The following is a 72,089-nucleotide window of genomic DNA, read 5'->3' on the forward strand; positions in this document are numbered from 1 at the left end:
CTTTATCAGGGACATCCTGGCTAAGGGAGGGAAGACTGCAGCAACAACCCACTGAGCTCCATCACGTCAGATGATGGCATCCATTCAGAAGGTGGATGAACTTCACTGCTGGTCACTCAGTCAATCCCAAGGGGCCTCGGAGATGGGTGGCTTCCAGCAACACAGCCTGAGGATGAAGGAGGCCAGTGTTTCCTGCAGATGAGAATGGCAGGGGGTCCAGGTTTGACTCCATCCCGAGGCAAGGAGGTCTCTGCAGCTGTGCCAAGGCTGTGGGGTGCTGCTTCCCAAGGCCTGATGGCCAGATGGGCATGAAGGCTCGTGGACATGGATGCAGAGCCCTCTGTTTCCAGAGGGTCCAGTATGTGGTCAGCAATCACTGCCCTGATGCTGTACAGAACACAGTGAAAAGGGGCAGGTTTGTTTTTTACATCAGAAGCCCATGGACTACTTATGGCCACCATATGCAATCCAGATACTTCAGGAGGCATGGGAAGAGGTTGCTAAAGCATCCACAGTGTGTTCTCTGAGGGAATTCATAGGAGCACCTGTTAATTTAGATTCGGACAGATTCCAGACTTGTTGGAGGAGGCTTCATTCAAGGTGGGTCAGTTAGCCAATGACAGACAGCATCAGTGAGATTAAGTAAGATTTGTAAATAAGAAATATGTTGTCACCTGAACCCCAAGTAAAGAATTAAAGGGCTGGGAACAGTGGCTGACACCTGTAATCCCAGAACTTTGGGAGGCCGAGGTAAGAGGATCGCTTCAGCCCAGGAGTTTGAGACCAGTCTGGGTAACATAGTGAGACCTTTTCTCTACAAAAAAATAAACAAAATTAGCTGAGTGTGGTGGCACACACCTGCAGTCCTAGCTACTTGGAAGGCCGAGATGGGAGAATTGCTAGAGCTCAGGAGGTCGAGGCTGCAGTGAGCTGAAATCGTGCCACTTCATACCAGCCTGGGTGACAGAGCAAGACTGTGCCTCCAAAAAACAAAACATAAATTAAAGAATGTTGGGCTTGTATTAACATTGTGGATGCTGAGAGGATCAATAACTATTTCTTGAAAGTGTCAGGAATAGAGCAGCCCCATGTTTACCAAGGAATTTTCAGGAATTGAAGCAAAGGGCAGGGCCTTGCACTGCTGTGTTGGGGAAAGATCCATTCCCTTTGTGTAAGCCTCCTTGTATCTGTGTGTCCTTATTGCGTAAAATGAATTTTCTCTGAGAATGATGTCATCAGTATAATGTCACACTTGTGCTCCTGTAGAAAGCTGGTTGCAGTGAGATCTTGTCTGTGAAGATTGCATGCAATAACAAGGCTGCCGAGGCACTCGGTGGGTTGCCTGGTCCCTTCAGAGATGAAGGCAGGCTATGACTGAGACTCTGTTAAAATAGGCACAAAAAGAACATGGTAGCCAAATCTGTAACAGCAAAATATTTATCAGTTGCATGAATATATATAGGTTTATTGTAAGGAATTGGCTCATGTGGTTATGAAGGCTAAGAAGTCCCAGGACCTCCATTCAGCAAGCTGGAGACCCAGGACTGCCAATGTTGGAGTTCCAGTCCAAGCCTAAAGTCCTGAGAACCAGGAAAGCTGATGGCGTAAGTTACAGTCCACGTCTGACTTCAAAGGCGAGAGAAGATCTACATTTCAGCTCTGAAATCATCAGAGAGTGAATTCTCTCTTCCTCTACCCTTGTGTTTTATTTGGGTTTTAATGGATTGGATGAGGCCCACTCACACTGGGGTGGGCAAGCACTTTACTAAGTCTACATATTCAAATGTTCGTCTCATCAAGGAACACCCTCACAGACACATCCAGAGTGTTTAACCAAATATCTAGGCAACCCAACTTGGCAAATAAAGTTAACGATCATAAGGCGAAAGATATATACGATCTGAAGACAAATCAGGGATGCAGGATGGTTAAATATCTGCAAGTCAATAAATGTGATACACCATATAAACAGAATTAAAAACAAAAATCACATGATCATCTCAATACATGCAGAAAAAGGATTTGACAAAATCCAGCATCCCTTTGTGCCTAAAACCCTCAGCAAAATTGACATAGAAAAAACATTTGACAAAATCCAGAATCCCTTTGTGATTAAAACCCTCAGCAAAATCAACATCGAAGGGACATACCTTAAGGTAATAAAAGCCATATATGACAAACACAGCCAACATTATATGGAATGGGGAAAAGTTGAAAGCATTCCCCCTGAGAACTGGAACAAGACAATGATGCCAACTTTCACCACTTCTATTCAACACAGTATAGAAGTCCTCGCCAGAACAATCAGATAAGAGAAATAAAGGGCATCCAAATCGGTAAAGAGGAAATCGAACTGTCACTCTTTGCTGATGACATGATTGTATACCTAAAAAACCCTAAAGACTCATCCCAAAAGCTACTAGAACTGGTAAATGAATTCAGCAAAGTTTCAGGATACAAAATTAATGTACACAAGTCAGTGGCTCTGCTATACAGTAATAGTGAACGAGCTGAGAATTATATAAAAAACTCGCCCCCTTTTACAATAGCTGCAATAAAAACCTTAGGAATATTATAATTCCTATAATTATAATAGTATATTCCTATAATTGTCAATTGCATGCAATCTTTGCAGACAAAATCTTAATTATATCTGGAATACTTAACCAAAGAGACAAAAGACCTCTACAAGGAAAACTATAAAACACTGCTGTTAGAAATCATAGATACAAACAAATGGAAACATATCCCATGCTCACGGATGGGTAAAATCAATATTGTGAAAATACCATACTGCCAAAAGCAATCTACAAACTCAATGCAATCCCCATTAAAGTACCAACATCAGTCTTCACAGAACTACAAAAATTCACATGGAACTAAAAAAGATATAGAAGGGACATACCTTAAGGTAATAAAAGCCTAGAACCAAAAAAGAGTCTGTATAGCCAAAACAAGACTAAGCAAAAAGAACAAATCTAGAAGCCAACTTCAAACTATACTAGAAGGCCATAGTCACCAAAACAGCATGTTACTGGTATAAATATAGCCATATAGATCAATGGAACATAATAGAGAACCCAGAAATAAAGCCAAATACTTACAGTCATCTAATCTTCAACAAAACAAACAAAAACATAAAGCAGAGAAAGAATACCCTATTCAACAAATAGTGCTGAGATAAATGGCAAGCCACACATAGAAGAATGAAAGTGGATGCTCATTTCTCACCCTATTCAAAAATCAACTCAAGATGGATCAAGGACTTAAATCTAATATCTGAAACCATAAAAATTCTAGAAGACAACATAGGAAAAAGCCTTCTAGACATTGGCTTAGGCAAAGACTTCATGATCAATAACCCAAAAAGCAAAAGTAACTAAAACAAAGATAAATAGATGAGACTTAATTAAACTCAAAGGCTTCTGCGCAGTAAGAGAAATAATCAGCAGAGTAAACAGATAACCTACAGAGTGGGAGAAAATCTTCGCAATCTGTACTTCTGATTAAAGGACTAATACCCAGAATCTGCAAGGAACTCAAACAAACCAGCAAGAAAAACATCCCATCAAAAAGTGGGCTAAGGACATGAACAGACAATTCTCAAAAGAAGATAAGCAACTGGCCAACAAACACATGAAAAAATGCTCAACATAACTAATTATCTGGGAAATGCAAATCAAAACCACAATACAATATGATACCCCGTCACTCCTGCAAGAATGGTCATAATCAAAAAATCAAAAACTAATAGATGTTGGCATGGATGTGGTAAAAAGGGAACACTTTTACACTTTTTGGAGGGAATGTAAGCTAGTACAGCAGCTATGGAAAACAGTGAGGAGATTTCCAAAGAACTAAAAGCAGATCTATCATTTGATCCAGTAATCCCACTCCTGGGTATCTACTCAGAGGAAAATAAGTCATTATATGAAAAAGATACTTGCACACACATGTTTATAGCAGCACAATATGCAATTGGAAGAATTTGAAACCAGCCTAAATGCCCATCAATCAGTAAGTGGATAAATAAAATGTGGTATAAATATTTACCACATGGAATACTACTCAGCCATAAGATGGAATGAAATAATGCATTCATAACAACCTGGATGAAACTGGACACCATTATTCTAAGTGAAGCAACTTAGGAATGGAAAACCAAACATTGTATGTTCTCATTCATAAGTGAGAGCTAAGCTATGAGGATGCAAAGGCATAAGAATGATACAATGGTCTTCGAGGATTAAGGGAAAGGCTGGGAGTGGTGGGGTGGGTGCGGTGAGGGATAAAACACTACACAACGGGTACAGTGTACACTGCTTGGGTGATGCGTGCACCACAAATCTCAGAAATCGCCACTAAAGAACTTATTCCTGTAACCAAACACCACCTGTTTCCCAAAAACCTGTTGAAATTAAAAAAAAAAACCCATCATATTCCCCAAAAACCTATTGAAATAAAAAAAAATTATCCACAATATTAGGCATTGGGTACGAGGGCCTTAATGGTTGGGAGCACTGCAGTCACATTACAGCAATCCACTGTGAAACACCATTTATTATTTGCAGGTTTAAGAACAGGCCAAATTCTACTGTTAAACGTTGAAGCAATGAGAATTATCACCCCTTCACTAATTAATTAGGTCTTATATAATAAGTTTTATTTATCTGAAGTCATGTTGTAATTTATCTTGGACCATATTTGCTAATTTATCAAGATGGGGAGGCTGGACACGATGGTCCACACCTGTAATCCCAGCACTTTGGTAGGCCGAGGCAGGAGGATTGCTTGAGGCCAGAAGTTAGAGACCAGCCTAAGCAACATAGCAAGACTCCACTTCTATAATTTTTTTTAATTGGCTGTGTTGGTGCATGCCTGTAATCCCAGCTACTTGGAAGGCTAAAATGGGAGGATTGCTTGAGCCCAGGAGTTCAAGGCAGCAGTGAGCTATGATTGTGCCACCACACTTCATTCAGCCGGGGTAATGGAGCAAAACCTCATCTCTAAAAAAATGAAAAATTAAAAATAAATCAAATTTAAAAAAAAAACAGGAGAGGGAGTTCTGTAAGGTTACATTTGGTGAAGTCAATGTGTAAGTGCAAATGATTTAATATCAATTTGTTACTCATTAGGTCAGAGCATCCAGGTCCCCTATGGACAAAGGCTTCTACGACTACGGGAAATTTAGTCAAGGTAAAAAATGTGAGGCATAATTATGTGTCCTCTATTCTATGTGCAGTTACTCTGCTAGGATTAGGGGATGCAATGTTTAAATTTAGTGAAATCTCAGGTATAACAAAGTTTGAGCTCCAGTATTGATTAAGTTTGTGAAGGTATGCCAATTGGTAGATTTCAGCAGATGTTAAAATTGATTCAGAATATATGCTGGAGAGTTACAAATACCAATCAGCACACTTTTATCTTTGGACTGTATAAATTGTTTTAGAAAATAGTACATTTCCAATTAGGTCAGATGATAAACTTCCGTTTTAATTTAAATTTTGTTTTTCTGCATATCCAAGTTCCTTCCCTTCCTTCCTTCCTTCCTTCTTTGCATCTTTCCTTCCTTCCTTCCTGCCTTCCTTCTCCTTCCCTTTCCTTCCTTCCTTTCTTCCTTCCCTCCTTCCTTCCCTCTCTCCTTCCTTCCCTCTCTCCTTCCTTCCCTCCCTCCTTCCTTCCCTCTCTCCTTCCTTCCTTCCCTCCCTCCTTCCTTCCCTCTCTTCCTTCTTTCCTTCCTTCCTGCCCTCCTTTCCTCTCTCCTTCCTTCATTCCTTCCTTCCCTCTCTCCTTCCTTGCTTCCTTCCATCCCTACCTCCCTCCCTACTTCCTTCCTTCCCTCTCTCCTTCCTTCCCTCCTTCCTTCCTTCCCTTTCCTTCATTTTTTTGCCGCTGGATATAGGGAAGGTTGTTCTCTTTCCCACTCATATTTATAATTTCTTTCTTTGAAACAGCCCCAAATCAGTGTCTTCAGAGTTAAGGTCCTCCTTGTGAGCAGATTGTGTGGTTTAACAACCCTAGACGTAAGTCAGGTTTGGATTTATCCCTTCTCTGTGCCTCAGGGGTTCCGCAGGTGTCTTTTCCTATAACCCTGGGAATTAGATCTTTGTTGCGGCAGAACCATAAGTCACAGAGCGATGCAGCACAACCAGCCCAAAATTCAGGGGTCAGTGGATTGAAATCATCTGCTACGGCTCCATCTGGTTCTTCCAGGACTTCTCTCCCCTCCTTTTTTTCCTTTTAGGGTGTTGAAACTTTAGTGGTATATACATTGCCTCATAATCAGTCAAAACTCCCTTTATCCCACATCATGGATTAAAGAAAACATTGCCAGGAGCCCTTCACTCTTCTAGAAGGACTTAATTTGATAGTTCCTTTTTCCATGGTTTAGAATAAAAGAGGTAATAACTAAAAATATCTCCCTCATAATAGGCTCTACAGCAAATTCTACTTTAAAGGCTGTTGTTCGTGTGTTTAACTGTGGCTGCCCTTAATGTTTTTATCATCCACAGACAATTGTTGTCTCATTTTGGTCCTCTTTAAATGATGGTTTTATAATCAGCTATAAAATTTAATAGATGCCCTTAAATGCAGGATTCTGATTAATGACGCTGGAGATTGTGATATTAGAATAGAGGGAAAACTTTCAAATGGAAGAGTGAATGGTGTTTGGTCTACTTTGGACTGTATTTTTATAAATATGTTATTAGTATGTGTTCCAAAATTATTGGAAACTTCTATAGAAATGTAATCCCCAGTGTTGGAGATGGGGCCTGCTGGGAGGTGGCTGGTCCATGGGAGCAGTTTCCAGTGGTTCCCAGTGTCGGAGAAGGGGCCTGCTGGAAGGTGGCTGGTCCATGGGAGCAGTTTCTAATGGATAAGCATAATCCCCTAATGCTGCTCTTGTGATAGTGTTCCCATGAGATCTTGTTGTTTAAAGTGTGTAGGACCTTCCCCCTCTCTCTCTTCCTCCTGCTCTTGCTTTCCCTTCCACCATGATTGTTAAGTTTCCTGAGGCCTCCCCAGAAGCTGAGCAGATGTCAGCATCATGCTTGCTGTACAGGCTGTGGAACTGTGAGCCAATTTTCAGTACTCTTCTGTTTTCTTTTTATTTTTTTAAATTTTATTTTAAGTTCCAGGATACATGTGCAGGTGATGCAGGTTTGTTACGTAGGTAAAAGTGCACTATGATGATTTGCTGTACCTATCAACCCACCGCCTAGGTGCCTAGGTATTAAGCCCCACATGCGTTAGCTATTTATCCTGATGCTCTCCCTCCCCTTCCCCACTGACAGGCCCCAGTGTGTGTTCTTCCCCTCTCTGTGTCCAGGTGTTCTCATTATTCAGCTCCCACTTATGAGTGAGAACATGTGTTTGGTCTTCTGTTCCTGTATTAGTTTGCTGAAGATGATGGCTTCCAGATTCATTCATGACCCTGCAAAAGGCATGATCTCATTCCTTTTTATGGCTGCACAGTATTGCGTGGCGTGTATGTACCACATTTTCTTTATCCAGTCTATCACTGATGGGCATTTGGATTGATTCCGTGTTTTTCCTAACGGGAATAGTGCCGCTATAAACATACGCGTGCATGCATCTTTATAATAGAATGATTTCTAGTCCTTTGGCTATATACCCAGTAATGGGATTTCTGGGTCAAATGGTATTTCTGGTTCTAGATCCTTGCAGAATTGCCAAACTGTCCTCCACGATGATTGAACTAATTAATATTCCTACCAACAGTGTAAAAGTGTTTATTTCTCCACAGCCTTGCCAGCATCTATTGTTTCTTGACTTTTTATTTTTTTTATTATAGTGTAAGTTTTAGGGTACATGTGCAAAACGTGCAGGTTTATTACATATGTATACATGTGCCATGCTGGTGTCCTGCACCCATTAACTTGTCATTTAGCATTAGGTATATCTCCTAATGCTATCCCTCCCCCCTTCCCCCACCCCACAACAGTCCCCAGAGAGTGATGTTCCCCTTCCTTTGTCTATGTGTTGTCATTGTTCAATTCCCACCTATGAGTGACAAAATGCGGTGTTTGGTTTTTTGTCCTTGTGATGGTTTGCTGACAATGATGGTTTCCAGCTTCATCCATGTCCCTACAAAGGACAGGAACTCATCATTTTTTATGGCTGCATAGTATTCCATGGTGTATATATGCCACATTTTCTTAATCCAGTCTATCATTGTTGGACATTTGTGTTGGTTCCAAGTCTTTGCTATTGTGAATAGTGCACAATAAACATACGTGTGCATGTGTCTTTATAGCAGCATGATTTATAGTCCTTTGGGTATATACCCAGTAATGGGATGGCTGGATCAAATGTTATTTCTAGTTCTAGATCCCTGACGAATCACCACACTGACTTCCACAATGGTTGAACTAGTTTACAGTCCCACCAACAGAGTAAAAGTGTTTGTATTTCTCCACATCCTCTCCAGCACCTGTTGTTTCCTGACTTTTTAATGACCGTCATTTTAACCAGTGTGAGATGATATCTCATTTTGGTTTTGATTTGCATTTCTCTGATGGCCAGTGATGATGAGCATTTTTTCATGTGTCTTTTGGCTGCATAAATGTCTTCTTTTGAGAAGTGTCTGTTCATATCCTTTGCCCACTTTTTGATTTTTTTTTTGTTTTGCATTTTTTTTTTGTCAATTTGTTTGAGTTCATTGTAGATTCTGGATATTAGCCCTTTGTCAGATGAGTAGGTTGCAAAAATTTTCTCCCATTCTGCAGGTTGCCTGTTCACTCTGATGGTAGTTTCTTTTGCTATGCAGAAGCTCTTTAGTTTAATTAGATCCCATTTGTCATTTTTGGCTTTTTTTGCCATTGCTTTTGGTGTTTTAGACATGAAGTCCTTGCCCATGCCTATGTCCTGAATGGTATTGCCTAGGTTTTCTTCTAGGGTTTTTATGGTTTTAGGTCTAACATGTAAGTCTTTAATCCATCTTGAATTAATTTTTGTATAAGGTGGAAGGAAGGGATCCAGGTTCAGCTTTCTACATATGGCTAGCCAGTTTTCCCAGGACCATTTATGAAATAGGGAATCCTTTCCCCATTGCTTGTTTTTGTCATGTTTGTCAAAGATCAGATGGTTGTAGGTAAGTGGCATTATTTCTGAGGGCTCTGTTCTCTTCCACTGATCTATGTCTCTGTTTTGGTACCAGTACCATGCTGTTTTGGTTACTGTAGCCTTGTAGTATAGTTTGAAGTCAGGCAGTGTGATGCCTCCGGCTTTGTTCTTTTGGCTTAGGATTGACTTGGTGATGCGGGATATTTTTTGGTTCCACATGACCTTTAAACTAGTTTTTTCCAATTCTGTGAAGAAAGTCATTGGTATCTTGATGGGGATGGCATTGAATCTATAAATTACCTTGGGCAGTATGGCGATTTTCATGATATTGATTCTTCCTACCCATGAGCAAGGAATGTTCTTCCATTTGTTTGTATCCTTTTTTATTTCATTGAGCAATGGTTTGTAGTTCTCCTTGAAGAGGTCCTTCACATCCCTTGTGAGTTGGATTCCTAGGTATTTTATTCTCTTTGAAGCAATTGTGAATGGGAGTTCCCTCATGATTTGGCTCTCTGTTTGTCTGTTATTGGTGTATAAGAATGCTTGTGATTTTTGTACACTGATTTTGTATCCTGAGACTTTGCTGAAGTTGCTTATCAGCTTAAGGAGATTTTGGGCTGAGACAATGGGGCTTTCTAGATATACAATCATGTCATCTGCAAACAGGGACAATTTGACTTCCTCTTTTCCTAATTGAATACCTTTTATTCCCTTCTTCCTGATTGCCCTGGCCAGAACTTCCAACACTATGTTGAATAGGAGTGGTGAGAGAGGGAATCCGTGTCTTGTACCAGTTTTCAAGGGGAATGCTTCCAGTTTTTGTCTATTCAGTATGATACTGGCTGTGGGTTTGTCATAGATAGCTCTTATTATTATGAGATATGTCCTATCAATACCTAATTTATTGAGAGTTTTTAGCATGAAGTGTTGTTGAATTTTGTCCAAGGCCTTTTCTGCATCTGTTGAGATAATCATGTGGTTTTTGTCTTTGGCTCTGTTTATATGCTGGATTACATTTATTGATTTGTGTACATTGAACCAGCCTTGCATCTCAGTGATGAAGCCCACTTGATCATGGTGGATAAGCTTTTTGATGTGCTGCTGGATTTGGTTTGCCAGTATTTTATTGAGGATTTTTGCATCAATGTTCATCAAGGATATTGGTCTAAAATCCTCTTTTTTAGTTGTGTCTTTGCCAGGCTTTGTTATCAGGATGATGCTGGCCTCATAAAATGAGTTAGGGAGGATTCCCTCTTTTTCTATTGAATGGAATAGTTTCAGAAGGAATGGTACCATCTCCTCCTTGTACCTCTGGTAGAATTCGGCTGTGAACCCATCTGGTCCTGGACTTTTTTTGGATGGTAAGCTATTGATTATTGCCACAATTTCAGCTCCTGTTATTGGTCTATTCAGAGATTCAACTTCTTCCTGGTTTAGTCTTGGGAGAGTGTATGTGTCGAGGAATTTATCCATTTCTTCTAGATTATCTAGTTTATTTGCCTAGAGGTGTTTGTAGTATTCTCTGATGGTAGTTTGTATTTCTGTGGGATCGGTGGTGATATCCCCTTTATCATTTTTTATTGCACCTATTTGATTCTTCTCTCTTTTCTTCTTTATTAGTCTTGCTAGTGGTCTATCGATTTTGTTGATCTTTTCAAAAAACCAGCTCCTGGATTCATTAATTTTTTGAAGGGTTTTTTGTATCTCTATTTCCTTCAGTTCTTCTCTGATATTAGTTATTTCTTGCCTTCTGCTAGCTTTTGAATAGGTTTGCTCTTGCTTTTCTAGTTCTTTTAATTGTGATGTTAGGTTGTCAATTTTGGATCTTTCTTGCTTTCTCTTGTGGGCATTTAGTGCTATAAATTTCCCTCTACACACTGCTTTGAATGTGTCCCAGAGATTGTTATGTTGTGTATTTATTTTTTTTAAGGCAGAGTCTTGCTCTGTCGCCCAGGCTGGAGTACAGTTGCTCGATCTCAGTTCACTGCACCCTCCACCTCCCAGGTTCAAGCGATTTTCCTGCCTCGCCTCCTGATTAGCTGGGATTACAGGCTCCTGCCACCACACCCAGATAATTTTTGTATTTTTAGTAGAGATGAGGTTTCACCATGTGGGCCAGGCTTGTCTCAAACTCCTGACCTCATGTGATCCACCCGCCTCAGCCTCCCAAAGTGCTGGGATTACAGGTGTGAGCCACCGTGCCCTGCCTGTTTCTTGTATTTGATGATGAAAGTCTGTTATTGACAGTAAGAGGATGGGGGCTCAGGTTAACAACAGGGTGTTAGAAAAGCAGCAGTAAAATTTTGGTTCTCAAAACATTTGATGTCTTATTCCTTTTTTTGAACATGGGTTTTGCTAAAAAAAAAAGGCCAGGCATTTTGAAACTTGATTTTATTGTCATGTTCTCATTTTGAAATTCATCTTATTGTTTGTACGAATTGGCAGCCGTATGTGGGAAATTTCAGTTTTGCATATTTTCAGATTATTTTCATTTTTACATCAGAGATTTTGAACAGATGCTATACAAAAGTATTCATGTATTTATTCAACAAAATTTAGTGCTGGTTATGTTGCAAGCTCTTAGTGAACTTCATGCTGTACGTGCCTCAGATACTTTTGTGAATGTAATGGCAACATCAAAAACTTTGCCCTTATGCACCTTATAAAACTTTAATTTCAAGGCATGTTGATGAGTGAGCATCTGCTATAACATACTTTCATTGTCATTTAATTAACCATTATTTGGGTATACCTTATATTAAAACTGATTATTAAAAAACTGGAAAATATTTAACACATCTTCATCTTGCCTTTTTCCTTAACATATGTAGATCAAGGGAGTCACTGAGAATCAATTTTAGGGATAGTTATAAAAATCTTAACTTTGCAATATAACTTTGTCCTCAATGTAATAAGTGGAAAAAATAATTTACGTTTCAAAGGCTTTAATCTTTGTATTTTTTTGAAAAGGAGCCTTCACCGAGATTCTTTAAAAATTCTTGCTCTGTCCTACAGTAGAGACTGATAGACTCATGGATATGGTCCTCTAATGGATCTGTACCGCCTCAGTTCTCTGATCGTCGCCCTCCTGTGGTGAAAATTAAAGCTTATTTTCATTTCATGTTTAGGATGTAGTATGTTCTTTTTGGAAAAAATGATGTTTCTTGAGAAATAAGTGCCTTCAGTATCACTGTGTGTCACTTAATAAATATGACTAGTATCTACTTTTACCAATTGCTGCAATTTGATCCTTAAAGAGCCATCTTTAAATTATACTTTTTCTTTGGTTAAAGAAATTATAATAGACATTAATTATTTTTACATAATTTTCTTATGTGGACAGCCATTCTTAGAACTAAAACTTTCAGATGTTTATATTACAAGTACAATTATTATTTATTATTATTAATGTCAGTAGCCAAATGTAATCAACTGTCTTCCTTTTACTTCCTTTTTTGAATCAAAATATTACACTTATACAAGCAAGAGCAACAGCTCTATATCTGCATCACTGCAGTGCCTAGAAGATACAACAGCACAATTTACAAATCCAAATTTCCAGGAAGTCTCTGCACATACCTCTAGTACAAAAGATGCTTCAGAGACTAGAGGGTCAGAGGGCAGAGAGGAAATATTCAACTCCCAGTTCAGGTCAAAAGGGAAGAAAGACTGGTGTTGAAAGAAATCCAAGAATGACTGTATCTGCAACTCGCTCCTTTCTGTAAAGTATTCATGGTGTTTTACTTAAAATATTTGCTCTTATGATGGTCAATAATATTAATATTTATGTTTTGTAAAAGAATTTATTCTTTACTTATAATTAATGGATCATTCTAAGTTATTATATGTTTAGTAGCTATAGGAAGATGATGTGAAAGATTTGTTGCCTGTTAAATGTTTCTGGGATCTTTGCTTTATTTTTATATTATGATATGTGCTTCCAAAGTTGAGCTGTAATTTTATTGTTTATACGAACGTAGAATAAAGCTTAAGTATGGGGAGAAAAATAAAAGCTAGAGTTTTCCTTTCAGCTATAGAACAGTCATTTATTTCTATAAATGTTCTTTATGCAGCTTTCCTAGTTCCACATTTAAAAAGATAAATATGGGGATCTACACAGGTCTCAGTAAATAATAGTTCTTGATTAATAATGCATTTATTATAAAGCTTCAAGTTTAAAGTAGAATTTTGCTCAGCCTACATATCTTTTATGGTCAGGCTGCTCTAATTATGTAATACCCAGTTAAATTTCAATTTCAGATAAATAAGGAATAATATTTTAGTATAAGCATATCCCAAATATTGTATGGGATATACTTACACTGAAAAAAGTATTTGTTTATCTGAAATTTCAAATTAACTGGGCATGCTATATTTTCTGTGGCAACCTGTTTTATAGAGAACAGAGTAAGTCAGCTGAATTTTAGAATACTTAACCCTAACCTGGTGTTCTAGGTCTTTCCTTTTTGTAATTATTATTATTATTTGGAGTCAGGGTCGTGCTCCATCACCCAGGCTGGAGTGCAGTGGCTCAATCACAGTGCCCTGCAGCCTTGAACTTCTGGGCTCAAGTGATTCTGGCATCTCTGCCTTTGCCTCCCAAGTAGCTAGTACCACAGGTACGTGGGCCCAGCTAATTCTTTTTTTTCTCATAGAGACAGGGTCTCTTGCTGGTCTGGAACTCCTGGGTTCAAGCAATCCTTCCACCTCTGCCTTTACTTCCCAAATAGCTGAGACCACAGGCACACGCCACCACCATACCCAGCTTATTTTTTATCAGGTTGGTGCAAGAGTAATTGCGGGTTTTGCCATTGAAAGTAATGGCAAAACCAGCAATTACTTTTTGCACCACCCTAATAATTTTTTGTGGAGACAGGGTCTTGCCCTGTTGTCTAGGCTGGTTTCCAGCTCCTGGGCTCAAGTGACTCTCCTGCCTTGGCCTCTAAATGTTCTGAGATTACAGATGGAAGCCACTGCACCAAGCTACTTTGTATAATTTTTAACATAAACATAAATATTTTGAGAAATAGAAATGTTAAAACCATTGGAGGAAAATATATTGTAAAGTATACAATAGAAAAAAAATCAAACAAAATACAACAAATACAACAAAAAATTATCAAAATATTCAGAGGAACAAAACAAAATCTAGTTTTACGATCTTCAGAATTCAATCCCATTATATCAAACATATAAAGAAACATATTCAAAGAAAAAGGCAATCAATAGAGACTAACCTCGAGATGACCCAGATGTTGGAATTAGTGTAGATTTTTAAAGTAGTTAGTTATTGTAATTCTTACTAAAATCAAAATCCCAAAAACCCTTAAAATAAATGGATAGGAAATCACAGCAGAGAAGAAGAAACTACAATAATAACAGGCTCAAGTGGAAATTATAGAAGTGAGAAAGTTTTCAAAATTAAAAAATAGTAATCAGTTGTGTTCAGGAGCAGCTTGGAGGTGGAAAAGAGTCAATGAACCTTAAAATACAATTGAAATGATTCAATCTGAAAAATGTGGGCAGTCATAGGTTGGGGTGAGGGAGCTTTTCCTTTGATTAATGCTTTTAGGTAATATTGGTTTTGATAAGATTACTAGACTGATCCTTCAGGGGCATGCTAAGCCAGAGTTTATCTTGGTTTCAGTAGTGCTTTAAACAAACTCATATCCTTGTGTACAAGATGGAAGAAGAGTGGACCAGATGACAATATTTAGATGCAGTCATTCTTAACCTCCGTTGCTCTCCCAGTGGTCTAGCTGGGGTTTGTATAAAGTGGAATGGGAGGAATAGGGAAGGAGCCCACACCTACCCTCTCCCCTTGTCCACTTGTCCTGCTTCACTAGTGGATAAAGTCCATGGAAACAGGCAAGTTATTTTAAATCTGTATCTTCTGTTGTCAAGATCTGTAATCAGTTCTGCTCGCTGGACTGGGGACAGGAACCAAGGGAACATGAGGGTGAACGGGTTGACATGGAGTCCAGGAACACACTGTGCCTACATGCAGAATGTTTGTGCCAGGAAAGCCAGTCAGCAGGCAGATTGTCTCAGATACCAAGCTAGTGTTGTGAAGCAAGATTCAGTCTCTTGAAGGCGTGTTCCTCATTCTGTGGTTTGTATCACTTGCTCAGAATGACCTGGAGTACTTGTTAAAATGCAAATTTTGAGCCCAATCCTAGACCTCCTAAGCCTGCATCTCTACGGATGGGTCTCAGTAGTCGATATTGGAAATGTGCAGGCTCCTAGGAGATGCTTATGCATATAGATTTGAACTGTTGTGTTTAAGGGTTAGGGAGCTGGCAAATGCAAGGAATAGACCAAGCCCTTGGGTGGGAAGGCTCCACAACCTTGACACTGTTAGCATTCTGGGCGGAACAGGATTCTGCCGCATGCTTTGCAGCATCCCTAGCCTCTACTCTCTAACACCGTATTCCAGTTGTGAAAACCAAAAATGTCCCCTCGGAGGCAAAATAGTCACCAGTTGGGAACCGGAACCACTGCTTTGTGGGATCAGAGTGGTTACTTTGTTCCCAATCCAAGGATCAGAACACACGATGAGAGAAAGTCCAGCTATTGGAACTGGAGTGCCAAGTTGAAGCTAGACCTACGACAAAAGCTCCAAAAGCTCCTTTATAGGGCTGATCCCATGCCTCAGCTACCTAGCTTGTACAGATGCCATGTAACTCTAGATTTGGTGACAGAAGGAATTTAAGGCTAGAACTAGATAGGGTCTTTCAAGTTAGGCCAGCACACAACGTGGACTTTTGACATCATCCAGATGCTTGAACCAACCTCAGTCCTGAGGCAGAATTTCCCGTAGCATCTGATACACAGCCTGGATTTGGAGCCCTCAATGGGATTAGATGCCACGGGAATATTGTGTTTAGGAACTCTGAAAGAGACAGGCTTCAACAAAGCAGACCTAAGCAACACGTAGCGTCTGAACTTCTTTATCAGCTTCCATTCCAGCCCACGAAGACAAAAGCATCACATACATACCCACTGTGGCAAACCTGTCCTCAGTAGGGAGTTTCCCCAGTACTACTCTCCCCTCTGTTCTGAGCCTACTTGCTCCTTTGTAATGTTTCCACTTTCTGTCCCACTCCCTAATAGATGATTTGTCCTCTCTGTCCAGCCCCCTAGTTCTGATATTTGGATTGTCTGTGATCTGGGTAGTACTTAGGAGGTAGAATCAAAGCCTTGTTGATTGGATTGGGAGTTTCTAACTTCCTATGAAAGGCACTGATTAAGCATCTATTGTTTAAAGTAAAGTAAGATTATGATCCATTAAGAAAGATTCCACAAGTAGCGCAGGAAGAATTGGTTTCTAGTACACTTCATGCTTCAGGACAGGAAATCCAGAAAAAAATTCTGTGGTACGTTAAATATGTACTGTAAGTTTCATTTCCATGTGAAAAACTGTAGTTAGCTAAAAAGTACATCCATGAAGAATCCTGATTAAACTTGTTTAATCCTTGTTATACTAGCTACTAGCTAAACAATAATTTCACAACTACTCAAGAACTCTGTAAAAGCATTTCCTCTGAATATTTTATTCAGAAAAAAAACACAAAAAGATAAGACAGAAACAAAAATCCCAGTCATCTGCAGTATCTGTTGGCTTTCAATTTGGTTCTCTTGTTTAAATAAAGAAAAATAGTAAAATTAATCTATGTAAAACATGCCATATATATTCAACTGCTACTAAATATAAAAAGCTTTAAAACTGTGTGTTCAGTTTTGGTTATTGTATTACCACAACACTTATATTAAAACATGTATACTTTTAAATTTGGCTTCCATAAAAAATGGATTCTAATCTTATAAAAGTTATTTCCTAATATTCAATAAATGTTGCCTAAGGGCTTTTCAATCCAAATAGCAATTTTAATTATTCTGGAATTTAAGGGTGCTCTAAATTTCCATTTAACAGGGTGAGAATGCTGTATTATTACAAGTGAAAAAAGTTACAGGACATAGAGCTTATTCCGTTTTAGAGTCCATATCCTGATCATATTTTATATCCTCTTCTTGATTTCTTACAACTAGATACATATTCATTTGCTCAGCTGGAAAAAAGTCTTAACATTATTTACTGACTTTAGGTATGAACTCTACCAGCTAGTTAACAGGAAATATGTAATTAAACATTGCCTTTATCAAGTAATGTAAAAAAAGGGTAAGAGTAACTTTGCAACATAGGACTTGAATGAGCAGCTGGTGATTATCAAAATCTGGCACTTAATTGATTTATACTTGTACACTGACAGCTAAACGTCTTTACCTGTTTTTCTATGTTGTAAATCTAGGACATCACTTATCTACATAGGAAGAGTAATAAATATTAATAATGTGCTATGATAAACATCCTGCAGTCTTCCAAATCTTACAATAAAACTGCTTCAATTTCACTTATTTAGCTTTTATACTTAGTTTTTTAGTTGATCTATGCTTATTTTAAGGAACCTGAACTACTCTAACAGAATCCACATAATTTTTTTATTAGTCAAACTGCTTCTTTCTAACTCTGGTTCTAATAGTTATAAAAAGATAGTGATAAACTTATGAAGTAGATACAGTCAAACCTGAATTTCTTAAAGTATATACTTAGAATCGGTTATAATTTTTAGATATTCTTTCTTGACAGTCTTTTCCCAAACTCATGATGTCCTCTCTAGGTAATATTGCCACACTCATAAATTATAAATAAAGACAAAAATGTGAAAACTACAGTAATTTAAGAGAATATAGGTTTTCTACATGTCATTTGTATTGGCTACTGAAAATAGTGAAAATAAGTAAATAGCTACCTGTCCAGAAGCGTTTCATGCAAAAATCCATCTTTCTGAGCCTTTTTAAGAATTTTACTGTATTCTTTACTTATTTTAAGTTTGTGGTCTTGGAAGCTCTGAAATTTCTTTCTGCAAAGAAAATGTCTTCATTGAAAAATACCTCAAACTCTGATTGTACATATTTACTATTAAATTTATAAATACTGTTAATTTCTTTTTCACTTATTAAAAAAGTCTAATTGTAGGCCAGGTGCAGTGGCTCACACCTGCAATCCCAGCACTTTGGGAGGCCAAGGCAGGCAGATCATTCGAGGTCAGGAGTTCGAGAACAGCCTGGCCAACATGGTGAAACCCCGTCTCTACTAAAAATACGAAAATTGGCCGAGGGCAGTGGCTTGTGCCTGTAGTCCCAGCTACTCGGGAGGCTGAGGCAGGAGAATCACATGAACCTGGGAGGCAGAGGTTGCGATGAGCCAAGATCGTGGCACTGCACTCCAGTCTGGGGAACAGAGCGAGACTCCGTCTTGGGGGAGAAAAAAAAGTCTAATTGTATTTTTTTAATAAGCTGGAGCTTTTGAACAAGATGAACTTTGTGACCTCTCAAGAGGAGGGCCACTCATTGACTGGGTAGCACAAGACCCCACTTCTATTAGGGCATGCTGGCTGGAGTCCCCTGTTTCCTGGCCAGAGAACAGCCTTTGACTGGCATCATGCCCATTCTATGAATGAATAGAGAGGGTGACTAACCCGACTGAGTAGCTTTGGGAGCTGGTAGGATGATTAGGAAAACTGAACCCTCAAGAAAAGAAAAGAATTTAGCTCAGTGCTCTGTCCTAGAGGCTACATCGTGTTGCCTCTTCTTGTCCATCAGTTTTTATTTTTTCAGACAGGATCTTGCTCTGTCACCCAGGCTGGAATGCAGTGGTGATCAGAGCTCACTGCAGCCTTGAACTCCTGGGCTCAAACAATCCTCTTGTCTCAGCCTCCCAAGTAGCTGGGCCTACAGACATGCACCACCATCCCCAGCTAATTAGGTAATTTATTTTGAAAGCACTTTGAGAAGCACTTCACTGTCAAATCTGTAGGTCTAAAAGGAAAAGCATACACACACGTAATTGACTTCACATTGTTTTATATTTCCTTTGTCTTCTTCTGGAATGTCATCTTTTTTCTTGGTTTCTCTTTCAGCACAGGATCTAATCTAGATATTGGAAAGGAGAATCCAATGGGTTATATGTTTATCTTCCACCTTCCCCACTTTACGTATCACATAAGAATATTCGAGATGATTTCTTATGCAGAAGAAAAAATTAACTGAGCAACTATATTCAGAAAAAGACAGGTTCTGGCTATGCGTTTTTAATTCATATATATAATCTATATGAGTAAGTGCTATCACATGCTTCCTCCGCAGCCCTTGTGTCAGAAACACTACAGACAAAATTATTTCAGAAACATTTTACACATCAGATCCTGCTAGGCAATAAAGAAATCATTCATTTAATTTTGTCCTCCAAGTGAATACACTAGGATCAAATTATCCCTAGTAGACAAGTGTTCATTTGATCAGACTGAAAGCTTAATAGCTATTTTACATTGCACAGACTATTATCAAAGTATTAAAACTTTTAACATTACACAACTTGTTTTTAATTAATTGGAACCCACCTCTTTTACTGGCTTCTTATATTCTCCTAAGTTTGGACAGATGTTTACTATCACATGTCATAAGTTAATTGATCTGCATTCAACAAATAGGATCGCCCACAGAACAGGCAATTGGCAATGGTAAGGACTCATGTCTCCTAAATGATCTCTGTGGCCAGAGTCCAGTTCCAGGGCTGCTTAGAAAGTGATGACAAATAACGTGTTTGTGCCAATGACATCTTTGTGACAGTTTTGATTAGAGGGGTCCCAGACCTGAAAACGTTCCCTGCTAGGGCCTGTAACACAATGCTACCTTTAGTAAGAGGGATCTGTGTTCTGGTAGATAAGGCAAGGTCATAAAGGTGAAGGGCTAACAGAGATTAGGAGAGCCTGCAATTAAATGGTATGATAAGAGTCCTAAATAATCACTGTTCAGAGCTTCCAAGTACTTGACTAACCAAAGAGACCCAGAAAACTTTGTATTTCATCTGAAAATTGCTTTAAATTGTGAAAAACACAATCTTTGTGTAAGTATCTTTGTATCTTTGTATAAGTGCAAAGCACTGCACATATACTTGTAATTGTTGCCTTCAATAACACTTTTGTGATGATATCCAGATGAAAAACAATTTACACATGATACAATAAAATATAAATAAATAAAATTAAATGTAATCACAAACCCATCTGCATTTCCTCAATGACCTGTTTCCTGAGAAGCAATGTGCTATGAAATACTGAGAGCGGCCTCTGGAGTCAGCTGGGCCTGGGTACACATCCTGTCTTACCACACCTTGAAATCACTGTGATTTCCATGAACTGACTGACAAAAACCACGAGGATGTAAGGAGGGTCAGAGGCTGTCTTCCTGTCTGTAAGGCTGAGCTCACAGCCACCTCACAGGAGCATTATGGAAATTCAAGACTACAACGCATGTGCCGGATGCATGCAACGAAAAAATATAACATTTCACTTCTCTAACTGTAAGAAAAACCTACATTTTAGATTGAAATTGTTTGAGCTTCAGATTTGAAATTATCTGAAATCAAGACTATTCTAAAAAGAAAATCAAACATATGACCGGAAATCTAACATGAAGCATGTACAGAGAATTGATAGATGCTTTTAAATTACACTGGTAGTAGAGAAAAATGTAACATTAATTTTTATGCTCTAATTATAAGAACGAAGGGCATTTTAGAAAAGGCATTTGCCCCCTCTCTTAGAGCCTTCCACTCTGGCCCCCACAATGCCTTACAGAGCAAACCTGGGTCAGACTGGATGAAACCTGTGATTCCCAACAGAGACAAACAAAGCAAGGTTCAGGATGCTCAGTACTGCGATGGAATGCCAAGACACAGAAAAGCCATGTGTCAAGAAGGGGGGAGTTATTCTTTAGACACATCCTGGTATATGTTTATCATTAAAGAACAGTGGCTTTTGTAAGTCTAAAAAATTAAGCCTTAAATGTTTTCATCACATTCCAGTTAACTACCTGATTAATCTAGGATATATTAACAGTATTATTTAGAATTTCACCTTGAAATGAAGATGTCTGTATAACATTTACAATGATGTAAAACAAAGAGTAGAATTACGGAGGCCACAGTCTACTGGTGCAATAGCTAATGCGTCTGACTATGGATGAGGGAATTTAGCCTGGAATAAGGAACTTTTATTTCCAGCTTAGTGATGCACACAAATTTTAAAAATAAAATAAAATCATGTTTTATGTGATTCATGTTTCTCCTAATGCAAAGAAGATGGGTACTATTAATAAAAATATTTTTAAAATGTTAGGGCTAAGGCCCCAGAAGTTCTGCTATGATTTTTTATGTTTCATAGAGTGATTATCATCACAGAAGCTCAAGCATTACATAAATACAAACGTGTATACCCCGACCTGGTAATTCTGCTTCTGGAAATTTATCTTCAAGTCCACCCGCACATCTACAAATTGATGCATATTCAATATTATGTACTTCAGCACTGTTTATAAGAGCAAAAGACTGGAAAACAGCCTAAATTTCCATCTACAACAGACTAAATAAAGGTACATCCCTAAAATGGAATATTATGTAGGTGTTAAAAAAGAGAAAGAGAGAAAGAGAGGAAAAGCAAGAAAAAGAGAAAACTTTCTACATTCAAACTAATAGTAGAAAACTCTCCAAGATACAATTTTAAGGAAAAAAAATCAAAGTCGAGAAGACTATAGAGGAGGCTGCCTTTAGTGTAAAACAGTTGAAAATTATAAATATATTCGTATGTTTATAAAGAAATTTTAGGAGGCTATAAAAAAACAAAGGGAAAGAGGAAAAGGAGGTGGGAAACAGGTGAGTAAGATGCATGGCAGGCATATGTCTTCAACTTCATATGCTTTTATTTAAAAATGTTGGACCACGTGTACACGTTATCTATTTTAAAAATTAGATTTTAAAGTACAAGCAAGAAAACAAGAAAATGAAAGCTTAAAAAGAGCATGTGGAACTACCAGAAAAAGATACTAATCCATGGAGATAATGGCAAGGTAGCTCCTAGATGCACTGATTTCTCTACCACATTGTATAAACAAGCCATCAACTATGGGATTTATAATTAAAAATGACTCTATTTGAAACACCACATTATAAAAAGCCATTAACAAATCTTTAAAGTGACTGTAAATGATGACTAAACATTTTAAAGAGATACAGTCACATCGCGTGTGTGAATGCAGTCATCTGTATAAAATGTCATCATTACCTTGATCATTTCTTCTTCTCCTGCTGTTTTACTTTTTGCTTCTATGTCCCCTGCTTCACTGCATCTAATAAAGCAGCTATTTGAGGCCGACAAAGCCATTTTCCCCTAAGTGAAACAAAATAACAAAATAGCCATGAGGATTCTTCTTGTAGAAGAAACATTAAGTGTTTACACTGAATTAATTTTTCCTCCCTGATTTAAAAATCACAGAAAAGAACTTAGAGAAAAACCTGAAAAATATAATACAAGAACATATAGAAAAGGAAACCAAAATCACCTTTCATTTTACTATTCAGAGATTACCACAATAAATATTTGTAGCGTATCTTCCTAGTAGGACTATTCTAATTAGATGAGGTAGGATTTCTTCCTTTCTAAAAGACCTACTGAAGATAAAACTGATTTAGTTCTGTTTGAAAAATTAACTTTAAAGAGGAGAACATAATTATGAATGCATACTTTATACAAATATTAGCATTTTAAGTAAAATTTATTTTCTTCACAATTAGAAAACATGAAAAGGTATATACAATGCCTTTGGTGTTTTTAATTTAAGAATCAATGTCTGAGGGACTTTCGTGTGTGAAAATAAATATTCATATACATTTTTAGTTGTTTAATGTTTGATGTATTACACTGCTTTCTATTAAACAAAACTTTAAAAACTGATTTTCTTGTGTATCTAAATCTGGGTTATAAATTTGGTTAGCTTAACTCCCGTAACAAATATAACGTTTATTTATAACTTGTAATTGGTTGATTCTTTTGGAAAACTTGGAATACCATAACATTTAGACAAAATATTTATAAATACAATGATTACAAAATATGTTAACCTTATATCACATCCAGTTAAAAACGTGCTGACAACATCGATTTAATTTCTTAGTCAAGTCACAAGGGCTGGGTGGTCTCTCATCTGGATGGCTCCGGGTAAGCCCTGGAACATGGTGGTGGGGTCCAAGGCGATTTAAACCTGTGTCACAGATTATTCAGCTGAGTCCTTTTTGCAAGAGAATTTTAAGACCCTCTTTCATTTAAATTTAAATTTTTGAAACTTAGTGTCCTTCCTAAAAATAAAATGAAATGAACTTTCCTAAAGTGTTGTATTATTAGTACTATCTAAGTCATCATCCTGGCCTTATGAAATATTGGCATTTTCTACTGGTGTAACTTTTATTAGAAGCATCTCATCGTAACTAGTAGGATCATCTCAAAGGGGTTGCAACACATTAGCAGGTAGTGAAATCAATGTAGTTTTTCCTGAATGGTATTGGGTGGGTGGGGGGGGGAAAGGAAAACACACAGACACACAGAGGAAGGGTAAAAGAGAATAAGAAATGTCAAAGTGCATAACACATGGATAAGTAAGTATTGTTAAGTACAACTCTTGCTTCAGTTATACATATGTGTGTGCTGGGCTGCAATGTAAAAATCCATTTCTCAATGGATTGGGTCAAAATACTTTTCAAGTCACTGACTTAAGATTTTATCCTAGGGGATGAGGAAATTAGTCTAAGTGATTACCTCTTTCTGGTGGGATGTTTGTTTAATCTGTCATCTTAGAAAACACTGCTGAGTCCCTATTTTCAGTTCATTATTGTATACTACCAAAGCTGCTACTCAAAGGCTGAGCTTATCTTCTATTTGCTTTTTCTGCGTGGTGCCCACTGGTCCTTACTGTTTTTGATATAGTTATCTACTTTTTAAAGACAGTTTAGCACTCACATATTTTTGTTCAATCTTTACTTCTCACACAGAAAAAGGAAATTATGTATTCTGTATCAACAAACATTTAACAAAACATCCATATACTACAACTACTTACTAAAATTAAGAATTAGTATACTATCTTTTTTCTTATAGTAAATCTTTTCATACACTATTTTAAGCTTATGAACTGAAAGTCTTTTAGAGATAATTTACTTCAATGAACTATTATTATTTATATTTTATATGCAAATTGTCACAACTTGGTCTTAGCTAGCTCCACTGTTCGCTTACAGTCTGCAATGTTTCTGAAAGCATCCATGATTTCTGCTACAAAGAAGATACTTAGGAACTATTCTGTTTTCCTACTCTGTGACCTAAAATTGACTGGTTCTTCAATGGAAATGAGATCCATATCTAGGCACTAAGGGTATACAGAAATAATTGTGGGCAAAACTACTAATGCTATTTTTGTTGCACTATATTTTGAGACCTCTTTAAGGCTCTATGTTCTTACCGATTTATTGCTATTTAATGTATTATACTATTGCATCCTACTTTTTCTTTTTAAATATGTTATGATTGACTGTTACAGACTTTCTGTTAAATTGACAGGGAGTTTTTATAAACAATAACAGCACTTACATTTTTAAGGACTGGTTCCCATTGTTCTCTTGGTCCAATTGCATCTGAAAGCCCAACAACAAGTTCACCTGAATTTATACCAAGATATTTTCCATAGCCAGATTTCAGGGTGATTCTGTACATTAATAAGATAGATAAAAGTTAAAAACTGAGAGAAAATTAATTATAGGGCATCAAAACAGGACATGTGTATGTGTGTGGGTGTGTACATATCTAAAATTACAGACTGGACATATTCCAAGTGTTCAAAAGATGCATGTGGCTGAGTGGTGACTCACTCCTGTAATCTCTGTGCTTTGGGAAGGCAATGGGAGAATTGCTTGAGGCAAGAAGTTCAAGATCAGCCTGGACAACATAGTGAGACCCCATCTCTACAAAAAATTTAAAAAGTTAGCTGGGCATGGTGGTGTGCACATGTAATACCAGCTACTTGGGAGGCTGATGCAGGAGGAGTGCTTGAGCTCAGAAATTTGAAGTTATAGTGAGCTATGATCACACCACTGCCCTCCAGCCTGGGTGACACAGTGAGACTATGTGCCTTCAAAAAAAAAAAAAAGCTACATGTGACTGATTGTTGCCATATTGGACACTGCAGATTTAAATTTAGTTTTATATTTTGCTTTTTTAATATAAACATTGTACCTTATATATTACATAACAAATATTTTCAAAATTCATCATTCTTCAATTATACCTCTTTAGTTATAAACTTCAATAATAAATTACTAAAATTATGTCATCAAACTGTTTTCCAGAAAATGCTGCTTCCATTTACATTCTTACCTCAAATTAACAGAGTATGTTTCGTATCATGGATTTTTTTTTTAAACATTATGACTCTAAAAAAATACTCGAAAACCTGATATGAAAAAAACAGTATCCTATTAATTTGCATTTTAGTAGTTAACTAGAATAACAATTGTTTTTCTTTTCCTTTCCTTTTTACTTTTTAGATTATCTGGTAATGTCCCTTGTCCATTTTTCTATTCAGATCTGATTGTTCACAATTTTTCTACTGGGGTCTTCAGTGCTATGAATTCTATACAAAATACATTTGAACAGTAAGAACTCACTGCCTATTAAGATTGTTGCAAATATTTTCCTCATTTGTCAGTTGATTTTCTTTATAATCCCTTTCTGTTTATAATTGTAAAGCAGTTTAAAACTACTGAATTTTTTCTTCCTCTGCTTTTATTCTTTGTCTTTCACCCTACTTATCAGTCTTTCAAAGAAAGAATAGAAATAATCATCTTAACGTGATTTTGTAAAATTATGATTTCTTTTACCTTACCAAGAATCTCCTCAGATGCCAGAATTGACTTTTACTCCTTTATACGTTAATGATTGTATAACAGAAATCATTATCATGTTGATGTAACCAATTACTAAAATATGTACATTCAATTTCAGTATCTTTTACCCAAAGAATCATTCTATACTTCTGCACAAGGTGAGAATAAAAAAGGTTAATTTATAAAATGACTGTAACAATAGTGAGTAAAAATATTCTTTTGGTCATTATGATACTGTAACATTCTCTGCTGGTTTCAACTATATTCCTTTTTTTTAGTCTTCTGTTTGTCTTTAGACTTCCAAACAGTGAGTTTAAATATCATACCAACAGTGAACCAGGTTTTGTACTATTTGATATATTTTTTAATCTATCTTATTTGGTGTGTGAAATTATTAATCTTCATTTTTTAACTTACATATCTTTTTTCCAGCCTAGCATTATATATTGATAGGAAATCCACTAAACATAGATCACAAAATCTACTTCTCAAAAAAGCTATTTCATTTTTTATATCAAAACTACCGTGGGCTTAAGACAGATATTAAAATTTTTAATGAATACAATTAAATTTTTAAAATCACTGGTTACTAATTATATTACAACATAAGCTCACCTGGAATCAGATAATTTGACAGCCGTAAACTGCTCTGGAGGACTAGGACCCTCATCAACGATTGGAGAAAAAACATTTGAAAATAAATTTGACGTTTGCTATAAATATAAAGACATTATTTTGCTTTAAAAATGTGGCTATTTTCTTCTGCAATTAAATGTAAGAATATTTAGATATACTGATGTCACTGTAATACTGTATCTTTGGAATCAAGATCTATTTTACCTTCTTTTAACTACAGTGCTAATTTTATACACTGAGTAAGACAGGGTGATATAATGTTTATTTAATAACTTTCGAGATAGCTTCTCTTTATGTTTTAAAATACAGTCATAAATAAGCACTTATTTAAAAAAGCCAAATGCTTTCATTTATTCAATGGATGGCCTTGCTGACCAAATGATACTGCTTTTTATCTTCTAATTACTTCGTATCTCATTAGTGCTTCCTCTAATGGGCTAAAGGAAATGAGGAAACTTCAAATTGTTAAATGCACCTTCAAATTGTTAAATGCACCCAGGTTAGTTTTGGTAATAGGTCTGAATAAAAAAGTAATTCAAACATGTTTGACTCAAATAGGTTTTCTTTTTTCCTTCCACTTACTATTTTAATTATTCATATTCTTTTGATTTCCAAAGATACTCTTCTGGAACTACACGGAATGTTTTCAAATGCTTATATTAGAAAGAGGGACTTGCCAATGGCTGGTAAATATTAAGGAATTAAAAAAAAATGGAAGAGTCAAATGCAATGGTTCCATTCCTTTGGAAAATGTTTGAGACTAGTTAGAGTTTGGCCTAAGTGAATGAATGTCCTAAAATCTACACCTGTGGCAGGATCTTCCCTTCCAGACACAAACCTTCTTTGTGTGGAGCTCCCAGGGTAAAATGTCCATTGTCGAGTGCATGTATATAGGTTCCCTCATCCATTTCAATGGCTATGGTTCCTGAAATTTCACCAAAGTTTGTTACTGTCCACCAGATTCCTAAAAAATAAAATTGATATTTCTACTTTATATTTTAGTTTTGACACAGAGTTCTTTTTTATTATAACTTAGTTTTAAAAACTTTTTATTTTGCAGTCGTAAGAAATAATACAAAGATCTCACATATCCTTTACTCTCTTTGTCTCAATGATGACATCTTGCATAAGTATCATACATTGTTAGAATCAGGAAACTGACACTGATATAATCCATGAAGCTTATTCAGATTTCACCAGTTTTACATGTACTTGTTTGCATGTATGTGCACAGATTCATGCGACTACCAGCACAGTCAGGATTAGGGTTTTAAAATACAAAATAGCAACATACAGCCAGGCATGGGGGTGCATGCCTGTAAACACAGCTACTCGGGGAGCTGGGAAAGAGGATCACTTGAGCCCAGGAGTTCAAGGTTATAGTGAGCTATGATCACGCCACTGCACTCTAGCCTGAGTGACAGAGCAAGGTCCTGTCTCAAAAAAAGACCAAAACAAAACAAAAGGCAACATGTGAAGGTACAAAGTGATATATGGAGAACGGTCTCTCTCATGATAGACCCCAGCCATCTATTCATGCCTGCTTTCCAGAGGCAATGCCTATCATAATGCTGACCTCGTGATCCACCCGCCTCTGCCTCCCAAAGTGCTAGGATTACAGGTGTGAGCCACTGCGCCTGGCCAGTAATCTTAACTACGATTTTAGATTGAAAGTAAAATGAGCAGAATCTATGTCTATGCATACTAATTTCCAATTTGCCAATAGAAATGTTAGATTCTAGCAAAAATTATTTTAGCAGTTGTCATAAAAGTTTATATCTTAACGTTAAAAAATATCCTCAAACCTCCTCCTAAATTGTACTTTAACTAGAGTAGAAATGAGTCAATCATTAACTGGATATGACATATTAAGGAATACTTGTTAATTTTACAAGGTCTGATAATGACATAGTATAACGTATAAAAGTAAAGAACAAAACAGGTGATGAGAGAAAGACATACCACGTTAAGAAATGTACATTTATGCGCTTATGGGTAAAATGATGTAATATCTGTGATTTTACTTAAAATTTTCTAGGAAAAATTGTGTGTGGGAGTGTTTATGAAATGAAACGAGATTGGCAAAATATTGATAATTAATGCTGGGGCCTGGGCACATGGGGGACTCATTATATTCTTCTATGTATGGATTAGTTTGGATATTTCCATAATAAAAAGGTTTTAAAGATTCAGTTAATTCCACTGCACAAAATTTTCTATTCAACTAAACATTTCATGCTTTTCATAATCAATTTTAAAATATATAAAATTTTAGCTAAAATGAAGTTGGACCCTTATCTAACACCAAATACAAAAAGTAACTTAACATAGACCAAAGACCTAAATGTAAGAGCTAAAGTTAGAAAACTTTTAGAAGAAAATGGGAAAAGCTTCACGACAATGAATTTGGCAATGATTTCTTATATAGAACATCAAAGGCACAGGCAACAAAAGAAAACACAGACAAACTGGACTTCATCAGAATTAAAAACTTTTGTGCATCAAGAACCACTGTCAACAGAGTAAAAGGTAACCCAGAGAATGGAGACAATATTTGTAAACTACATACATTATAAGGAATTAATATCCAGACTATATAGAGAACTCCAAAAAGACAAATACCACAATTCAAAACTGGGCAAAGGATATACACGGACATTCCTCCAAAGATGATATACAAATGGTCAATAAGCACTCAAAAAGACGCTCAACATCACTAGTCACTAGGGAAATATAAATCAAAACCATAATGCAATGCCACTTCACACCCATTAGAATGCTATTATCAAAACAAACAAAAAACAGAAACCAAGAAAACCAGAAAAACAAATGTTGGGCAGGATGTGGAGAAACTGAAACCCTCTGCAATGCTGGTGGGAAGGTAAAATGGTGCATGTATTTAAATGCCACTGAAGTGTACACGTAAAAATAGAAAAATTGGCAAATTCTATATTCTGTATATTTTACCTCCACACACACAAAACCAATGCAGAAAAAGAAAATTAATCAAAATTAAAATTTCAGCTAAAGACGATTAGAAAGCAATAAAACAAATGACAATTTAGGTGATTGAGTTATAGCTACAATTGTTTTCAGTAAAGGAAATAATGCTTTATTCAGAATCATTATGAACAGTGTTATGATTAGCAAGTCTTTCTTATAAACGTAATAGTTAATAATTTTAAATTAGTTTTATTTTGTATGTTCTATGCCACGTTCACCAAGTACACTTAATATTAAATAAAATCATTTAAATATAATATCTCATTAATGTTTTGCAAATGAAGGAGAAATTTCTGGCAGAGAAGCTCCTCAAAATTTTCACCCTCTGTCCAAGTAGGAAAATGATACAATAACATTACTTATAATATTGTCAACTGAAAAAGAAATTACTTTCAGCAGATGCCAGTATTTCTTCTCAATGAGATTTCAAAGAATAAGAAAGCTAAACACAGTATCATCAAGAATTAAATGTGAGCATTCTGCCTACTTTCTGCAAGTGGCCTACATTCAACCTTTGGAGGTATGCTTATATGTTTAGCGACTAAAGTAACATAACACAATACTTAACGGTGCCACTCGGGGGTTTTAGCTGTGAAAAAGCAGTGGATCCTAAGAACAGTGGGCACTGAAGTTGCCTGTCTCTACGTCAGGTTACAGCTCAAGCTGTGTATATGCTGCAGACGCCCAAGCTGAATTTAAGAGAATCCACTCTAAAACATTACTTGCTATTTAGACACATGCTTAAAGTTGTTTCCTTTTAAACCTTAGGCAGATGGTGAAATATTCCCGCTGTGTTGTCTCACAATGCATAACAAAGCTTTTCACATATTTTCACATAGTTGAGAATGTTTCCATATGTCTGGCATGCCTGTAATCCAGCACTTTGAGAGGTGGAAGCAGAAGAATCACTTAAGCCCAGGAGTTCAAAATCAGCCTAGGCAACAAAAGGAGACCCCCATCTCTACAAAAAAATTAAGAAATTAGCTGGGTATGGTGGTACAAGCCTGTGGTCTCAGCTACTCGGGAGTCTGAGGTGAGAGGATTGCTTGAGCCTACAAGGTCTAGGGTGCACTGAGCCATGATCATGTCACTGCACTCCAGCCTGAGCAACAAAGCAAGAGCCTGTCTCAAAAAAAAAAAAAAAAAAAATGGCCCGATGCACCAGTGTCATGGCTGATAAGATACTCCCAGGGCACCCTCATTCTAGCATCAAGGCTGTGAGAGAGCTCACCTCACCTTCTGACTAACCCAGTGCTTCTGTGCTAAGGGCCCCCTTAAATCTCTACCTTAATTATGTGCTTGGCACAAAGGAATGATATATCTTAGATTTGGAAATGGAATTTTATTCCCAAATCTTACTGTAGTCTAAGTACCCTTCACAGACCTTCTATTAACCCATAGCTTACTTAGCTTTAGTTCCTGGGTAAATCAAATCTGTGTTTTGCAAACTACGATGTTGTAAGTCAGTTGCTTCTGAATCTAGCAGAGCTCAGTGAAACTATTTGCTTACAGACATGCTCATCTTTATTAATGTCACACATGGTATTCTCCATGTGAAAGACAGAATTTCTTTCATCCTATTTACCAATCCCTTCAGATCCTTGTGAGGAACCAACAGAACAGCTTTAAAAAATTAAAAGGTTTTCTTCTTTCCCTTCACAAATAGGCACATGCTTATTTTTACGGCGAGTTTAGAAAATCCACAATGCAAAAGAAGGTGGAAGGACAAAGAGAAAAAGATGCAGAAGGACTTCCTCTTCCAGCAAAGATGGACTTGCCCTCCCATCATGACCAGTGAGAAAACTGAAACTGGATAGAATATTTGAGAGAACTGTTTTTGGGGATTGGAACACAGGCAGAACAGGACTGTGATATTTGAGAACAGGAAAACACAGGAGGCAAATCTAACACACACTTCTGTTTTCTGCCCAATGGCAGTTTCTTGACCACGCAGAGAGCGGTAGAGACCTCCAAAAATGAGGCAATGTCACTGTCACTAAGCTGAGAGTCTTGCAGTGCTAACATGTTTGGAGTTTATAGAATAAGGTACTGGAGAAGAGGGAACAACATACAGGTGAGGCCTCAAAAGAGTATGCAAAAGTTCTCTGCAGGTCTGGGGCCAAGGGCTGGGGGGAGTGCATACAGTAGGCAGGCTCCACAAGGCCCATGCAGAGTGGCTGGCACTTCTGAGGGCTGACTGGAGATGCCAGAGATCACACAAATTTGGGACATAGCAGAGTGGAGAGAACTCACCAAATATACCTAGAACATGTGGCTGAGGCCCATGAGGATGAAACTTTCCTAGAGTAAGAGTCACTGTCTAAGTCTACAGGCAAAAAACTAATAAATAAGCACAAACTAACAAAGGCCCAGGCTTAACAGGAGCAAAAGGGTGGTCAAATAATTTAATTAGGCATCAAGACATTTAACAGAAATAAAGGTTAAAATGTTACGAAAATGAAAGACTGAATTTATAAGGAAGACTTAACAATCCTAAATGTGTACACATGACACCTTCAAAATACTTTAAGCAAAAACTGCTCAAGTAGACAGATCTAGAAGTACAGCTGGAGATTTTAACATAACTCTCAATACATTGTAGGATGAGTGAAAAATCAGTAAGGACCCAGATGTGCATAGTCACAAGCTCCACCAGTTGATATAACTGACATCTAAAAAACACTGAACTACCAGGCGCCACAGCTCATGCCCGTAATCCCAGCACTTTGGGAGGCCGAGGCGGGCGAATCCCCTGAGGTCAGGAGTTTGAGACTAGCTTGGCCAACGTGGTGAAATCCTGCCTCTATTAAAAATATAAAAAAAATTAGCCAGGCATGGTGGCAGGTGCCTGTAATTCCAGTTCCTCTGGAGGCTGAGCCAGGAGAATCACTTGAACCTGGGAGGCAGAGGCTGCAGTGAGCCAAGATCATGCCACTGCGCTCCGGCCTGCTGGGCAACAGAGCGAGACTTCATCTCAAAAAAAAAAAAAAAAAAAAAAAAAAAACCCCTGAACCAACATCTGCAGAATACACATCCTTTTCTAGTGTACATGGAAATTCACTAAGAAAGTATGTTCTCCAACTATACTATATTAGAAATCAGCAACAATATCATACCTATAATATCTCTATGTAGTAGAAATTAAAAACAGTACACTTTTAAATAACTCAAGTGTCCATGAAAAGAAAAATCACAAGGAAAACTAGATGATATTTTGAATGGAATGAAAATGAAAACAAAATGTGTTGACTATAACTAAAACTAACATGGAATGAGGAGATCTAACTCCCTTCTTAAGAAGCAATAAAACAAGAGCAAAATAAACTGAAAATAAGTTAAAGGGAGGAAAAAAAAAGACTAAAAATAAATGAAATAAAACATGAAAAAAAGAGAAAATAAGTAATGTTGAAACAAGCTTGTCCAACCTGAGGGCTGCATGTGGCCCAAGCCAGCTTTGAATGCAGCCCAACACAAATTCATAAACTTTCTTGACACATTATGAGATTTTTTGCTTTTTTTTTTTTTTTTTTGGCTCATCAGCTTATCGTTAGTGTATTCTATTTGTGGCCCAAGACAATTCTCCTTCCATTGTGGCCCAAGGAAGCTAAAAGATTGAATACCCCCGTACTAAAAGATCATTAATGATCTAAAATAAATGATCTGATAAAGAATTGATAAACCTCCAGCTAGACTGACTGATCCAGGAAAAAATGGAAAAAACAAAAATTACCAATATGAAGAGACTGCAATACAGATTAGATACTACAGACATTAGAAGGATATTAAAGGAATATTCTGAACAATTTTATGCCAATAAATCCAACAACTTGGATGAAATGAAATTTTCCTAAAAGACACAAATTACCAAAACTGACAACAGAAAAATCTGAAAATATCTCTTAAAAAATCTTAATTTTCCCACAAAAAACTAAAACCAAACCAAACAAAACCCTCTAGGTTCAGATGACTTCACTGGTAAATCCTATCAAACATGTAAAGAAGAAATCATACCGATCTTACACAGCTATTTCCAAAAACAGGGAAGGAGACAGCACTTCCCATCTAATTTTGTGACACCCAATATCACCTTGACACCAAAATCAAATAAAGCCATTACAAGAAAAGGATACAAAAGTCCAATATCTCCCATCAACACCAATATAGAAATCTTATAAAGAAGAAAAATGAACACCTATAAGTCAAATCTAGCAATATCCCAAAAGACAACGCACCACAACCAAGTGGGGTTTATCTCAGGGATGTAAAGTTAGTTTAAAAGTTGAAAATGAAACCAATGTTATTCAATGGCAGAATGAAGAAAGTTGTATAATCATCTCAACAGATACAGAAAGAGGTACTGGACAGCATTAAACATCGTTATGATAAAAACTCCCAAGAAACAAAGTTTAAAAGGAATGTCCTCATTTTGATAAAGGTTTTCTCTGCAGATCCTACAGACATCATACCTTATGGTGGACTACTAAAAGTTTTCTGCCTAAGCTTGGAAACAATGCAATTATGCCCATTCTCGTGACTTCTGTTCAACACTATGGAAGTCCTGAACAGTATAACAAACCAATAAAAAGCAAGACAAGACATAAGGATTAGGAAGAAAGAAGTAAAACGATAGTCACAGGAAATATAATTGCAAATTTCTTAGTTTTCTATATAAACAAATCATTAGAACTAAGAAGTGAAACAGACTTATCAGACTACAAAGTCACTATACAAAAATCAATTGTATATCTATATATACTGACAGCAAACAACTGGAAAATCAAATTCAAAAGTTCTACTAACAGTAGTGTAAAATTATAAAATACTTAAGAATAAATTTTTAAACAGGCATGCAAGACTGCTACATTGAAAATTATGAAATATTGAGGCCCAATATTAAGATGTTGATTCTCCCCTAAATTATCTGGACTCAATACTATTCTCCGAGAAAAAACAACAGGCTTCACTGTAGAAATTAATAAACTAATAGTTAGTAAGTACAAAGTTGGTGGCCACACACTACCTTATCTCAAGACTTCATGAAATTATAGCAATCAAGAGAAATATACCAAAAGAAAAACAGAAAATCGATAGAACAGAGTCCAGAAATAGACCAATACATAGAAAGTTAATTGATTTTTTATGAAGATACGAAACTGGATTAATGGAAAAAGGAAACACCAGTGGTGCTGGCACAAATGGCTATCAAGATATTAAAAAAAAAAAGTAAATCTTGAAACCAAACTCACACCATGCCAAAAATTAATTTGAGATTAATTACAGATTTAACGTAAAAACTAAAACTATGATGCCTCTAAAAGACAATGTAGAATATTTTCCTGACTTTGGGGTAAGCAAAGATCTCTTAGATCAAAGAGATAAGGCCATAACCATAAAAGAAAAAAATAAACTAAGATTTATAAAAATTAAAAGCTTCTGACCATCCTGGCTAACATGGTGAAACCCTGTCACTACTAAAAACACAAAAAATTAGCTGGGCGTTGTGGCAGGTGCCTGTAGTCCCAGCCACTTGGGAGGCTGAGGCAGGAGAATGGCGTGAACCTGGGAGGTGGAGCTTGCAGTGAACCGAGATCGCGCCACTGCCCTCCAGCCTGGGCGACAGAGTGAAACTCCATCTCAAAAAAAAAAAAAAAAAAAAAAAAAGGTGTCCATCTGAAAACCACCATTAAGAAACTCAGACTGGGAAAAACTCAGACTGGGAGAAAAGACTGATAACACCATCAACTCTTGGCAAGGATGTAACTGGAGAACTAATTCATTCTTGGTGGGAGGGTAAAATATCACAACCACTTTAGAAAATTTTTGGCAGTTTCTTATATAGTTAAACATTCACCTATCCTTTGACACAGCAATTCCACATCTACATATCTACGCTAGATATTTACCCTAATTTTAGAATTGTTGATTTGCCAATTCAAAAACAATGATTCTTCCAGAATATTAGCTTTATACCATTCCATATTTTATATATTTTTTAAGCTACCATAATTTATGAAGATTCAAAATGCAACTTACCAAGTTTTAAAAGAGAAAAAAAAAGTATGGAAACAGCCAAACAGAAAACAGGCTGGTTAAGTGTGTTTGGGTCAATTTATTTCCAGTATCACTTACAGGCTACCCTGATATTGTATTTAAAATTTTCATTCGTTTCAGAGTTCACAAAATAATGATTTTTCCTGTGAAGACACTTCGTTTAAGAGACAACTGACTTCTACAACTAAAATGTATACATGTTCAAAGAAAATAACTTGTAAAATATATTTGGTTGAATAACATTTACATTAAGCCTTTAAAATTATGTATCAGAATCTCCAGCTATTAAGCAGTCTAATGGTGCCTACTAAGTCAGAGAGTTGTAATTCTTCTCTCCTGTGTTGTGTTCTGATAATGAAGTAAAGGCATCAGTAGCATCTACTGTGCTAAAGAATAAATGGAATTTACAACTGTAGGTAATATTTAAGCACTTTAAGACAAATATGAATACATCATAAATTTCTAACTAGGAAAATGTTTTCAATGAGATCTCAAGAAATGTTAACTTTTTTCAGAATAAAGCACTGAAAACTGACTCACCAACATATCAAGCTGGGTTTCTTCATCTTCTCTTTTTCTCTTCTTATCTTTGCTCTTTTTCTTCTTACTACAGGACATAATTTATATAGATGAGTTTAGGTATATTGATTTGTGTGATAAATAAATATTATAAGATTGAAACTTGGAAGTCTTTTAAGCTGTTTCATTTATAAATTATTGATTTAGGAAGACTTACATTGCTATGCTCTCTTAAATACAGTGCTGAGAATTTGCTTCAGGCTTTGTACATATTATGTTAAAGTTCAAAGCAGATTGTAGAGCCACACTTCCAGATTTTAAATCCTGATTCTGTCACTTCTTAGCTCTGCAATTTTTGGAAAAGGTACTGAATCTCTCTGTGAGTCAGTTTCCCCACTTAAAAAGTTAGGATAATAACTTAACTCTTAAGGCTATTGTGAGGATTAAGAGGTAATATGTATCTTCACACATTGCTGGTGGAAATGTAAAATGGTGCAGCATCTACAGGAAACAGTTTGGCTTTCCTCAAAATGTTAAAGAGTTACCATATGACCCAGCAATTTTACTCCTAAGTATGTATACCCAAGGGAAATGAAAACATACACCCACAAAAATACTTACATAAGAATATTCACACTAGCATTAGTCACAATAGTCAAAAAGGGGAAACAACCTAAATGTTCATCAACTGATGAATGGATGAACAAAATGTTACATCCATACAATGGACTACTATGCAGCCATAAAAAGGAAAAAGTGCTACAACAATGATGGACCTCAAGAATGTTATAAGTGAAAGAAGCCAGACACAAAAGGCCACATGTTGCATGATTTCTTAGGAAATATTCAGAATAGGCAATTTCACATAGATAGCAGACTAGTGGTTGCCAAGGACTAGGAGAGGGGCAGGATGGGATGTGACTGCTTTAATGGGTAGGAAGAGATTTCCTTCTGAGATGACGAAAACACTGAGAAACTAGACAGTGGTGAACCTCTTGAATATATACTAAAAACCACTGTACAAAAGGGTGAATTTCATAATTATGAATTACATCGTAATAAAAAAATAAAAAACCAAGAGCGATTTGAAAAAAGTTAATGTGCAAAGTGCCTACAACTATTTCTTGGCACACTGAAAGTGCTATACAAGCATTAATTATGATTATTACGATAATCTTAAGACACTCTTGTCAGCATTATCATCATAAAGTTTTCAGAAGATAACTCACCACTTCTCACAGGAAATTCACAGAGTAAAAATCTCACATTCATTCAGGATATACCTGCCACTTATTCTGGCATCTTCATGAGCCCAGACTCCTCGAGAGGGTTCTCAAGGGCAGTGGCTTCAGCTCACTCCTTGATACTTTCTTTCCATCTCGCCTAAAAATATCAAAACCTCTGTTTATTACGGAGACCAGGAGGAAATGCTCAATATTTGTATGTACAGTCAACCTCGGGCAAATCTGCCAGTGAAAAAAGAAGCGGGGACATGACTGCACAGGTATTTTTCTCCTAAAGAGCTAATAAATTACCACTATGACCTCCTCCTCACATTTGGTTCAATTTATTTACTGCATATATGTTCTCTCATTTAATCCTCACAGTCTTCTAAAGGTATAAAAAATGGTCTGAAAGTATAAATGTGTAAACGGAGGTTCAAATATATTTGATCTCTTAATGAGTAAATGGAAGTTCAGACATATTAACCAATTTGCCACAAATTACAAAATTAGTAAATGACAGAGTGCAGGTTCCAGCCCATATTCCTATCAAAGCCCATATACACCTCAACCACTGTGTGATTCATCCTGGTTTCACTCTACATATTAGCTTAGAAAAAATTAATCAATAACTTTTCCAGGAAGAGACGATGGAGAAAAGAATAATCCCTAATAAAGGAAGTTATCATCATGAACTACAAGATTAGACTAACGCAGACCCACCAGGCAGAGGCCTGGAGAGATGCCTCAGGGGACCCAAACTCGTGGATACGGGGCCACGGGTCACCCGCCCCTCTCTGCACAGGCGCCAGGAACCGCGGTCCAGCCTCCATCCAGCCCCGACAGGGGCCAGGGCGAAGCCTGGGATGCCACAAAGCCAGATCTCCACGCCACGACTTCCACCGGATTCGCGGGGGTGGAGTGCGTCCGAAAAGAACTGAGGAGGCTCCCGCCACAGCTGCAGGACCCACCGCTTCGCCTTGGTTCCCTTGAACACGAGCTTGGTAGACTTCACATAAGAGTACTCAACTCGCAGAAGTTGGCTCCGGGAGACTTCTGCGCGGAGAGGCTGAAGCTGGCTCAGGACGAGTATGTGACCCTGAGCAGCACCAGGGCGGGGAGGAACACAAGTGGAGGCAAAGTAAACACTCCCTGACAGCGTACGTCTGTCCGGAACCCGCCTTCGTCTTGACCCAAACGCTGAATGGCTGAGATTTCCACTTCTGAGTTTCTGCTGGGGAGCTACGGCGGCCGCAGAGGGCCGAAAGGTGCCGCACGCAGCTGCTCCCTGGCTCCCTCTCGAGGAGCCCCTGAGGATTCGCACCTCCCCGAGGGGAGTAAAGCCCGCCCGAGGCGCCGGTGCTGGCGGTGGCGGGGCTGCCGGGCGCGCTGTGAAACGGCCTCCCGCTAGAGCTGCGGGCTGGCGACGGTCCCCGCAGGGGCGGGAAGCGGCTTAAGCTGCCCTCGTTGGCCTGCGGCGGCGCGGCTGGAAGCGCGGGCCACTCTTGCGCGGGTCACTCGGGGCTGTGCCTCGTGTGACTGTGTGTGTAGGAAACAAGCAGGAAATACCGTAAAATAGAATGAAGCACCATGTTGAGGGCCGCGGACGTCGTGAGTGCTGTGGGAATGTGGGCTGAGGTGGAGAATTATGGTGGCGCGTGTTACAGGCTCAGGGGTCAGAAAGAAGGCTAATCGTGGAGGCGGCATCTGTGGAGGGTCTTGAACGCTAGGCAGGCTTTTGCCCGATAGAGATGGAGGAAGCTAGTCCTGTCTGATGGAGGAAACAGGGCGGAGGTGTGGAGGGAGCTGTGCAGCGCTGGTGTGAGGAGCCGTGAGCAGGCCAGGCCTGTAAAGCAGAGTGATGGGAACCAGGATAGAGAAGGCAAGTCGGGGTCCTGTTTTCGCTGGAGAATTTGAATGAAATCAGTAAACAGGTGAGAGGGATCCATCGCAAGAGCACGGGATGAAACGAGGAGTAGTCCACGGTGATTCCTCTGCAGCGGTGGGTATTATTCATCGCGTATGTGACACCAAAACGGTGGGTATTATTGATCGCGTATGTGACACCAAAACCACCCCACTCCACTCAAGCTGTGGCTCTTTCCCTAAAGTAGAAAACAGAGACCAGTTGGGTTCCAAGCATCCACGAAGATTTTATTAAATTCGTGATCCCTGGTGGTACCATGGAGTCAGGATTGGCTCATCTCAAACCTGACTCAGAAACAAAACCATCTCAATGTGCAGAGATGAGTGGCCTTACCCGCTATCATAACGTATTTTCTGGTGTTTTCACAGTGCTGCGCTTCCTAATCCCCATTCCAGGGCAATCCACATGCCATGATGTCCAGAGGCATTAACAAAGGAGACACACAGGGGCTCCTCATGTTTGCTTTCCGCGGTTTTGATGAAAATCTCAGTTTCCTCATCTCATACAATGTGGTTAGTAATAGTATCATTTAGGGTTGAAGAATTAAATGGTACGAATTATATAGGGTGCTTATGATAACCTACATGGAAAATGCCTAGGATATGTTAGCTATGCTCATCACCAACATCGTTATATGATGGTAATAATCAGATAGTCAGGAAGGCCGACACCAAGAAAATGGATACATGCTCTGAGGGAATGAATATGGAGAGATCAGAAGGTCAAGAACAAAGCCGTACAACATGTCTGCAGTAAAGGGATAGAGAAAAGAAAGGCTATAAAAGAAGGAGTGAAACAGAGTTAGAGTAAAATTATAAAATCAAAGCTAAGGAGAATTTCTAGAAAGGGTAATATCATTTAATATCATAGAAGTTTAGGAGCACAAGATGGAAAAAAGGCCGGTGGGTAACTGACATTGAGGCAGTCTTTAGGGAAGCTCCATTTCCAATGGAGAAGTAGACAGAAAGTCAGCTTGAAGCAGGGACTAGGTGAAGAAGCTGTTGGCTGGTCGCATGGGGAAATAAATAAGGGATGGCGTATGCCATATTTCTGGATTTCTTTCTTTCTTGCCCAGCCTCTATATATGCATAGAGTTTGGCAAAAACTTATAAAAAATAAAAATGAAACCAATTTCGTTAGTAGACTCAAATACAATGCTTTGTGTTAGAATCAAGATAAATTCATGTCTCTCCCTTCTATTGTCACAGTCAGTTTTGAAATTAAACATCAGCTCTTCTTCTTCATTAAAATCATTTTCAACTCCTCCCAGGTGTTGATGGTTTGGGGGAGTTACATAAACAGTCAGGTCTTGATGAGTAGAGGAGGAGGGAACAAACACTTTCAGCAAAGGCAGAATTCTGAAATTCTGCTCATATTTTTCTCCAGTAACTTTCCTATGTTTGTGAGGTTATTCAGTCATAAAGATCCTAGTGAAATTTTTTTCAAGCTTGACTAATCGTAATCACTGTGGACGTTTGTTTAAAATGTGTATTCCCAGGCCTCTCACCTGCTGATTCTGATTCAGAAGATCACGGATGGGACTCAGAATACATGTGTTTGACAAGTACCACAAGTGGTTCTTATGGTCAGGCAAATTTTGGAATCTAACCAAGAATTTATGTTTTTATGACTGGCAGCTAGAAAAGATTCCTAGAGTCTTTGCTTTTTGAAAATAAAATATTCCTTCTTTAAAAGGAAAATTGTATGACTAGATACAACATTTATACGTGTGGCACGTGTACTATATGGTGTGCTTTTGTCATATTTACAGTTAAAGATGTGTAAGAACACTCTGCAAAAAATTATATATTAAATGCAAAGAGGGGTAAGTCAGGGTTGGGGAGAAATGGGAAGGGTGTGCTTATTGTTGCTAAAAAGTAGAAAAGCCAGAATGATAGCCATCTAAGGTTGCAAATAGCACGTTGTAAGTTGAGGGAGCTTCATAATCATGTCTGAAACCTTCTTTGATATACTGAGTTGTTAACAGTGGCTTTGGACAAGATTTGAGGGAGAAACCAACTATGCTTTAAAGTGTTCATTTAAAAGGCTTTAATTAAAGGAAAGTCTTTGTATTTACTTGAGCTAATTTAACTTCAGGACTTTAACAAATTACTAGCCCTTAACCTCTTAAAAATTGTCTTTCATTTCAAATGAAAGTTTAAGATGGCCTTTATGTTCGATTGGTATACTTGTGTGAAGACTTAACAGCAAGGTACTGTACATTTCTAAATGTTTACTTCTTAATTTTGCTGGAAGAAATATACTACTCAATTGATTATTTTTAAAGCAAAGTAAAACAATTTATTTTGACAAGCAACACTGTATTTTCCCAGTTTTCTGGTGGCAAAGATTAGGCTTAACATCACTAATCATGAGAGAAATGCAAATCAAAACCAAAACGAGATACTATCCTACACCAGTCAGAATAGCTACTATTAAAAAATCAAAAAACAACAGATCTTGGGACGCTGTGGAGAAAAGGGAACATTAATACATAATTGGTGTGAATGTAAATTAGTTCAGCCACTGTTGAAAGCAGTTTGGAAATTTCTCAAAGAATTTAAAATAGAATTACCTTTCAAGCCAACAATTCCATTACTGGTATATGACCCAAAGAAAGTCAGTTATTCTACCAAAAAGACATATGCACTTGCGTGTTCATCGCAGCACTATTCACAATAGCAACGACATGGAGTCAACCTAGGTGTCCATCAACAGTGGATTGGATCAATAAAATGTGGTACATCCACGCAGTATTTTTAGGCCATTCTTGCATTGCTATGAAGAAATACCTGAGACTGGGTAATTTATAAGGAAAAGAGATTTAATTGGCTCACAGCTCTGCAGGCTGTACAGGAAGCATGGTGACGGCATCTGCATGGCGCTTGTGGAGTCTCCAGGGAGCTTTTACTCATGATGGAAGGCAAAGAGGGAGTAGGCACATCACATGGCCAAAGCAGGAGCAAGAGAGAATGAGAGTGGGGTTAAGTACCACACACCCTTACACAACCAGATCTCGAAAGAATTAGCTATCACAAAGACGTTATCAGGCCATGAGAGATCCACCCCCATGACGCAAACACCTCCTACCAGGCCCCACCTCCAACACTGAGGATTACATTTCACCGTGAGATTTATAGGGGCCACCTTCCAAACCATTTCACACACCATGGAATACTATGCAGCCATAAAAATAACAAGATCATGTCCTTTGAAGCAACATGGATGTAGCTGAAGTCCATTATCCTAAGTAAATTAATGCAGGAATACAAATCGAAATACCACATGATCTCACTTATAAGTGGGAGCTAAACATTGGGTACTTATGGACATAAAAATGGAAAGAATAAACATCAGGACTACTAGAGGGGAGAAGGAGGAAGGCATGGTTTGATGAACTAACTATTGGGTACTATGCTCATGTATTAATCTGTTCTCACACTGTTGTATAGAACTACCCGAGACTGGGTAATTTATAAAGAAAAGAGGTTTAACTGACTCACAGTTCCACAGGCTGTACAGGAAGCATGGCTGGGAGGCTTCAGGAAACTTATAATCATGGCAGAAGGTGAAGGGGGAAGCAAGGCACATTCTACCATGGCGGCAGGAGACCAAGTGAGCCAGGGGGACTGTGCCATATGTTTAAACCATCAGATCTCATGAGAACTCACTTACCATCTAAGATCAGCAAGGGGAAAATCTGCCCTCATGAGCTAGTCACCTCCTACCAGGTCATTCCCCCTGCATTGGGAATTACAATTCAACATGAGATTTGGGTGGGGACACAGAGTCAAAACATACCAAATCAGCATCTGGATGATGGAATCATTCATACCCCAACACTCAGCATTATGAGATATACCCATGTAACAAACTGGCACATGTACCCCTGAATGTAAAATACAAGTTAAAATTATCTTCAAAATAAATTAACTAATGACTAAATAAATATGATTAAATGAAATTAAAATTTTGAATTAAAAAAATTTGAGAGTGATTTCAGCTTGACGGTTATGTAAGTTATGTAAATGGGAACAGTGAGTTCTGTAGGGTTCAGATCAATTGCACTATCTGTACTAAGTTGATGTCCAGTTGTTTGGATGAAAAGAAAAGAGGAGAAACATAGATCTAACAGGAAAAAAGTGGACAAGTTTTTATGATAGCAAAAAGAAGAATGGAGGAAATAGGACTGAGGTTATAGTGACTGATAGATATTAATAGACGACTAAGTCAAAAGCCACCGGTTGCAGAAAATATTGATTAATTTTGTTTTATTCCAGTCAGACAACAAAATCCTATAGCCTGCCTCTAGAGAAAACCCTTTTAGCCCTGTAATTATCTTTATTCCAAGCACCATTCCATTCATTAAGTAGTGTATAGGGTGATTAATAAGTGAATTATTCACAGAATTAGGACAGAATTTTTGAGTATTTCAGGATATTAATCTATAGTCAATGAACTAAAATAAAATTTGACTAGAGGTGTGATAATCATGAATGCCATGTTGGTATTTTGTTAGATTTGGCAACCCAAAGTTGACAAATTTATTAATAAAATAAACGTTCCTTGATGATTAATTTACATTTAGTAAACATGCTCTTTCTTCTTCCTTCCCTTTCTTATTCATTCATTCATTCATTCATTCCTACAGAGCAGTGACTTTCATTCTAAGATTCCCAGAATCCTAAGGAATTCTTGAATGTCATCATAGGGAGCCAGGTGTGAGGATTCCCAAAAGTTGTACTTAATACTTGAAAAATCTCAAAAAGTTATATATTTACACCAGAAAAAGCTATACAGGTTTTAAGTTATATATATATATAGTCGAATACTTCTTATTTCCATCCAGAACTAAGTCATTAGAGTTAATAATGTTGATTATTTCATAGTGACCTAGTGGGTATCCTTTATATATCATTGATTACTTATTAGTAAAATAAGAACCCCCCCAAAATTACAAAATACATATATTTTTTGGGTTTTTCTTAAGGCTTTTGAAACATAAAATCAGAGGAGAGGATTAAAAGTAATCCTTGATTGTTAAAAAGGCAGGGAACTACTAACTTAGAAAATTGTATGAAAACAGCAAGATATATACATGGCCCTCAGACCAGCTGCCTGTTTTAATAAAGTTTTGTTGGAGCACATCCATGGATCTATGGTGCTTTCCTGCCACAATGGTAGAGATGAATGGTTGCTATAGAGACTGTATGGTTTGCAAAGCCTAAAATATTTATCATCTTGTCCTTTATAGCAAAAGTGAACCCAGTTTTAGAACATTCACTTCACAAATTAAGATACAGTGGATGCTGCCTTAACTGACTTCCACTTAACTGATTTGCAATCAGCACTTTCTAGTACCCCTGTACAACTTATTGACTGATGTCCACTGCAAACTGAAAGCCTTTGAGCTACTTTTAATGCCTGTACATTTCTCCTTCCATCACAGAAATTGTATAGTTTCTAAGGGGAAGCTGTGTTCATTCCTAAATATGTTTACACCATTTGTTCTTGTTCTTGTAGTTATGTGATTTAATTAGATATTATGTTGAGACGCAGAGATGGGTGGATCATTAGGTCAGGAGATCGAGACCATCCTGGCTAACTCGGTGAAACCCTGTCTCTACTGAAAATACAAAAAAATTAGCTGTGTGTGGTGGCGGGTGCCTGTACTCCCAGCTACTGGGGAGGCTGAAGCGGGAGAATGGCATGAACCCGGGAGGTGGAGCTTGCAGTGAGCAGAGATCACACCACTGCACTCCAGCCTGGGTGACAGAGCGAGACTCCATCTCAAAATAAATAAATAAATAAATAAATAAATAAATAAATAAATAAATATTATGTAAACTGAGAAAATGAGTATAACAACAGTAGTATTGTTGTTTCTTTGAGAAATAAACTAAATGTGTTGGAAAAATGAGAAACTCAAACAGCTGCTCTCAGCTTAACTGTTGTTGGCAAGACAACTAGAAACAAATGGGAAAAATTGTGTAATCTAGGATTTCAGATTGCTTTACCCCAGTTGTCTTCACAGAAAGTGAACAAGAAATCAATGACAACATATCATTGGCATAGTTTCCACAAGAAACTCCACTCTGAATCTGTGCAAAGCTTTGACCTTGTCATCAAAATTCTGGCAAATTTATTTACACACGTCTTTTAAATTAAAGTTAAGTTTTAGAGACTTACATCTAATACTTCTTATGATTCCTCCATCTAACTTAAACTTGTGATTAATCTGTTTATTACTGTTCCCAATCTGATTGAATAAGGGGGTTTCTACCCTTTTTGCTAACCAAAAGTTTACTTTGATGAAGATGGAATTATAAATACAATAATTAAAGTTTAAAGAATTAGAATGGTAATGGTTAATGCAATTTAGTATGCCTAAAAATCATTTGTAAAGCCTACTAAGAATGCAAATTGTTGTGCCTTAGGCCTGAGATTTTGATTCAATAGGTCTAGCATGGGGGATAGGAATCTGTATTTTTAGGAATGATAAAGGAAAATTGCTTAAAATAGGGTAAATTATAACTTACAAATATAAAATGAACACTTGTCTAAGATTTTTGTTTAACTCATTTATTTAATTAGGGAGCCAGTAAGATGTTATACTGAGCTTTATGGAAAATTAAAAGAGCCACACATATCTAGGCAGTAAGGAACACTGAAATAAATCTGCTTGATAGGTTCAAAACTTACTTCTTGATGGAAGGTGGAAAAAGGAAAATTAATTATACTTCCACCAAAATCAATCATTTGCCTGTCTATAGTCAAGAATATTTGCATTACTATCAGTAATCTACAACTAACAGAATTGCAAATAACAAGGAAAACAAAAGACACAGAGACCCTATAGAAACAGATAACCCAGGTTATTCTAGACAAGGCTGAGATTTCCATTAAAGACACTCAGTGGTAATTTCGTTGGTCCATCTTAAAATCTTCCATTTTCTCCTGAAACAAATTGCTCAAGCAATTCAAATACAATGAATGTGGTCAGTGGGTCGCACCTGGAGAAATCATTTTCTAACCTATAATCAAGACTGTTGAATTACTCCCTTCACTGGAAAGAATAAAATATTATCTCATAGATTTGTATTATGATAATGGTCCACTATGAATGCTTTGGCGTTCTTAATTTTCTTAAGATTTATTAATATTTCTGAAGTAACTACTGAATGCTAAGCAATATATTTTCTAATTTAATCTTTCATTGACTTTTACTTTCACTTCAATTGAGCTACTCACTTTCATGGCTATAAACTTAACTTTTCAATAACTTAAAAATTGATTTCTAATGCTATAAACTTTAATGTTCCACTCTGTGACATGCTCTTTCAGACTCTCTCTTCCTTATTGCCAATTCACCTTCTCTTCTATCTCTTCCAGTGCCCCAGTATCTTGACTCTTACATTTTCTTTTTTCTTCTCTTTTATTAAGTGGATACATGATAATTTCACATGTTGATGGGGTACAATGTGGTATTTTGATACATAACACATTGTTAAAACCTCTCCTCCCTATCTTTCCCAGTCTGGTAACCACTCTTCTACTCTGTATTAGATCAGTGTTTTTAGATTTCACATATGAATGAGATCATGTGATATTTGTCTTACAGTGGTTAGCTTATTTCACTTACCACAATGTCCTCTATGATCATTCATGTTGTCACAAGTGACACGATTTTATCCTTTTTTATGGCCAAATGTGCATATGATATAGTTTGGATATTTGTCCTGACCCATATCTCATGTTATATTGTAATCCCCACTGTTAGAGATGGGGCCTGGTAGGGGGTGTTTAGGTCATGGAGGTGGATCCCTCATGACTTGGTGCTATCCTCATGGTAGTGAATGAGTTCTCAAGCTTCCTGACTAGTCAAGCAGATGTTGGCACTATGCTCCCTGTACAGCCCATGGAACCAGGAGCCAATTATGTCTCTTTTCTTTTAAATTATCCAATCTCAGGTATTTCTTTATAGCAATGCAAGAATGGCCAAATACAGCATATATGCCACATTTTCTTTATCCATTCATTCATTGTTGGACACTTAGTTGATTCTTGGCTATTGTGAATAGTGCTGTAATAAACATGAGAGTCCAGAAATCTCTTTGACATACTGATTTAATATTCTTTGAATATATACCCAGTAGTGGGATTGCTGGATTATGTGATAAGCCTATTTTTAATGTTTTTGGAAGTTATATTATTTTCCATAGAAATTGCTCTAATTTACATTTCCACCAACAGTGTATGAACATTCTCCTTTCTTCACATCCTTGCCAGCATTTGTTATTTTTTGACTTTTTCATAAAAAGCATTCTAAGCAGGGTGAGATGATATCTCACTGAGGATTTGACTTGCGTTTCTCTGATTATTAGTGATGGTGAGTATTTTTTCATATACGTGTTGTTGATTTTTTTGTCTTATTTGGAGAAATGTCTATTCAACTCTCTTGACTATTTTCTAACCCAATTATTTGTGTTTTTGCTATTGAGTTGTTTGAGTTTTCTATAAATTTGGGATATCAACCCCTTATCAAGTGAATAGTTTGCAGATATTTTCTCCCATTTTGTAGGTTGTCTCTTCACTCTTGTGACTGTTTCCTATGCAGTGCAGAAGTTTTTATTTGGAGTAATCCCATTTGTTTATTTTTGCTTTTGTTGTGCATGTCTTTTGATGTGTTTCTAAAAAGTCCTTGCCCAGACCAATGACATATAACATTTCATTTATGTTTTCTTCTACTATTTTCATAGTTTGGGGTCTTACATTTAAACATTTAATTTATTTTGAGTTGATTTTTGTATATTATGAGAGATAAGGGTCTACTTTCATTCTTTTGTATGTGGATATGAACTTTTCCCAGCATCATTTGTTGAAAAGACTGTCTTTTCCCCATTGAATGTTTGCACCTTTGTCAAAAATAAGTTGCATGTAAATGTGTGGATTTATGCCTGGGCTCTCTATTTTTGTTCCACTGGTCTACATGCCTGTTTTTATGCCAATACCGTGCTGTTTTAGTTAGGATAGCTTTGTAATATATTTTGAAGTTAGATAGTGTAATACCTCTAGCATTGCTCTTTTTGCTTAAGATTTATTTGGCTATTTGGGGTGTTTTGTAGTTTCATATGGATTTTAAGATTTTTTTTAATATCCGTGAAGAATGAAATTGGAAATTTGATGGAGATTATATTGGATTTATAGATTGATTCGAGTAGTATGGTCATTTCAACAATATTAATTCTTCTAGTCCATGAACATGGGATATCTTTCTATTTATTTTAATTTTTTTAATTGTTTTTATCAATGTTTAATAATTTTCATCTTTCCATGGCTTAACTTACTTGTAGGTATTTTGTTTCTTTAATAGCTATTTTAAATGGGATTACTTTCTTGATCCCTTTTTCAGATAGTCTGCTATTGGTGTATAGAGATGTTACTGATTTTTTATGTTGCTTTTGTATCCTGAAACCTTATTGTATTCATTTATTATTTCTGATTCTCAGTGGTGTATTTAGGGTTTTTTACATATATGATCATGTCATCTGCAAAGAGGGACAATTTGACTTTTTTTTTTTTTCCAATTTGGATGCCTTTTATTTCTTTCTCTTACCTAATTGTTCTGACTAGGACTTCTAGTACTATGTTGAAAAAAGTGATTAAAGTGAACATCCTTGTCTTGTTCCAGATCCTAGAGACAAAACTTTCAAGTTTTCACCATTCAGTGTAATGTTGCCTGTGGGTTATCACATATGATCTTTATTTTATTATGTTCTTTTATAACTAATTTGTTAAAAGATTTGATCATAAAATGATGTCTAATTTTGTCAAATGCTTTTTCTGCATCTATTGAAATGATTATATGTTTTTTATCCTTCATTGTTTAATGTGATGTATCACATTTTATTGATTTACATGTATTAGACTATCCTTACCTCTCCAGGTAAATACCACTTGATTATGGTGAATAATCTTTTAAATGTGCTTTTGAATTTTCATTGCTAGAACTGCTGGTTTTGAATGTTTGCATCTATGTTTATCAATGATATTGGCCTGGAGTTTTCTTTTATTTGCTGTTCTTGTCTCATTTTGGAATCAGGAAATGCTGTCTTCATAGAATGAGTTTGGAAGAGTTCCCTCCTTTTCATTTTTTTGAAATAGTTTGTAAAAAATTTGTATAAGTTTATTAAATGTTTTGTAGAATTTGTCAGCGAAAACCACCAAGTAGTGAACTTTTCTTTCTTCCTCTATTTTTTTAGAGACAGGGTCTCACTCTATCACTGTGGCTGGCATACAGTGGTGCAGTCATAGCTGACTGCAGCCTCAAACTCCTGGTCTTAAGTGATCCTCCTGCCTCAGTCTCCTGAGTACAAGTACACACCACTATACCTGGGGAATTTTTATTTTTATTTTTAGAGATGGAGTGTCGTTGTGTTGCCCGGGCTAATCTTGAACTCCTGGCCTCTAGTGATTTTCCTGCCTTGGGCTCCTAAACTGTGAGATTACAGTTGTGAGCTACTGTGTGAAGTGGATTTTCCTTGACTGAGAGCCTAAATCTCTCCTTCAGTCTCATTATTTGTCATTGGTGTGTTCACATTTTCTATTTCTTCTTTCTTCAATTTTGATAGGTTATATGTGTCCAGAGCATACGTTTTTCTTCTAAGTTTTTCAATTTATTGGCATATAATTGTTTGTAGTACTTACTCATGATTCCTTATATTTCTCTAGAGTCTATCATAGTATATCCTTTTTCATCTCTGATTTTATGTGAATTTTCTCTTTTTTTCTTAGTCTGACAAAACATTTGTCAATTTTACCTTTTCAAAAAAGATTCCTTCATTTAATTAGTCGTTTGTATTTTTTGTCTTCATTTTGTATATTTGTGCTCTGATCTTTATATTCTTTTGCTAATTTGGGTCGTAGTTTGTTCTTGATTTTATAGTTCCTTGAAATACATTGTTAGATGGTTTATTCATTATCTTTCTTCTTTATTGATGTAGAAATGTATTGCTGTAAACTTCCCTCTAAGGACCATTTTGCTGTATTTCATAAGTTTTCATATGTTCTGATTTCATTTTTATTCATCTTAAGACATTTTTAAATTTTTTTTTTATTGACCCATTGGTTGTTTAAGGATATGTTGTTTTATTTGTATATATTTGCACAATTTCTGAAGTTCCTCCTGTTGTTTATTTCTAGCTTTATTCCATATGGTCAAAAAAAACACATGATATGATTTGATTTTTTGATTAGCTAAGACTTGTTTTGTGGTCTAACATATCTATCATGGACAATATTCCATATGCAGGCGAAAAGATAATGAATTATCCAATTATTGGATGAAATGTTATGTAAATAACTGTTAAATTCTTTTGATCTAGAGTGCAATTTAAATATTTCTTTGTTGAGATTCTCTCTCAATGATCTGTTCATTGCTGAAAATGGGATGTTGAGGTTTCATACTATTATTGCACAGTTTTTTGTCTCTCCTTTTAGATCTATTAATGTTTGCTTTACATATTTAGGTTCTCCAATGTTGAGTGCATTATATATTTACAATTATTGTATTCTCTTGTTGTACTGACCCCTTTATTATTATACAATGGCCTTGTTTGTCTGTATTTACAGTTTTTCTACTTGAAGTCTATTTTATTTGATATAAATATAACTACTTCTGCATTCTTCTGATTTCCATTGTTATAAAATATATTTTTCCATCTGATCACTTTCGATATATGTGTGTATTTACAGGTGATGGGAGTCTCTTGTAGAAAGAATATAGTTAGGTCATGTTTTTAATCCATTTACCCATTCTCTGTCTTCTTACTGGATAATTTAATCTATTTACATTCAAGGTAATTATTGTTAGATAAGGACTTGTACTGCCATATACTGTTTTCTTGTTGTCTTTTAGAATTTTTGTACCTTTTTGTCCCTTTGTTGTCTTCCTTTGTAGTTAAGTGATTTTCTCTGTGTGTTTTTGTTTCTTGTTCTTTTATTTTTAGTGTATCTAATAAAAATGTTTGCCTTTTGGTTACCATGAAGCATGCAAAGAATATTTTATAGTTTCAATAGGTAATTTTGAATGGATAACAACTTAATTTTGATAATAAGAAATGGAGAAAAGCAATCACTCTGCTTTTTAACTCAATCACTCCCCCACATTTTGCATTTTTGATGTCTTAATTTACATCTTTTATATCACTTATCCCTTAACAAATTATTGTAGTTGTTATCATTTTTGTTTTGTATTTTAACCTTCTTACTAAAAACATGTAAGTAGTTTATATTCAATTATTACTATACTAGAGCATCCTGAATTTGTCTGCATATTTATTTTTACCTGTGGATTTATACCTTCCAATTTTTTGTGTTACATATTAGTGCCCTTTTCCTTCAGTTTGAAGATTGTTCTTTAACATTTCTTTTAAGGCAGGTATGGTTACAATGAATTTCTTCATCTTTTGTTTGTCTTAGAATGTTTTAACCTCTCCTTCATTTCTAAATGAGAGCTGTGCTGGATACTGTATTCATTGTTGACAGTTTTTTTCTTCAGCACTTGATTCTATTATCCTACTCTCTCCTGGTCCATATTGTTTCTGCTGAGAAGTCTGCTGCCAGGCACTTTGGAATTCTCTTATGTGTTATATGCTTCCTTTTTCTTAGTGCTTTCAGGACCTACTATTTGTTTTTGACGTTTGAAAGTTTAATTATAATATGTCTTGTGGTTGTCTTATTCAGATTAAATCAAATTAGTGAGCTTTGGCCATCCTAAACATCTTAATCCTTCTCCAAGTTTAAAAAGTTGTCTGTTATTTCTTTGAATAAGCTTCTAACTCTTTTTCATTCTTAGTTCCACTTTAACACTGTAGATTTTTTTTCTTGATGGTGTCCCATGGATCTCATAAGTTTTCTTTGTTTCTTCTCATTTTTTTTCTCTTTTCTACTCTGACAGTGTATTTTCAAAGAGCCTGTCTTTGAGCTCACTGCTTTTTTTCTTCTACTTGATCAGTTCTGCTCTTGATGCCCTCTAGTGCATTTTTAAGTTTGTTTACTGAACTTTCCACCTGCAGGATTTCCATTTGATTTTTTCCCATTATTTTAAATTCTTTGTTGAATTTCTCATAAATTTCCATATTGTTTCTCTGTGCTTTGTTGAAGTGCACAGATTTAAAAAAAAAACAGCTATTTGAATTTTTTTGTCTGCCACATCATTCATTTGCATGTCTTTAGGTTCAGTTGCTGACACCTTGTTTTCTCCATTTGATGAGGCAGTATTTCCTAGGCTATTCTTATTTTTTTGTAGATGTACATCTCTGTCTACACATTGATGAATTAAATATTTATTTCAATCTTCTCAGTCTGGGTTTGTTTTTGACTGTTTCTCAGTGGGCTTGTTTAGAAATTCTGTGTGGATTTCCATTATATTCCATTTTAGCATTAGGAGGTGCCCAAAGCAAAGGTTAGACATAAGTCTTGCAATGGGGCTTCACCATTGATGCAATGTAACTGGATGGGCCCATGGGTGATCCACAGAAAGACTGCTGTCTGTAGGGGGAGAACAAGCCAGGCCATCAAATCTGGACAGTCTGTGTATCATGTTTCCCACAGTGTGGTGACCATAAACAACCTGCCTGGTATAATGTTTCCTCTGGTAGGAATGGCTAGCCACTGCTAAGTTTCATATAGTAAGTATTGCTAACCCAATCCCTTCTTTATGTCCCTAGCATGCTTCTGGTGGTTCAGCTCTGTTGACACTCATGGTGCTGCTTGTGGGCTGATGCAGGAGTGAGTCTACTGTGAAGGCACTCAGTGTGGTGGAAAAAACATTCAACTTCTGCTCACTTTATTCAGTGTAAGAACTGTGAGTTCAGGAGGACTTTCTGCATATAATACCATTATGGCCTGGGGGAGGAGTATCACAGTCAAAGAGTACTGTTTCCCTTACTGTCCAAGCATGGTTTTACTCCTCTTTGCAGTCCAAAGGGGCTTCATAGACTCACTCACGTATTCAGGGTTCCTTAGCTCTTGTAAAGGTAATTTCATATGTGGATAGTTGTTCATATAGATGTGTCTGTAGTGGTATGATTACTGAAGAGATCTACTCCACTACCTTGCTCTGCCCAAATCCTTCCCCTTTCCAACAAGAGTTTGCCACCTCCTAGTTTTCTTTTTTCTTAACCAAACTAAGTTTAGCCTTTTAATCCTTCACCCTCTTCCACTTCTAATACCATTGCTTCTTTGTATGCTTATTGTATTTTCCATGCTATATGACTTTCAGCTGGTTATTTACAGTATGTAAGTTTTAATATCTTGTAAAATGGGGATAATAATAGCATCCATTTGATAGGGGTGTTAAAGATATTAAATGACACAGTCCATGTTAAATAACTTCTTGAGATATATTGAGATGTTTCTGTACTTCCTTGCTCTGGCCTTCTTGTTGAACCAGAGGAATCTATTGCCATGAAAAGCAATAAAACTGTGATAGTAGAAATTAAAAGTGAGTAGGAACTTATTTAAAAATCATCACTCTCCTTTTCAATGCAAAAATAAGAACTAGAAACTTTTAATAAGGCAATAGTCTGGAGAAATAATTTATGGAAGATAACATGGATTTTTTAATCTTAAAGGGTTCTTTTACATATTCAAGGGTCGAGATTGGCTGCCTTGAATCCTACTAAAATTTCAATGTAAGTTTTAGAGAGGGAGGAAAGAGTCAAAGAAAAAAATTGCACTGGAAAAAGTTAAATAAGTAAGGAAGATATTATTCAAGCTATTGCAATACGGGAGAGAGGCCAGACCTAGTCTGAACTCAGCTCCTCTGATACAAAGGGCCGTGGAGTTTTTGAAAGTGAGGGTAAGGGGGCGATCATAGGCCACCTGTCTTTGCTAACTGTCTTTTCTCAAAGGAAAATTAAACTTTCTTTTATCTTTATGATATAAGGTAATTTTTACAACTTGGAGCAAGATTAGGCTCTTACTCTCTCATGGAGACTGGGAAATAAGGTATTATCTTTCTGGAGGATTACATTTGAAAGGGATGGCTCCCAGATCCTTGAAAAAGGAAATTTTCTGCTTACAAGTTACACATGCCACTTCTACCTGCATTTCAGTGGCCAAACAGGTCACAAATCTAAATCTGACCCTTTCTTCAATAGGACAGAAATGTATAATCTTCTAGGAGATAGGGTCACTGCAGTAGGAAGACCAGATAATGGGAGAATGATAATATAATCTACCACAATGACCACAGTGAAAACATTAGTAATCCTCAGGGTTAAACCAAGTCTTCTTGGACACTTAGGTTGATTCTAGGCTATTGTCAATAGTGGAATAGTAAAAAATAAAGAGAATAGCCCATTTATTTTTTGCAGAGAAGCTAGAGAATTCACAGCAACTTATGGCCTAGACAATTTTGTTTCTTGATCACCACAACTCTTTATAGATGCCTGTGGTCCAAAAATGCGTATTCCTTATCGTCCCCAAAATGAAGGGATCCTCTGCAAGGCAACCTGGGAGGGAGTTTAGGATTGTTCTGAGGCAGTGAAAGCCATTGAGATTCACATGTAAGAGGCTAGAGAAAGGGAATCCACATGTTTTGATCCCTCCATGTGCTGGATATAACTTGATCTTCATTATATTGCACCACCTTTGGTGTCAGAGAGAACTGGATTTGAATCCCAGTTCCTTCACTCATTATGATTTGATGGTGAATGTGTTTTTAACTCGTCTGAGACTCAGTTTGCTCATCTATAAAAGACGGGATTGTTATGAGACTTGCATAAGGTAAGTGTTTAAAAATCTGGGAATAATCCCTGTAATTTAAAAGACGGGGTTGTGATAAGGCTTCAATAAGGTAAGTGTGTAAAATCTGGACACAATGTTACTAATTTTGTAGGTTTTCAATATATAGAGAAGGAGGATTATTTTTCTCTCATTTAATTTTTACAACAAGTTTATAAAATTGGTATTATTCATATTTTTGAGATAATCAAAGGATCAGTAGGTTTAAATAAATCACCATAGTCACAAAGCAGTTCACAATATATTGACTGGATAATTGCTAGTGAAAAGTAGCAATGATGTTCACATTGAAAATCTTTTTTTTTTTTTTTTATTATACTTTAAGTTTTAGGGTACATGTGCACATTGTGCAGGTTAGTTACATATGTATACATGTGCCATTCTGGTGCGCTGCACCCACTAACTCGTCATCTAGCATTAGATATATCTCCCAATGCTATCCCTAGGTGGTGGTTTTCTCTTGCATAAGCCTCTTCGTTTGTTGAAACCATAGATTCTAAGTTTGCTCTATCAAAGTGATCATTAGAAAAATATAATGTACTTAGTGTATAAATTTTAGAAAATTTCCTTTTTAGTCCTGTTAATTTGATTGAATATGTGCATTTTGAATTAAGAATATAAATAAGAATATGTATGGCATATGAAATATGACTTGACATCACAGAGTAACCTTAGATCGTGGCAATGTTTTTTTCTGAAAGCACCTGCAGAAATGTATCTTCTTTCTAGTTTCCAAAAAACTCAGAGGCCATGGGGGAAGAGGGGACTTTGGCTGTCAGATAGTGCATGAGGTACATTAGGATATAGTAATTGCATCATAATTCATATTCATAATTCACAGTGAGGAAACCTGAAATTTGCTTCCAGCTACCAATAAATGAAAGGTGGGGCGGAGTTGCTGGGGGGCGCGGCTTTGTGAGCCAGTGCCTGGACTCACACATCACAAATGGAAGGGCAGCGCGTGGAGGGAACTCAAGGCCTGATTGGTTCTTCCTAAGCAGGACACAATCAGGTTGGCTGGGCAACCGGCCTTCAGTTGGTGGCCTTCAGTGGGTGCCTTAAGTTGGTGGCATTTGGTTGCCTTTCCGGGGGAGAGGCAGCAGGTGCTCAGCTCTGCAGACGTAGGGGCAAGTGAAGGCCCAAGCTGCCTCGAGAAGAGCAGAGGTGCCCCATGGGGACCACGATGACCGGTCGCATGTGCACCAAAGCCAGCCCCCGGCAGGGCCAGCGCAGTGATTCTGCGGGGCCATCCTGTGGCTCTGATATCTATGAGTCGTTGGCCAACAAAGGCACAGGCACCAGCAGAAAGGAGCAGAGACGCCCAGAACATCCTGTCCCCCAATGCCAGCCCCAAGCAGTGCCAGCTTAGGGTGCGGTGGGCAGAGCCATCCTGCAGCTCTGAGATCCATGAGGAGGAGGTGGGAGTAGCGCCAGGCTCCACTGCGTTGGAGCTTGCACAATTTGAGCCCAATTTGATTCCAGAGCCATGACTTGCAGCACATTGGCGACCAGAAGACCCCCAAAAGTAGGGAGGCGACAGATACTGCTTGGCCTCAGGAGCTCCTCTGGCCGTTGCTGAACCAAGGTTCCCCCAGAGACATCCACAGCCTGGGGCTCCTCCCTTCTTCACCTAGTTCCTTTCCTAGGCTCAGGCCTCAAGCATGAGGACTGGCTCTGCCTGGCGTCTCCATCCCTTGGTCTTTCTCTGTTGCATCCAGGTGGTTTCTTTTCTCTTCTCTACCCATATGCCCAGTTATGGGCCTTCTTCTTCTTCCTAGAGGCTGGCCAAAAACTAAGTTTTCAAAGTACAAAATGGATGCTACAGATTTCGTTGCTTTAGAGGAAATGTCTGACAGCTCTTGTATTTAAACTTAAGTAGCTACAATGGGACTCAGTTTCATATCTTGAGTTCTAGACCAGAGCTATCTACCCTAAAGCAACGGCAAGGGGTTAGAGGTACTCTTCTTGATTCGAATAATAAAAAATGATTTTTTTTGTAGGGACATGGCTCACTGAGTTGCCCAAGCTGGTCTCAAACCCCTGGCCTCAAGTGATTCACCCACCTTAGCCTCCCACACTGCTGGGATGACAGGCAAGAGCCACCACACCTGGTCACTGGAGGTGCTCTTGCTTTGTGTGTTTTGGCTGGTCTTCAGGCGCAGCTGTCAGTAAGATGCTCCTGCAGTATAGTTCTAAGTCTTTCTGCAAAGATTCAGTGGGTCCTGTGTTTTTTTACATGGAATAGCCCCTTTATTTTTTGCAGAGAAGCTAGATAATTCACAGTAACCTATGGCCTAGAAAATTTTATTTCTTGATCAACACAACTCTTTATAGATGCTTGTGGTCCAAAAATGCAGATTCCTAATCATCCCCACGAATAAGGGGGCCATTGCAAGGTAACCTGGGAGGGAGTTTAGGGTTACTCTGAGGCAGTGAAAGCTATTGAAATTCCCACATGAGGGGGCAGAAAAGGGAATCCACATATTTTAATCCCTCCATGTTCTGGGTGTAACTTGGTCCTCGTTAAATTGCACCATTTTTGGCATCAGAGAGAACTGGATTTGAATCCCAGTTCCATCCCTCATTATGATTTGATGGTGAATGTGTTTTTAACTCGTCTGAGCCTCAGTTTGCTGATCTATAAAAGATGTGATTGTTACGAGGCTTCCATAACGTACATGTGTAAAAACCATGGCAAAGTGCTTGTAATTTAAAAGAGAGGGTTGTTAGGAGACTTCTATCAGGTAAGTATATAAAAATCTGGACACAATGCCTATAATTTTGTAAGTGTTCAATATATGGAGTAGGAGGATTATTTTTCTTTCATTTAATTTTTAGAGCAACTTTATAAAATTGGTGATACTCATATATTTGAGATAATCAAACCAAGGATCAGAAAGACTAAACAAATCACCATAGTCACAAAGCAGTTCACAATACATTTACTGGATAATTTCTAGTTAAAAGTAGCAATGATGATCACATTGAAAATTTTGTATTATCTGGTGGTTTTCTCTTACATAAGCTTCTTGGAATTTAGTAAGATAAGTTGCAGCTCAAAAAGCAGATCCATAGAATATTTTATTCCAGAGATTGTAGTGGGGGCCAAAGTATTGCATGTGTTTTGTTGGGAACAAGGTGTAGGCTGAGAATCTAAGCAAACTTCAGTTGGTGGTTTTCAGTTGGTGGGCAGTGGCAGAAGGAGGAGGAGCTCCGTCTGTGATCTCTCTTCCCCCAGTCACAGCCCTCAGGCTTGTTGCATCCAGGCCCTTCTAAGTTAAATCAGACAGGTTGACAGGTTTATCATTTAGTAGACAAGTCAGCTCAGGGTAGGCGGGTGAGGTGGGGTGTGGGCTGCTAGTACAGTGCTGCCCTTTGACCCAGGGCTGCCCGTGCCCATGGGGCTATTCCATATATTATATATATATATATATAATATTTTATATATATGTATATAAGCCTGTTGGTCTGTTAAAACCATGGATTCTAAGTTGCTCTATCAACGTTAGAAAAATGTGATATACTTAGTGTGTAAATTTTAGAACATTTCTTCTGTTAGTCTTGTTAATACTCAATTCTTTTCTAAAACACCTAGCCCAAATCTCCATAGGTTTTAAACGAATTATATTATAATTTGGATTTCTGGTCTACCTATCTTCCAAATAATACAGTTCTTAATATTAATTTTGTATTGCTGCCATAACAAATTACCACAATTTTGTGGCTTAAATCAAAGACTTACGACCCCATAGTTCTGTAGGGCAAACCTCTGACTGTGGTCTTACTGGGCTTAAGTCAAGGTGTTGTCAGGGCTGTATTGCTTTCTGGAGGCTCTAGAGAGAATCCATTTCCTTTTCCAACTTTTAGATGCTGTCCCTATTCCTTGGATCATGGGACCATCCCTCCATCTTCAAAGCCAGTAATGTGGGATGTCTGTGGCCATTGTTCTGTAGCCATATCACCTTCTGACTGTAGCTAGGAAAGATTCTCTGATTTTATAGACACATGCAATTAGATTGGCCCCAAAGATAATCAAGGATAATCCCCTTAACTCAAGAGTTAATCACATCTCCAAAGTCCCTTCTGCCCCATGTAAAGTAATATGGTCACAGATTCCAGGGACTAGAACATCTTTATGGGGTCATTATTTTGACTGTCACAAAGGCAAAGTCTTGGACTTATGCATAGCTAGATTTTCTTTGCTTAATTTCTGAGCCTAGAACACATTAGACTCTAAATAAATGTGAATGAGTGATAAATATTATATTTACAGATTGCTGCCACATTGCAATTCTGTCCTCCCACTGGTGGTGGAATCCTATGTACTTTTTACCATCTCCATTTTGCATTCAGACTGAACATGGCTGTGTTACTCCTTTCACCTGGGTGATTTCAAACCATCTCTCTATTTCTATTTGTAGAGATCTTATCTATCAAGCCCTTCTCAAATGCCACTTCAAAAAACTTTTTCTAATCCCCAATCGTCTTAGTCAATTTATGCTGTTCTTACAAAAAAATAACACAGACTAGGCAATTTATTAAAACCAGACGTTTATCTGTCATAGTTCTGGAGACTAGGAAGTCAAAGATCAAGGCATCGGCAGGTCTGATGTCTGGTAAGGGCTGTTCTCTCCGTTCAAGATGGTGTTTTGATGCTGCATCTTCCAGAGACAGGGAACACTGTGTCCTCACATGGTGGAAGGCGGGAGGGCAAGAGGGATGAACTCCCTCCATGGAGCCCTTTCATGAGGGCTCCTAAACCCATTCCTGAGGTAGGAGTCCTGATGGCCTAATCACTTCCTGTAGGCTCCACCTCAACACTATCACATTGTCAACGTTGAATCTCGGAGGAGGCACAGTGAAACCACAGCACCAATCAAGTATGATCTTTCTCTCCTCAGAAACCCCCTCATATGTTTAGACCTCCCATGCACTTTTATACATTTTGTCTCATGGTTTCTTCCTGTACAAATAAGGTGCTATAAATGGATAGCTATAGTTTTGGGTTTCATTTCAACAAAACACCCTTCCTAGTTTTTTGAACCCCAAGCGAAATATGAGGACAGGCCCCACCTTCCATTACAAAAGCTGAAAGGAGTGCATGATCCTTTTTCCAGTTTCTTGGCCACTCACATGTGGGCACATATCTAGACCCAGCCAACTGATGTCTCTTTATTAAAACTTGGAACCCAATGAAATGATGCAAAAGACCTGAAATAATCAGAGATGATTCTGAGAAACTGAGCAGAGATGAGATGCAGGTTCTGGAATGTGGTAGCAAGTGCCTAGGTTCAGCAGAGCCCAGCTACATGGTGACAAGTGTCAAATGGCAACATCCTAGTGGTGGCATCCCAAGATCTGCTTCCGTCGAATGAACTTGGCTGTGCTGAGTTTCCCTCAGTTCTTACCTTGCTTCTCCAGCATCTTCAATGATTTTTTGAACTATTCAATATCCTTTCATCGAATTCCTATTTTGCTTAAGTTGTCTAGAATTTGTTATTTTCAGGGAAAAATATAAACCAATTATCCCCTCACATTAAAACACACTCCACTTAGGCATCTCCTGTGATCTCACTGGAGAAAAGTGTGGACGTTATTTGTAATTTGACTCAGAATGATAGGATTAGTTTGGTACTGGTAACAATGGAGATAAGTAACTAACTTTTTGTGAAACTTCTTCCTGGGGTGAAACAAAATCTATTGTGGAAACTCTTTCCAATCATCTCTGGAAATTTATTAAGTGACCTAGTATGTAATGATAACTTACCATGATACTTGATAAAATAGTTTTGTGTGTTCAGAATAATTTCTTTTTTCTTTACCTTTGAAAATAATGCATCGATAGTTAATTTTCTCCTAAATTGTCTGTTTTTATTTCCATAAAAGGTATTTATTGAATGTCTCCTTACTTTTAATATAACTAGGCATTGTGTGATCAAAGCAAAATAAATATGTTCTTGTTTCTGGAATTACTAAAGCTTTGAAAATGGACTTATCGACCTCAAACCAATGGGACATATTCCCATGTGGCCTGCTCCCCTGTTAGGTTTCCCAGGGTGAGTGGTGATTCCTTTTCTGTCTTTTTAAAGATTTTAGAAAGGCAGCTTCTGCTGTGGGCCACTAGGTGGAGTACTTCAGAGCTGGGTTTGTGGGAGTACAAAGCTAACTTCTGCTGCTTTTGCTTGATGCTTCTGCAGCTTCCTTGACTACCGTGGATGATAAGTAACTATTTTCTTCCTCTTCTTTCTTTTTTCCCCACACTCTTTGGAGTGAACTTCAAACATTTAGGAAGTTTGTTGATCAACATATACCGTGTTTATGAAAATCCGGCTAAGATAATATGGTAGGACTCCTTTGGTTATAAATAATAGAATTCAAACTCAAACTGGTCTAAGCCAAAAAATATATACTAATTTGTGGACTCGTATAATGGAAAAATCCAGGGTGTAGCTTCAGAATGTCTGAACGTAGGGACTCAGGACTTGGCTCCTCTCAGCTTCCTTGCTTTTTCTTCCCCATTGATTTTATTCTCAGACAAGTTTTCCCTTTGTGCTGCAATGTGGCCATCATCACTCCTCCAGTTTACATTTCCTTAGTTCCACAGCCCCAGAATAAAGCAAAAACAGAAACACTTCTAATAGTTTCAATAAGAGAGTAGAAATTGACTTTGGGTGTGAGGCTTGGATTTCATGTCCATTTCTAGTTTCATCTGTGCCAGGATTAGAAGTATATTCACTGGCCAGGCCTGTGTCACGAGCACATACAGGGTTTCCACTGTCCACACAGTGCCTTTGCAAGTATTAGAAAATGGCTCCCCTGTCTCCAGTTAGATGCAGCCCTGTATCAGGGCATGTGGCTTGGAGAAGAGCATGCAGGCTGGATTTCAACCCCCCTTTCTCCCTTAGCTGGGTTTCTTCCTTGAGAGAACAATATACTTGTTAGTAGCTGTCCTGTGCTTATTCCTGAAACTGGGGGTGAAATCAGCCACCATGCCAAAACTGAAGGATAGAATGTGGCTTCATCTAGGGTATCAGATAATGGCTAATAACAAAGGGAGGGGACAGTGGGTGTTGTGTGGGCAAAAGGAGCAAAAAATAATCCTAACCTGTCTAGACTTCAACTCAAAAGCCATATACAACCTTCTTCAATGGAAATATTTAACACTTCAGGAGTGCCAAGAAGGCTATAAGGAGCATATCTCTTAAGGACTTAAGTTAGGGCATTCTAGAACATATGCTTTACGGATTTACCTTATAAATATATAACTGACTAATACACACAGAAAATATATTGCAGAGTAACATAGATGACAGAACTTGAAATACATGACATTCTACCGCAGTCTATCATTATTTTCTAACTTATCAAAAGACTCAGAGGATCTTTTTTTCGTATTGATAAATTTCTAACCAGAGCCCTATTTACTTGTGTCTTGAAAAACAGAGTATTTGCAAATATGTCTGAAGAGGGAAGAGAAAGAAAATGATTCCAAAAACCTGATAACATTAAGACATCTGTTTATAGAAGATGTAAATTTGCAACCACAAATTAAAAGCTTATAGGAGCTACACAGAATGTGAAGAAAAATAAATGAAACCAAACCACTACAAGAAATAACCAAACTAAGAAGACAGCAAGAGAGGAAAAAAAAGAACTGCAAAACATATGAAAAACAATTAACCAAACGCAAATTACTCCTTACCCATCAACAATGACTGTAAATGTGAAAGGATTAAACTATCTAATTAAAAGACATAGAGTGGCACAATGCATAAAAGATACTCATCAGTACATATTTATAAGGGAGTCACTTTAGATATAAAGATACATAGAGGCTCAAAGTGAAGGGATGGGAAAATATACTCTACACAAATGGTAAACAAAAAAGGCAAGGGTATCTATATTTAGATCAGAAAAAATAGACTTGAAATCAAAAACTGTCACTAGAGACTAGGAAGGTCATTATATAATGATAAAAGTTCACTTCAATGGGAAGATTGAAAATATATATCCACCTAACATTAGAACACCTAAATATATAAAGTTAATATCAACAAAGCTAAGGGGAGAAATCAGTAACACTAAAACAATAGTAGCCAACTACAGTACCCCAAATTCAATAATGGATAGAACATCTAGGCAGGAATAAAAAAAGAGGAAACAGCTGACTTGAACAACACAGTAGATTAAACACTGACAGATACACAACTTTCCATCCAACAGCAGCAGAATATACATTCTTCTCAAGTGCACACAGAATCTTCTCTGAGATAGATCAAATCTTAGGTCACAAGGCATACTACAAATTTAAGAAGTTTGATATAACGCCAAGTATCTTCTCATTCCACAATGGAATAAAATTAGAAGTCAATAACAAAGAAAACAGAAACATTTACAAAAATGCAGAAACTAAACAACACATGCTTGAACAACCATTGGGTAAAAGAAGAAATCAAAAGGGAATTTTAAAAATATCTTGAGACAAATAAAAATGAACATGCAACTCCACAAAACTTACAGGATGCAGCAAAAGAAGTGCTAAGAGGGAAATGTTACAGTGATAAATACCTACATTAAAAAATTAGAAAGATCTAACTCGAACAACTTAACTTTAAAAATAAACAATTAGAAAAAGAGAAACTAACTAAACCCAAAGTTAGCATAATGAAGTAAATAATAAAGATTAGAATATAAAGAAAATAACTATAAAATATAAAACAATAGAAAAATCAACAAAGCTAGAGTTGAATTTTTGGAAATACAAAGAAAAATAACAAACCCTTAGCTACACTAAGAAAAAAAGAGAAATTCAAGTAAATATAATCAGAAATGAAAATGGAGACATTACAGGAAATGTACAGGAATACAAATGATTATAAAGGACAATTAAGCGATTACATGCCAATAAATTGGATAACCTAGAAGAAATGGATAAATTCTTAGAAAGATACAACCTACCAAAATGGAACCAAAAAGAAATAGAACAGACCAAAAGCAAGCAAAGAGATCTAATCAGTAATCAAAAATTTCCCAACAAAGAAAAGCCCAGGTGCAGATGCTTTCATGGGCAACTTCTACCAAACATTCAAAGAAGAACTAACACCAAAACTTCTTAAACTCTTCAGAAAAAAATAGAAGGGAGAATACTCTCAAACTCATTTCATGAGGCCGATGTTACCATGACTTAAAAGCTAGACGAAGACAACGCAAGAAAAAATAATTACAGACCAGTATCCTTAACGAATATAGATGCAAAAATTCTCAATAAAATACTAACTAGCAATCTGAATTCAAAAGCACATTGGAAAGGTCATACACCATGACCAATTGTAATTTATCTATGTGATGCAAGGATGTTTCAATGTGTAAAAATTAATAATGTGATATACCACATTAACAGAATGAAAGATAAAAATAACATTCCAATGGATGCAGAAAACACATTTGACAAAATTCAATATACTTTCATGATAAAACTCTCAACAAAATAAGTATACAAGAAACTTACCTCAACACTGCAAAGGCTGTATATAAAAAACCTATATCTAATATTATAATCACTGGGGAAAAACTGAAAGCTTTTTCTTAATATCTGGAACAAGACAAGGATGTCTACTCTCATCACTCCTATTCAACATAGTACTGGAAATCCTAGCCACAGCAATCAGGCAAGAGAAATAAAATACATCAAAATTGAAAGGAAGTATATAGTTACCTCTGTTAACAGAAAACATGATTATTATACATTGAAAACTCTAAAGACTCCACAGAAAATGGTTACGAATAATACAGTCAGTCTTTCATATCTGCTGGGGATTTGTTTCAGGACCCTCTCAGATAACAAAATCTGTGATGATCAAGTCCCTCACATAAAATCGCGTACAGTTGGCCCTATGTATCCATGGGTTCACATCTGTGGATTCAAACCACCACAGACGGAAAATGTGTACAAGTTATGTTCATAGTTGATTGAGTTCATGGTTGCAGAACCCATGGATATGAAGGACTGACTATATAATAAATTTACTAAAGTTGTAGGATGCACAATCGACATACGAAAATCATTGCTACTTCTAAACACTAACAATGAATTGTCTGAAAGGGAAATTTAAAAAACAGTATCAAATAAACTGCTTAGGAACTAACTAACCAAAGAAGTTAAAGACTTAAACACTACAAATTATTAAAGATTGATGACAGAAATTTAAACCAAAGTAAATTGAAAGACAACCCATGGATTGAAAGAGTTAGTATTGTATTATTAAAGTGTCCATATTACTCAAAGCAATCTACTCATTTAATGTAATCCATATCAAAATTCCAATGGTATCTCTCACAGAAATAGAAAAAAATCCTAAAATTCATATAGAATCACAAAAATCCCTGAGTGGCAGAAGCAATTTTGAGCAAGAACAAAGCTACAGGTATCACACTTCCTGACTTCAAATTAAATTACAAAGCTGTAGAAAGAAAAAACACTGTGGTACTGGCATAAAAACAGACACATAAAACAGTGAAACAAAATAGAGAACCTAGGCATAACCCACACATTTGCAGTAATTGATCACCCTGGAAGGTGACAGGGAGACACTATAGGGAGAGGAAATGTTGTTGACCAAATGGTGTTAGGAAAGCTGGATGTCTACATGTAAAAGAATGAAATCGGATCCCTGGCTCACGCCTTATGTAAAAATTAACTCAAAATGGATTAAACGTTTAAATGTAATCACCGAAACCATAAAACTCCTAGAAGAAGACAAGAGAAAACATTCTTGACATTGGTCTTGGCAATAATTTGTTTAGATATGATGCCAAAAGCACAGGCAACAAAGGCAAAATAGATAAATGAATTACATCGAACTAAAAAGCTTCTGCACAGTAAAGAAAACAACTAATGAAATGATAACACAACCTATGAAATGGGGAAAATGTTTTAAACCATATCTCTTATAAGGAGTTCAAAAAAATAAGAAGGACACATACACATCAATTCCAAACTTATGAATAACCTAATTTTATTTTAAGACAAAGAACCTAAATAAATACATCTCAAAAGAAGAAACTCAAATGGCTAACAGGTATATGAAAATGTGCTCAACATCTCTAAACTTCAGAGTAATGCAATTCAAAACCACAATGAGATATCATGTCACACCTGTTAAAATGGCTATTATCAAAAAGAGAAAAGATAAGTGTTCGTAAGAATGTGGAGAAAAGAAAACCATTATACACTATTGACGGGAATGCAAATTAGTAAAACACAGAAAACAGTATTGAGGTTCCTCCAAAGAAAATTGAAAATAGCACTGGCCTGGTGTGGTGTCTCACACCTGTAATCCCAGGATTTGGGGAAGTCAAGGCAGGAGGCCAGGAGCTCCAGACAAGCCTGGGTAACATAGCAAGACCCCATCTCTGAAAAAAATTTAAAATTAACCAGACATGGTGTTGTACACCTGTAGTCCCAGCTACTCAGGAGGCTGAGGTAGGAGGATTGCTTGATCCCAGGAGTTCAAGGCTGCAGTGAGCTATGATCTTGCCACTGGACTTTACCTTGGATGACAGAGTGAGACCTGGTTTCAAAAATAAAAAAAAAGAACTACCACATAATCCAACAATTTCACTTCTGGATATATGTCCAGTGAAATTGACATAAGAGTCTTAGAGAGGTGTCTGTCATCCCCTGTTCATTGCAGCATGACACACAATGACCAAAATATGAAAATAACCTAAGTGTCCTTTGGCAGAGGAACAGATGAATGGGTAAAGAAAAGGTGACGGGTATACATAAAATGAAATATTATACAACCTTGAAAAAGAAGGAAATCCTTCTATTTGTGAAAACATGGATGGAGCTGGAAGATATTGCGCCAAGCAAAAATGCAAGACACAGAGACAAATACTTCATGATCTCACTTACATGAGGAATCTACAACAGTCAAATTCATAAAAACAGAGAATAGGACAGTGGTTGCCAGGGGCTCAGGGAGGGGAAATGGGGTGATGTTAATTAAACTGTGCAATGTTCAAGTTATAATAATTTCTGGAGATATAATGTACAACATGGAACAACACTGTATCATATTCTTGTGTTCTGCTAAAGGACTAGATCATAAATTAATTACTGTCAACACACACACAATGGTAAATATGTAGAGATAATATGCTAATTTGCTTGATTGTGGTGATCATTTCGAAAAGTATAGAAATATCAAAACATTAAGTTACCTTAAATTTATACAATTTGTATATGTCATGTTATCATCATAAAGCTGTTAAGAAAGATTTAGTGAATCATGTCAACCACCTGCGAACTTTCTCATGACAGGGAGGGCTGGAGTAGGAAAATGGAATTTTGCAACAAGGATAGGGTGAGGGACATGGGAAATGATTGATCAAGTATTTAAGAAATGACCTGGGTGGAAGCTACATCAAAGGGTATGAGATTTAGCGCATCAGTCCTCAAACTTTTGGTTTCAGGAACACTTTACATTTTTAAAAGTTATTGAGGACCCCAAAGAGCTTTTATTTATTTGGATTCTATCTATCTATATTTATCATATTAAACATTAAAACTGAGAAATTAAAACAAAATAATATATGTTTACATAAATCACATTTTTATTTAAAATTATCATTTTTAAGCAGTAAAGTTGGTGAGAACAGTGACATTGTTTTATATTTTTAGGTATGTCTTTAAAGTCTGGTTTAATAGAAGAAAACTTGGTTCTCCTTTCTGCTTCTATGTTTAATTTCTTGTGACATCCCATGTCAGGTAGCCTCTGGGAAACTCCAATTATACTTGTGAGAGAATGAAAGTGGAAAATTTAAACAAAACCTGTGTCTTTTTATGAAAAGACTTTTGACCTTGCAGAGCCCCTGGAAGACACTCAGGGACTTCTCAGGGTTCTCTGGCTCATGTGTTCACAGAGTAGAGGGTAAGTCCGCAAGAGAAAGCAGTGATTGGCTGTGGGAGGTCTTGCTGAGGGGTGGTAGAGAAGAGGTTGGATGTGTAGAAACTATGGTCGTTCTTTTCGTTTATTTTCCCTTTCCTTTGGCCTCTTGTTGCTGGGATTTCCTCTTTAGATGATCGTATCATAAATTAGAAATAGCATTAATGAACATTCTTGATACTGCCTAATGAAAATTTCTGTTTTGTCTTCCTGAGTCTTGATACATTTCAAGAAGTCTTCTATCTCATTTATTGTCCCCACTGAAATTTGGAATTTAGGAAGAGTCGATATAGCTATATTTAGATGATTTATCTCCCTGAAGACATTTTTGGATCATTTCTAAATCTCTATAAACAATGCTCTGATGTTCCTTTATTTTGTTTAGAGACTGGGTCTTGCCGTGTTGTCTGGAGTGGAGTGGTTCGAGCGTAGCTCACAATACACAATACAATCAAACTTCTGGGCTCAAAGTGATCCTTCCACTCAGCCTCCACAGTAGCTAGGTCTGCAGGTGTGTGCCAGCACGCCTAGCTTTTGATTACTATTATTATTTTTGTAGAAATCAGGGTTTCATTATGCTGCCCAGGCTGGTCTTCCAACTCCTGGCCTCAAGCGATCCTCCTGCCTTCTGCCATCTGAGGAGCTGAGATTACAGGTGTAAGCCACCATGCTGGTCCTGATGTCATTTAAATACAAACATGATACTCTATTCCTTGTAGAAAGTGCTACATAAATATAATTTTTTTTTTTTTTTTTTTTTTTACATTTTTTTTTATTATACTTTAAGTTTTAGGGTACATGTGCACATTGTGCAGGTTAGTTACATATGTATACATGTGCCATTCTGGTGCACTGCACCCACTAACTTGTCATCTAGCATTAGGTATATCTCCCAATGCTATCCCTCCCCCCTCCCCCAACCCCACAACATTCCCCAGAGTGTGATATTCCCCTTCCTGTGTCCATGTGATCTCATTGTTCAATTCCCACCTATGAGTGAGAATATGCAGTGTTTGGTTTTTTGTTCTTGCGATAGTTTGCTGAGAATGATGGTTTCCAATTTCATCCATGTCCCTACAAAGGACATGAACTCATCATTTTTTATGGCTGCATAGTATTCCATGGTGTATATGTGCCACATTTTCTTAATCCAGTCTATTATTGTTGGACATTTGGGTTGGTTCCAAGTCTTTGCTATTGTGAATAATGCCGCAATAAACATACGTGTGCATGTGTCTTTATAGCAGCATGATTTATAGTCCTTTGGGTATATACCCAGTAATGGGATGGCTGGGTCAAATGGTATTTCTAGTTCTAGATCCCTGAGGAATCGCCACACTGACTTCCGCAATGGTTGAACTAGTTTACAGTCCCACCAACAGTGTAAAAGTGTTCCTATTTCTCCACATCCTCTCCAGCACCTGTTGTTTCCTGACTTTTTAATGATTGCCATTCTAACTGGTGTGAGATGATATCTCATAGTGGTTTTGATTTGCATTTCTCTGATGCCCAGTGATGATGAGCATTTTTTCATGTGTTTTTTGGCTGCATAAATGTCTTCTTTTGAGAAGTGTCTGTTCATGTCCTTCGCCCACTTTTTGATGGGGTTGTTTGTTTTTTTCTTGTAAATTTGTTTGAGTTCATTGTAGATTCTGGATATTAGCCCTTTGTCAGATGAGTAGGTTGCGAAAATTTTCTCCCATGTTGTAGGTTGCCTGTTCACTCTGATGGTAGTTTCTTTTGCTGTGCAGAAGCTCTTTAGTTTAATTAGATCACATTTGTCAATTTTGTCTTTTGTTGCCATTGCTTTTGGTGTTTTGGACATGAAGTCCTTGCCCATGCCTATGTCCTGAATGGTAATGCCTAGGTTTTCTTCTAGGGTTTTTATGGTTTTAGGTCTAACGTTTAAATCTTTAATCCATCTTGAATTGATTTTTGTATAAGGTGTAAGGAAGGGATCCAGTTTCAGCTTTCTACATATGGCTAGCCAGTTTTCCCAGCACCATTTATTAAATAGGGAATCCTTTCCCCATTGCTTGTTTTTCTCAGGTTTGTCAAAGATGAGATAGTTGTAGGTATGCGGCATTATTTCTGAGGGCTCTGTTCTGTTCCATTGATCTATATCTCTGTTTTGGTACCAGTACCATGCTGTTTTGGTTACTGTAGCCTTGTAGTATAGTTTGAAGTCAGGTAGTGTGATGCCTCCAGCTTTGTTCTTTTGGCTTCAGGATACAAAATCAATGTACAGAAATCACAAGCATTCTTATACACCAACAACAGACAAACAGAGAGCCAAATCATGAGTGAACTCCCATTCACAATTGCTTCAAAGAGAATAAAATACCTAGGAATCCAACTTACAAGGGATGTGAAGGACCTCTTCAAGGAGAACTACAAACCACTGCTCAAGGAAATAAAAGAGGATACAAACAAATGGAAGAACATTCCATGCTCATGGGTAGGAAGAATCAATATCGTGAAAATGGCCATACTGCCCAAGGTCATTTACAGATTCAATGCCATCCCCATCAAGCTACCAATGACTTTCTTCACAGAATTGGAAAAAACTACTTTAAAGTTCATATGGAACCAAAAAAGAGCCCGCATCGCCAAGTCAGTCCTAAGCCAAAAGAATTTTTTTGAAATAGGGTCTTGCTGTGTTACCCAGGCTGGAATGCAGTGGTATGATCACACTCACTGCAGCCTTGACCTGCTGGGCTTAAGTGATCCTCCCATCTCAGCCTTCCAAGTAGCTGGGACCTGAGGTATGAGCCACAAAGCCCAGAGAATTTTTCAATTTTTGGTAAAGATCGGCGTGTCATTGTGTTGCCCAGGCTGGTCTTGAACTCTTGGGCTCAAGTTACCCTCCGCCCAGGTCTTCCAAAGTGCTGGGATTACAGGCCTGAACCACTGCACCTGGTCCTAAAAATTTATTCACTTTATTTGTTTGTGCACAAGGTGCTGCTGTTTCCCTTCTAATAACATGAGACAGCTCACTCAAGAACATCAAGAACATGACATTCTCTAAAAAAAATCACAGTAGTTCCTTTTCCATAACTATTAAGTTTTCAAGATGTTATCAGGTTTATCTCATAGAAAGAATGTGTAAAATTTTTCATGTAGAAACATAATATTTTAGCAATGAGTTAGTTAAAAAATTTGGCATTGTCAGAATGAAGATTTCCTTTTCCCTATAATTTTATTTATTATAATTATATTTTTAGTGATATCAATTGCTTTATAAAAACTCATTGCATTATATACCCAATGACTGTGAAATCGTCTGCTTTGAAGCACAGTGAAGTCACCAATCAGCATACTGGGTCTAACACAGTTCCTTCCATTTTAAGAAAGCTATTTACACTCCAATTTGCAAGTTGGATTTTACAAAAATTAAAACATTTAGAAAATATGCTAACTATGATTGTTTTAAAAAGTAGTGGTTTTTTATGGTAAGGAAATAAATTGAAGCTCTGTTTTGGAAAGTGCAGAAAACAAATCAGCATCTTTATAAATAGATTTTACTGCTGGTTTAGAAATTACCTTATGTGCTTTATAGATGATGGAAAATGAAATCAGCTGCAGTTAGCAGTGTGCATGCATCGTACTTGCTGTGTCACTTTCAGAAAGATTATGGAATATTGGCAGGTCAGGATTCTCAAAATGATAAGTTCTAAGAAGAGGCTAAATGAAAAAGAATTTTAAAAGCAAGGCTAATTGTTTAATATATACATGGACAAGTTATGGGGAAATCCTGGACTGGGAGCTAGCAGATCTATGTTCTGACTTTTACTAAGTCATTGGCTGCTACAGCAGGCCAAGCAAACATAACTGCCAAGGCTGCCTGGGAGTTGGGTTGATTGGCAATTGACACAGGGAGAGAGGACAATTGCCAGAATAATGGCCAAATAGTCAGGGTTTCATGTTGAGTGAAGCAGGACGTGCATTTGTATCCCAAGGGCAAAACTGACGCTAGAATCTGGGCCTCCTGGCTGAATCTGAGTCCACAGTCTGATGAGTAGGATGAAGTAGTCTCAGAAATCCAAGCCAGCCAG

General features: G+C 37.1%; 1 protein-coding gene and 1 long non-coding RNA gene across 4 annotated transcripts; both read right to left on the reverse strand.

Annotated features, from left to right (window-relative positions):
- Nucleotides 1–18,877: 18,877 nt before the first annotated feature.
- On the reverse strand, nucleotides 18,878–26,969 carry LOC129524675 (protein FRG1-like). Its single transcript, XM_055350950.2, has 5 exons — nucleotides 26,958–26,969; nucleotides 26,531–26,628; nucleotides 24,624–24,738; nucleotides 22,269–22,373; nucleotides 18,878–19,080 (listed from the first exon to the last, which is right to left on the reverse strand). The coding sequence occupies exons 1-5, from the start codon at nucleotides 26,967–26,969 to the stop codon at nucleotides 18,967–18,969; spliced, it is 444 nt and encodes a 147-aa protein (XP_055206925.1). The 3' UTR covers nucleotides 18,878–18,966.
- Nucleotides 26,970–27,396: 427 nt separating this feature from the next.
- On the reverse strand, nucleotides 27,397–38,115 carry LOC129524556 (uncharacterized). Of its 3 annotated transcripts, XR_008668357.1 has the most exons (5): nucleotides 38,071–38,115; nucleotides 37,408–37,507; nucleotides 36,342–36,470; nucleotides 36,146–36,212; nucleotides 27,397–27,515 (listed from the first exon to the last, which is right to left on the reverse strand). It is a non-coding gene; the product is annotated as an uncharacterized lncRNA (long non-coding RNA). The 3 variants fall into 3 exon arrangements; XR_008668356.1 differs by lacking the exon at nucleotides 36,342–36,470; XR_008668358.1 differs by lacking the exon at nucleotides 36,342–36,470 and having other exon boundaries at nucleotides 37,354–37,507.
- Nucleotides 38,116–72,089: the final 33,974 nt, after the last annotated feature.

Source organism: Gorilla gorilla, chromosome 13 (assembly GCF_029281585.2).
Source record: "Gorilla gorilla gorilla isolate KB3781 chromosome 13, NHGRI_mGorGor1-v2.1_pri, whole genome shotgun sequence".
NCBI lineage: Eukaryota > Metazoa > Chordata > Mammalia > Primates > Hominidae > Gorilla > Gorilla gorilla.

What these genes read in the sequence shown, in the direction of transcription:
- LOC129524675 (XM_055350950.2), bottom strand. An exon ending in GTCAAATTATCTGATTCCAG is followed by an intron (nt 24,739 to 26,530) that starts GTGAGCTTATGT and finishes ATTAATGTACAG; the next exon opens with AATCACCCTGAAATCTGGCT. An exon ending in GGGAACCAGTCCTTAAAAAT is followed by an intron (nt 22,374 to 24,623) that starts GTAAGTGCTGTT and finishes TGTTTCACTTAG; the next exon opens with GGGAAAATGGCTTTGTCGGC.